Genomic DNA, 72,089 nt, shown 5'->3' with positions numbered 1-72,089 from the left:
ACCGCTCTGCCGTTGGGTAGAGGTGCGCCTTGTGACCGCCGGAGGTATCCGGCTGAAAAATTTCGGAAGTCGCCATCTTTGGCGTGAAAAGTTCCCGCTCGAACGTCTTCTCGAGTAGCAGAGGCGCGAAGGCCAAAACTCCGCCCCAAGAGAGGAGGGGCCGGAAAGAGCTAAGGGGGACGCGATGGCGGCTGGCTGCATGTGAACGCAGCTATAAAAGCAGGGACGCCAGGACTCTGCAGACATTTTGTTCCTGGGAAAAGCCGCCAGCAACATGTGGATGCCGTCCCGCGACACCGTAGCCCCCGCGCCTGGAACCGCGGCGTGGGTGGAGATCCGGACCGCGCAGCTCTACCAACGGCTGCAGGTCAAGATGCAGCTCCTCATGGAGGAGTGGGAGGCCGACATGGCGGACGTTATAGCAGCCGTGCGGAGACGCGAGGAGGAAGCGGAGGAAGGGAGGGTGAGTGACCCACGCCCCGATGCCCTGGAAGGGCCGTTCATCGCGGCTGCGGGACCCGGTCCAAGCCCTCTCCCCCCGCCGCCTCCCTCGCTACCCGTATCGGAGGCCGTGACCCCGCCACTAGGCCTGCTACCACCGCAACCAGTAGCAATACCCAGCGTCCCCGCCCAGGCGGGCCGACCTGTAGCCGGAGCCCGTAGTCGACCGGAGGTGTTGCCATGGAAGGTCCCAAAGACTGAACCGGAGGCATCCCCTGAAAAGTCCCCCGAGCCGGAGCTGATGACCCGCTCCGAGCCGAAGGGCCAGCAGCGGAAAGCCCCTGTGCCCATCCCCCACACCTCGGCTGAGGTGGCGCCGGGTTGTAGCTGTAAGGCAGCGCCCAAGGCCAAGACACCGCGGGACCTGCCGCCCAGATTCCTGACAGTGGGCAACGTCCAGGATGTCCCGCGGGGCCCGACCCGTGCGCCGGAGCTCGCAGCAGCGCCATATTGGGATAGGGAGCCGGTACCGCTGGGCCTGGAGATCGGTGAACGGGAGAGGAAGAAGGCCGAGCTGGTGGCCCGAGCGATAAGGGAGAAGGAGAATCTCCGCCAGGCCACGTTCCGAGTCCGGGGCCCGCTGTACGAGGGGCAGGTGAGGCGGTTTGATGTCTGCCGGGGCCATGGGTTTATTTATGAACCGGGCCTGGAATCCGAAGTGTTTGTAGCCCGGTGGGATGTGAATGCCCACCTGCCTGAAGAGCATCCTGGCCGCAACCTAATGCCGGGCGACATTGTACAGTACACCCGGCACTGTGAGAGAGGGGGTGGTTTGCCCTGGACGTAAAACTAAGGGGCAGCCAGGAGAGCCGCGTGGGTTCTGCACCCCCTCCCTCGGATGAAGCCGATTACCCGGAGTAGGGCCGCGGGAGTGCCACTGCAGCAGTCCCCGTTGGGACCACCACTAAATTTATGTTTGAAAGTTTTGAAAAGTTTGTTGAAAAAAGAATGATGGAAGCAATGATAACCGGAGAAGTAACCTGATTGACCGTGATTTGGAAAACCGGCCGTTGCCGGCACCGTTGTCCCCATGGGGACCGTTTAAAAAGTTTGCATGAGGAACTGCTCATGGACAAGCCCGTGAACTTGCAGGGCAACCACAAACGTTAGTGGCTTGTAAATAAGTTGTTTACCGTTGCCGTTTCTGCATTGCCGCCTCCGGAGAGGCAGGTTGGAGGGAGGGCCCTCAGCAGAGCAGGCTGGGGCCCAGCCACCAAAGGAACCGGTGGCTACCCTCTGGAGGGGAAGGACAGATCCCGCTCGGGTAACGTGTGCTGGAATTGGGGACAAGGGGTGCTGCCTGGGTTTTAGGGGCAGCATCAGGGCCAGGTTGCTTGGGTGGGAGAGAGCAGAAACCGTAACCGTGACCCGTTTTGCAACGTTTAAGTAAAGTGCCTCCCGATATGGGAAGAAGTAATAAAAATGTAAATATGTTACTGTTTTAAAATGTTATATATATTTCAGAAAAATAAAACCGGTGTTGGACGGGCAGCCCGCGGACGGTCTGCATTTTGCTAAGGGGGAATGGGACGCCCTGGGCAAGCCAGGGGTCACAGGTCATTACACCACCACACCCTACACCCCAGTTAGGCACATCAGCTAACCAAAATCCTTGTTGCCTTCCTCCAGGGGCTGATGTTCACACCAGGGGTGGCCAGGCGGTTGGCTCCACCCACCGAGGAGTTCACAGCCCTGGAGGCGGGAGAAACCAGGCAGATAGAGTTTGGAGGAGGAAGTGGAAGGAGTGGAAGTTGAAGCCAGACTAGAGTCTGAGGAGGAGTCCAGTGAGGGACGGGAAGGAGTAAACAAGGAGTCAAGTGAAAGTAGAAGGAAGTGAAGTGGTAGAGGAGCAAAGGAGAAAACTGGAGTAAAAGGAGTAAAAGTGACAGTAAGAAAGCCTGAAGCTGGTCCGGGTGTGTGCCCCGGACTAAGACAGCAAGGTCAGCAGACGGCGGTGACTGTCTGGAGGGGTGATTGCTCAGAAGTTCCTGGAAGGACCGCGGACGGGTGGTGACCCGGCGGTCTGGAGCAGTGTACAAAGAACAGTCAGCACCAGGGCAGGGGCCTCTCGGACCCCGGCAAGGCTAGGAGTCGCCATAATTTGCCAAATCCGTCAGTGAAGGGGACGGCTGTCTCCCAACAACCAAGTCCCGATTGAAGGCAACAGCCCAACCATTAAAGCAGAGACACCGCCACCGCCAGGGCACCAGTTTCTGAGGGCCAGCGCCTGCGGGCAAAGAGTAGAGCTCCCCCGGTCCAGCTTGAAGCCGGGGAGCGGGTTACCGGTGGGAACCCATCGCAACCATCAACAACATAGGTGCAGGACAGAGGGACATCACCGTCACCTACTGGGGAAAGCAAGTGCAGCCGTCCGTGGGAACCGTCTTTCCAGCCGTGTGTTTTACCGAGAACTGTGTCATCGTCTCAGGCTGAGTGAGTACCACAGTGCCGCAAGGCACAGCGCTGCCCCCGTGTCCCTGCACCCACCAAGCCCTGCATCTCCCACCTCATCACTGGGCCCCGGGATCACCAACCCCTACCCACGGAGGGGCAACACAACAACTTGCTGCTTCACACCATCACTCCCGGGATCCCCACACCGAGCAGCGGTGGTGCTAACCAATCACCACAACCGTGGGTGGCGTCACGGACAATAGACTATATCCCAAAACCCAATTTCCTTTCACTCACGGGCGAGGAGCACCGCTCGAGACCCCCGGGATCCGGCCCACCGCTCGAGCCACCACTGAGCAGCAGCAGCCGGACCCGAGCAGAGGGGTGAGCGCAGTGCTGACACCCTCCTCCCCGCCCGCGACAACTTGGCGTCACGAACAGTATCTTACCGCTCTGCCGTTGGGTAGAGGTGCGCCTTGTGACCGCCGGAGGTATCCGGCTGAAAAATTTCGGAAGTCGCCATCTTTGGCGTGAAAAGTTCCCGCTCGAACGTCTTCTCGAGTAGCAGAGGCGCGAAGGCCAAAACTCCGCCCCAAGAGAGGAGGGGCCGGAAAGAGCTAAGGGGGACGCGATGGCGGCTGGCTGCATGTGAACGCAGCTATAAAAGCAGGGACGCCAGGACTCTGCAGACATTTTGTTCCTGGGAAAAGCCACCAGCAACATGTGGATGCCGCCCCGCGACACCGTAGCCCCCGCGCCTGGAACCGCGGCGTGGGTGGAGATCCGGACCGCGCAGCTCTACCAACGGCTGCAGGTCAAGATGCAGCTCCTCATGGAGGAGTGGGAGGCCGACATGGCGGACGTTATAGCAGCCGTGCGGAGACGCGAGGAGGAAGCGGAGGAAGGGAGGGTGAGTGACCCACGCCCCGATGCCCTGGAAGGGCCATTCATCGCGGCTGCGGGACCCGGTCCAAGCCCTCTCCCCCCGCCGCCTCCCTCGCTACCCGTCTCGGAGGCCGTGACCCCGCCACTAGGCCTGCTACCACCGCAACCAGTAGCAATACCCAGCGTCCCCGCCCAGGCGGGCCGACCTGTAGCCGGAGCCCGTAGTCGACCGGAGGTGTTGCCATGGAAGGTCCCAAAGACTGAACCGGAGGCATCCCCTGAAAAGTCCCCCGAGCCGGAGCTGATGACCCGCTCCGAGCCGAAGGGCCAGCAGCGGAAAGCCCCTGTGCCCATCCCCCACACCTCGGCTGAGGTGGCGCCGGGTTGTAGCTGTAAGGCAGCGCCCAAGGCCAAGACACCGCGGGACCTGCCGCCCAGATTCCTGACAGTGGGCAACGTCCAGGATGTCCCGCGGGGCCCGACCCGTGCGCCGGAGCTCGCAGCAGCGCCATATTGGGATAGGGAGCCGGTACCGCTGGGCCTGGAGATCGGTGAACGGGAGAGGAAGAAGGCCGAGCTGGTGGCCCGAGCGATAAGGGAGAAGGAGAATCTCCGCCAGGCCACGTTCCGAGTCCGGGGCCCGCTGTACGAGGGGCAGGTGAGGCGGTTTGATGTCTGCCGGGGCCATGGGTTTATTTATGAACCGGGCCTGGAATCCGAAGTGTTTGTAGCCCGGTGGGATGTGAATGCCCACCTGCCTGAAGAGCATCCCGGCCGCAACCTAATGCCGGGCGACATTGTACAGTACACCCGGCACTGTGGAGAGAGGGGGTGGTTTGCCCTGGACGTAAAACTAAGGGGCAGCCAGGAGAGCCGCGTGGGTTCTGCACCCCCTCCCTCGGATGAAGCCGATTACCCGGAGTAGGGCCGCGGAGTGCCACTGCAGCAGTCCCCGTTGGGACCACCACTAAATTTATGTTTGAAAGTTTTGAAAAGTTTGTTGAAAAAAGAATGATGGAAGCAATGATAACCGGAGAAGTAACCTGATTGACCGTGATTTGGAAAACCGGCCTTTGCCGGCACCGTTGTCCCCATGGGGACCGTTTAAAAAGTTTGCATGAGGAACTGCTCATGGACAAGCCCGTGAACTTGCAGGGCAACCACAAACGTTAGTGGCTTGTAAATAAGTTGTTTACCGTTGCCGTTTCTGCATTGCCGCCTCCGGAGAGGCAGGTTGGAGGGAGGGCCCTCAGCAGAGCAGGCTGGGGCCCAGCCACCAAAGGAACCGGTGGCTACCCTCTGGAGGGGAAGGACAGATCCCGCTCGGGTAACGTGTGCTGGAATTGGGGACAAGGGGTGCTGCCTGGGTTTTAGGGGCAGCATCAGGGCCAGGTTGCTTGGGTGGGAGAGAGCAGAAACCGTAACCGTGACCCGTTTTGCAACGTTTAAGTAAAGTGCCTCCCGATATGGGAAGAAGTAATAAAAATGTAAATATGTTACTGTTTTAAAATGTTATATATATTTCAGAAAAATAAAACCGGTGTTGGACGGGCAGCCCGCGGACGGTCTGCATTTTGCTAAGGGGGAATGGGACGCCCTGGGCAAGCCAGGGGTCACAGGTCATTACACCACCACACCCTACACCCCAGTTAGGCACATCAGCTAACCCAAAATCCTTGTTGCCTTCCTCCAGGGGCTGATGTTCACACCAGGGGGTGGGCCAGGCGGTTGGCTCCACCCACCGAGGAGTTCACAGCCCTGGAGGCGGGAGAAACCAGGCAGATAGAGTTTGGAGGAGGAAGTGGAAGGAGTGGAAGTTGAAGCCAGACTAGAGTCTGAGGAGGAGTCCAGTGAGGGACGGGAAGGAGTAAACAAGGAGTCAAGTGAAAGTAGAAGGAAGTGAAGTGGTAGAGGAGCAAAGGAGAAAACTGGAGTAAAGGAGTAAAAGTGACAGTAAGAAAGCCTGAAGCTGGTCCGGGTGTGTGCCCCGGACTAAGACAGCAAGGTCAGCAGACGGCGGTGACTGTCTGGAGGGGTGATTGCTCAGAAGTTCCTGGAAGGACCGCGGACGGGTGGTGACCCGGCGGTCTGGAGCAGTGTACAAAGAACAGTCAGCACCAGGGCAGGGGCCTCTCGGACCCCGGCAAGGCTAGGAGTCGCCATAATTTGCCAAATCCGTCAGTGAAGGGGACGGCTGTCTCCCAACAACCAAGTCCCGATTGAAGGCAACAGCCCAACCATTAAAGCAGAGACACCGCCACCGCCAGGGCACCAGTTTCTGAGGGCCAGCGCCTGCGGGCAAAGAGTAGAGCTCCCCCGGTCCAGCTTGAAGCCGGGGAGCGGGTTACCGGTGGGAACCCATCGCAACCATCAACAACATAGGTGCAGGACAGAGGGACATCACCGTCACCTACTGGGGAAAGCAAGTGAAGCCGTCCGTGGGAACCGTCTTTCCAGCCGTGTGTTTTACCGAGAACTGTGTCATCGTCTCAGGCTGAGTGAGTACCACAGTGCCGCAAGGCACAGCGCTGCCCCCGCGTCCCTGCACCCACCAAGCCCTGCATCTCCCACCTCATCACTGGGCCCCGGGATCACCAACCCCTACCCACGGAGGGGCAACACAACAACTTGCTGCTTCACACCATCACTCCCGGGATCCCCACACCGAGCAGCGGTGGTGCTAACCAATCACCACAACCGTGGGTGGCGTCACGGACAATAGACTATATCCCAAAACCCAATTTCCTTTCACTCACGGGCGAGGAGCACCGCTCGAGACCCCCGGGATCCGGCCCACCGCTCGAGCCACCACTGAGCAGCAGCAGCCGGACCCGAGCAGAGGGGTGAGCGCAGTGCTGACACCCTCCTCCCCGCCCGCGACAACTTGGCGTCACGAACAGTATCTTACCACTCTGCCGTTGGGTAGAGGTGCGCCTTGTGACCGCCGGAGGTATCCGGCTGAAAAATTTCGGAAGTCGCCATCTTTGGCGTGAAAAGTTCCCGCTCGAACGTCTTCTCGAGTAGCAGAGGCGCGAAGGCCAAAACTCCGCCCCAAGAGAGGAGGGGCCGGAAAGAGCTAAGGGGGACGCGATGGCGGCTGGCTGCATGTGAACGCAGCTATAAAAGCAGGGACGCCAGGACTCTGCAGACATTTTGTTCCTGGGAAAAGCCGCCAGCAACATGTGGATGCCGTCCCGCGACACCGTAGCCCCCGCGCCTGGAACCGCGGCGTGGGTGGAGATCCGGACCGCGCAGCTCTACCAACGGCTGCAGGTCAAGATGCAGCTCCTCATGGAGGAGTGGGAGGCCGACATGGCGGACGTTATAGCAGCCGTGCGGAGACGCGAGGAGGAAGCGGAGGAAGGGAGGGTGAGTGACCCACGCCCCGATGCCCTGGAAGGGCCGTTCATCGCGGCTGCGGGACCCGGTCCAAGCCCTCTCCCCCCGCCGCCTCCCTCGCTACCCGTCTCGGAGGCCGTGACCCCGCCACTAGGCCTGCTACCACCGCAACCAGTAGCAATACCCAGCGTCCCCGCCCAGGCGGGCCGACCTGTAGCCGGAGCCCGTAGTCGACCGGAGGTGTTGCCATGGAAGGTCCCAAAGACTGAACCGGAGGCATCCCCTGAAAAGTCCCCCGAGCCGGAGCTGATGACCCGCTCCGAGCCGAAGGGCCAGCAGCGGAAAGCCCCTGTGCCCATCCCCCACACCTCGGCTGAGGTGGCGCCGGGTTGTAGCTGTAAGGCAGCGCCCAAGGCCAAGACACCGCGGGACCTGCCGCCCAGATTCCTGACAGTGGGCAACGTCCAGGATGTCCCGCGGGGTCCGACCCGTGCGCCGGAGCTCGCAGCAGCGCCATATTGGGATAGGGAGCCGGTACCGCTGGGCCTGGAGATCGGTGAACGGGAGAGGAAGAAGGCCGAGCTGGTGGCCCGAGCGATAAGGGAGAAGGAGAATCTCCGCCAGGCCACGTTCCGAGTCCGGGGCCCGCTGTACGAGGGGCAGGTGAGGCGGTTTGATGTCTGCCGGGGCCATGGGTTTATTTATGAACCGGGCCTGGAATCCGAAGTGTTTGTAGCCCGGTGGGATGTGAATGCCCACCTGCCTGAAGAGCATCCTGGCCGCAACCTAATGCCGGGCGACATTGTACAGTACACCCGGCACTGTGGAGAGAGGGGGTGGTTTGCCCTGGACGTAAAACTAAGGGGCAGCCAGGAGAGCCGCGTGGGTTCTGCACCCCCTCCCTCGGATGAAGCCGATTACCCGGAGTAGGGCCGCGGAGTGCCACTGCAGCAGTCCCCGTTGGGACCACCACTAAATTTATGTTTGAAAGTTTTGAAAAGTTTGTTGAAAAAAGAATGATGGAAGCAATGATAACCGGAGAAGTAACCTGATTGACCGTGATTTGGAAAACCGGCCGTTGCCGGCACCATTGTCCCCATGGGGACCGTTTAAAAAGTTTGCATGAGGAACTGCTCATGGACAAGCCCGTGAACTTGCAGGGCAACCACAAACGTTAGTGGCTTGTAAATAAGTTGTTTACCGTTGCCGTTTCTGCATTGCCGCCTCCGGAGAGGCAGGTTGGAGGGAGGGCCCTCAGCAGAGCAGGCTGGGGCCCAGCCACCAAAGGAACCGGTGGCTACCCTCTGGAGGGGAAGGACAGATCCCGCTCGGGTAACGTGTGCTGGACTTGGGGACAAGGGGTGCTGCCTGGGTTTTAGGGGCAGCATCAGGGCCAGGTTGCTTGGGTGGGAGAGAGCAGAAACCGTAACCGTGAACCGTTTTGCAACGTTTAAGTAAAGTGCCTCCCGATATGGGAAGAAGTAATAAAAATGTAAATATGTTACTGTTTTAAAATGTTATATATATTTCAGAAAAATAAAACCGGTGTTGGACGGGCAGCCCGCGGACGGTCTGCATTTTGCTAAGGGGGAATGGGACGCCCTGGGCAAGCCAGGGGTCACAGGTCATTACACCACCACACCCTACACCCCAGTTAGGCACATCAGCTAACCCAAAATCCTTGTTGCCTTCCTCCAGGGGCTGATGTTCACACCAGGGGGTGGGCCAGGCGGTTGGCTCCACCCACCGAGGAGTTCACAGCCCTGGAGGCGGGAGAAACCAGGCAGATAGAGTTTGGAGGAGGAAGTGGAAGGAGTGGAAGTTGAAGCCAGACTAGAGTCTGAGGAGGAGTCCAGTGAGGGACGGGAAGGAGTAAACAAGGAGTCAAGTGAAAGTAGAAGGAAGTGAAGTGGTAGAGGAGCAAAGGAGAAAACTGGAGTAAAGGAGTAAAAGTGACAGTAAGAAAGCCTGAAGCTGGTCCGGGTGTGTGCCCCGGACTAAGACAGCAAGGTCAGCAGACGGCGGTGACTGTCTGGAGGGGTGATTGCTCAGAAGTTCCTGGAAGGACCGCGGACGGGTGGTGACCCGGCGGTCTGGAGCAGTGTACAAAGAACAGTCAGCACCAGGGCAGGGGCCTCTCGGACCCCGGCAAGGCTAGGAGTCGCCATAATTTGCCAAATCCGTCAGTGAAGGGGACGGCTGTCTCCCAACAACCAAGTCCCGATTGAAGGCAACAGCCCAACCATTAAAGCAGAGACACCGCCACCGCCAGGGCACCAGTTTCTGAGGGCCAGCGCCTGCGGGCAAAGAGTAGAGCTCCCCCGGTCCAGCTTGAAGCCGGGGAGCGGGTTACCGGTGGGAACCCATCGCAACCATCAACAACATAGGTGCAGGACAGAGGGACATCACCGTCACCTACTGGGGAAAGCAAGTGCAGCCGTCCGTGGGAACCGTCTTTCCAGCCGTGTGTTTTACCGAGAACTGTGTCATCGTCTCAGGCTGAGTTAGTACCACAGTGCCGCAAGGCACAGCGCTGCCCCCGCGTCCCTGCGCCCAACAAGCCCTGCATCTCCCACCTCATCACTGGGCCCCGGGATTAGTGATGAGCGAGCATGCTTGTTACTACTCGGTACTCGCACGAGTATCACTGTACTCGGGCTACTCGGCGGGGACCGAGTAATCTCGCGATACTCGTGCTGTACTCGTGGTCTTCATCCCTGCATGTTGGCGCTCTTTTGAGAGCCAGCCCTCATGCAGGGATTGGCTGGCAGACCACTGCAATGCCACAGCCCTGTTAGTTGTGGAATTGCAGTGATTGGCCAACCCGCACAGCGTGACCGAGCCTTTATACCGGCGGGCGCGCTGTGCTCTGCTCACAGCCATCCAGACAGTCAGTGCAGGGAGAGTGTTGCTGCTTCAGGGAAAGGTTTGCGGCCCTTTATAGCTATTTCCGTAGCAGGGCTGCAAACAGTGTGACCAAAAGTCCTTCTCAGGACTATTCTAGGTGTATACAGGCAGGCAGGGTATAGCCAGGTGGGAGTACAGTAGCAGAGTCCTTCTCAGGACTATTGTTGCTATATACAGGCAGGGTATAGCCAGGTCGGAATACAGGCTAGTGACCAGAAGAGTCCTTGTCAGGACTATTGTAGCAGTATACAGGCAGGCAGGCAGGCAGGCAGGGTATATAGCCATTCCTAGTGGTGACCGTATACCAGCCTTCATCATATCTGGGGCTGGTGTACACAGTCTAAAACAGTCCAGATAGTGTCAGACTTCTCATTGATTTTTGCTCCTAAAAACCTGTTAGGTTCTTAGTGCGTCCGTGCTTGCATTTAAAAACCGCACGTGTGTGCCTGTCGGTGGCAGCGTACAGGTGCACTTGTGTGCGTTTTTACCAAACTATTATATAACGCACAAGTGTAGTGTATACTACACGTCAGTCAGCAGTGGCTGATAGTGTCAGACTTCTCATTAATTTTTGCTCCTAAAAACCTGTTAGGTTCTTAGTGCGTCCGTGCTTGCATTTAAAAACCGCACGTGTGTGCCTGTCGGTGGCAGCGTACAGGTGCACTTGTGTGCGTTTTTACCAAACCATTATATAACGCACAAGTGTAGTGTATAATACACGTCAGTCAGCAGTGGCTGATAGTGTCAGACTTCTCATTAATTTTTGCTCCTAAAAACCTGTTAGGTTCTTAGTGCGTCCGTGCTTGCATTTAAAAACCGCACGTGTGTGCCTGTCGGTCGCAGCGTACAGGTGCACTTGTGTGCGTTTTTACCAAACTATTATATAACGCACAAGTGTAGTGTATAATACACGTCAGTCAGCAGTGGCTGATAGTGTCAGACTTCTCATTAATTTTTGCTCCTAAAAACCTGTTAGGTTGTTAGTGCGTCCGTGCTTGCATTTAAAAACCGCACGTGTGTGCCTGTCGGTGGCAGCGTACAGGTGCACTTGTGTGCGTTTTTACCAAACTATTATATAACGCACAAGTGCAGTGTATAATACACGTCAGCACAGCATTGCAAAATGCGCAAGGGCGTTGGCAACGAACAAGGAAGTGGACGTGATGGTGGTGCAGGCAGAGGCCGAGGTCGTGTGCAAGCTCTAATTTCGCCACAACAAAGGGCCACATCTAGTCGCTCGCACGTCCTGTCCCAAATTCTTGGGGACCGCAGCAGTACACCGCTCTTGAACCAAGACCAGTGTCAACAGGTTGTTAGTTGGATAGCGGATAATGCTTCCAGTCAGATTGGCACCACCACAAACACTCTGTCTTCCACACGGTCAAGTGTCAGTAGCCGTGATACTGCACCGCACATTTCAGAACCTGATCCTCCTTCCTACCACAAGGCTGAGTACACGTCCTCGGACATTAATGATCCCACACTTGGACACTCGGAAGAGCTGTTCACGTTTCAATTCGCACATTCTGGCCTCTCGCCAGCTCATGTTGAAGTGGGTCATGAGGAGATCGTATGTACAGATGCCCAAATATTTGAGCAGCCACGTTCTCACGAAGTTGGCTACGTGTCTCAACAAGGGGTGGACGATGATGAGACACAATTGTCAGGAAGTCAGGAGGAGGAGCAGGGTGCGGAAGAGGAAGACGACGTGGTGGATGATCCAGTAACTGACCCAACCTGGCAGGAGGATATGCAGAGCGAGGACAGCAGTGCACAGGGGGAGGGAGGCATAGCATCCCAACAGGCAGTAAGAAGCAGGGTGGTGGCTCCAGGCAGAAATCAGGCAACCGTTCCCCGGAACAACAACACGACACAAGGTGCCTGTACAAATGTTAGGTCTTCCCGCGTCTGGCAGTTTTTTAAGTTGGCTCCAGATGATTCTAAAAAGGCCATTTGCAACACCTGCCATGCCAGCATCAGCAGGGGTACCAAAACTAGCAGCCTGACCACCACCAGCATGATCAGGCACATGTCAGCCAAGCACCCGACATTGTGGGAAGTACAACAGAGTCGAGGAGCAGTGCTTGCTGATGTCACTGCTACGTCTTCACTGGTTGTGCATGCGAGCCAATCCCCTGTCCATGCTGCCTGCGAACAAGCCTCCTCCGGTCCTGCACCTGCAGTTGCCTACGCAGAAATAACACCATCATCAAGCACGTCCTTGTCCCAGCGCAGCGTTCAGTTATCCATTCAGCAAACCTTTGAACGCAGGCGCAAATACACTGCCAACGCCCCACATGCCACAGTTCTAAATGCTAACATTTCGCGACTGCTTGCGCTGGAAATGTTGCCTTTTAGGCTGGTGGAGACAGAAGCATTCCGCGACCTGATGGCGGCAGCTGTCCCACGTTACTCGGTCCCCAGCCGCCACTATTTCTCCCGGTGTGCCGTCCCCGCGTTGCATAACCACGTGTCACAAAACACCACACGTGCCCTGAACAACGCTATTTCACCCAAGGTCCACCTAACCACAGACACGTGGACAAGTGCTTGTGGGCAAGGCCGCTACATCTCGTTGACGGCACACTGGGTTAATATTGTGGAAGCTGGGACCCAGTCTGAGCGAGGGATGGAACACGTCCTTCCCACACCAAGGTTTGCAGGCCCTACCTCAGTCAGGGTTTCACCCACACTCTACAGCTCCGGAATGTCATGCTCTTCAGCCTCCTCCTCCTCCTGCGCATCCTCATCCACTGTACCCTCCACACCAGTCCCAAGCTGGAAGCACTGCAGCACTGCCTCGGCGAAGCGGCAACAGGCTGTGCTGAAGCTAATCTGCATAGGTGACAAACCCCACAATGCAGAAGAGGTGTGGACAGCTCTGAAACAGCAGGCAGATCACTGGCTCACACCTCTGAACCTAAAGCCAGGAAAGGTCGTGTGTGACAATGGCCGGAACCTGGTGGCGGCTTTGAGGCGAGGCCAGCTGACACATGTTCCATGCGTGGACCATGTGCTCAACCTCGTGGTTCAGCGGTTTCTAAAGTCATACCCAGAGCTGTCTGATCTGCTGGTAAAAGTTCGCCACCTGTCTGCACATTTTCGAAAGTCACCTACTGCTTCAGCCGGCCTTGCCGGCTTTCAGCGCCGTTTGCATCTTCCGGCTCACAGACTGGTGTGTGATGTCCCCACGCGTTGGAATTCAACTCTGCACATGTTGGTCAGGATATGTGAGCAGAAGAGGGCAGTTGTTGAGTACCTGCATCACCTAAGCCGTCGGGAAATGGGTCAAACTCCACACATAACACCTGAGGAGTGGAGATGGATGTCCGACCTATGTACCATCCTCCAAAACTTTGAGGACTCCACCAAGATGGTAAGTGGTGATGACGCCATTATTAGCGTCACCATACCGCTACTCTGCCTTCTAAAACGGTCTCTGCTCAAAAACAAACATGATGCATTGCAGGCGGAGCGCGATGAGTTGCAGCAAGAAACAGTAGTGGGTGTGGGTGATAACACACAGCCCAGCCTTGTCTCATCACAACGTGCAGTGGAGGACTATGACGAGGAGGAGGATGAAGACATGGAGCAACTCTCCGGCCAAATTGAGGATATGACATGCACACCAGTCATATCCTCGGTTCAGCGTGGCTGGCCAGAGGACAGGGTAGATGAGGAGAAGGAGGAGATGGAGGAGGAGGAGGACAGCATGTTCAGTCATCGTGTTGGTCAGGCTACTGAAGTCCTGGCTGTTAAGAGTCTGGCGCACATGGCTGACTTTATGGTAAGCTGCCTGTCTCGTGACCCTCGCGTTAAGAACATCTTGGCCGACAATCATTACTGGTTGGTAACACTGTAAGACCCACGCTACAAGGAGAACTTTATGTCTCTTATTCCCGAGGCGGAGAGGTCAACCAAAATGCAGCAGTTCCGGAAGGCCATAGTCACGGAAGTAGGCAAAGCATTCCCCTCACAAAACGCTAGCGGCATAGTTCAGGAATCAGTGGACAACCAAGGCATACAGCCGAGAGGGGCACAAGTCCAATCCGCCAGAGGTAGGGGAACAGTCTTTAAGATGTGGGACAGTTTTCTCAGCTCCGCACGTACCACAGCCCCTGAGGTGCGGGGTAGTGCCACAAGAAATCCTAAGTTTGCCCAGATGCTCAAGGAGTACCTTGCAGATCGAACAACTGTACTCCGACATTCCTCTGTGCCTTACAATTATTGGGTATCCAAGGTGGACACGTGGCATGAATTGGCTCTCTACGCCTTGGAAGTCCTGGCCTGCCCTGCCGCTAGCGTTTTGTCAGAGCGTGTTTTTAGTGCCGCAGGTGGAATCATTACAGATAAACGCACCCGCCTGTCAACTGAAAATGCTGACAGGCTGACTCTGATCAAGATGAACAAGGGTTGGATTGGGCCAGACTTCACCACACCACCAGCAAATGAGAGCGGAATTTAAAGTTTGTAACGGGAATTTGCCATGTACCTCCACTCACCCATGGGTACACACTTCTGGACTTTGGATAATCGCTGGACTGCTCCTCCTTCTCCTCATGCGCCACCTTGATGACCGTTACAATAGTTAGGCCATTGTTTCAGGTATACCCCCAGTGGTAAATTTTTTCGCCCATTCTTTGCAGAATGGACATTACAACGACAGGAGACCCGCTCCTTTGCAATGGGAACAATGTTTTGAGGCCCTCATGCACGTCTCTATCCAGGGACAACGTGGAGCCTCCCAATTTTTGGCTGCCCTGCCTAAGGGCTATACTATAATACACCCACTTCCTGACAATGGACACTTAATGTTTTGAGGCCCTCATGCACGTCTCTATCCAGGGACAACGTGGAGCCTCCCAATTTTTGGCTGCCCTGCCTAAGGGCTATACTATAATACACCCACTTCCTGACAATGGACACTTAATGTTTTGAGGCCCTCATGCACGTCTCTATCCAGGGACAACGTGGAGCCTCCCAATTTTTGGCTGCCCTGCCTAAGGGCTATACTATAATACACCCACTTCCTGACAATGGACATTTAATGTTTTGAGGCCCTCATGCACGTCTCTATCCAGGGACAACGTGGAGCCTCCCAATTTTTGGCTGCCCTGCCTAAGGGCTATACTATAATACACCCACTTCCTGACAATGGGCACTTCAGGTTTACAGGCCATCATGCACGTCTCTATCCAGGGACAACGTGGAGCCTCACAATTTTTGGCTGCCCTGCCAAAAAGCTATACTACAATAGACCCACTTCCTTACAATGGGCACTTCAGGTTTACAGGCCCTCATGCACATCTCTATCCAGGGACAATGTGGAGCCTCCCAATTTTTGGCTGCCCTGCCAAAGGGCTATACTACAATAGACCCACTTCCTTACAATGGGCACTTCAGGTTTACAGGCCATCATGCACGTCTCTATCCAGGGACAACGTGGAGCCTCCCAATTTTTGGCTGCCCTGCCAAAGGGCTATACTACAATAGACCCACTTCCTTACAATGGGCACTTCAGGTTTACAGGCCATCAAGCACTGCTCTATCCAGGGACAACGTGGAGCCTCCCAATTTTTGGCTGCCCTGCCAAAGGGCTATACTACAATAGACCCACTTCCTTACAATGGGCACTTCAGGTTTACAGGCCCTCATGCACATCTCTATCCAGGGACAACGTGGAGCCTCCCAATTTTTGGCTGCCCTGCCAAAGGGCTATACTACAATAGACCCACTTCCTTACAATGGGCACTTCAGGTTTACAGGCCATCATGCACGTCTCTATCCAGGGACAACGTGGAGCCTCCCAAGTTTTGGCTGCCCTGCCAAAGGGCTATACTACAATAGACCCACTTCCTTACAATGGGCATTTCAGGTTTACAGGCCCTCATGCACATCTCTATCCAGGGACAACGTGGAGCCTCCCAATTTTTGGCTGCCCTGCCAAAGGGCTATACTACAATAGACCCACTTCCTTACAATGGGCACTTCAGGTTTACAGGCCATCATGCACGTCTCTATCCAGGGACAACGTGGAGCTTCCTAATTTTTGGCTGCCCTGCCAAAGGGCTATACTACAATAGACCCACTTCCTTACAATGGGCACGTCAGGTTTACAGGCCATCATGCACGTCTCTATCCAGGGACAACGTGGAGCCTCCCAATTTTTTGCTGCCCTGCCAAAGGGCTATACTACAATAGACCCACTTCCTTACAATGGGCACTTCAGGTTTACAGGCCATCATGCACGTCTCTATCCAGGGACAACGTGAAGCCTCCCAATTTTTGGCTGCCCTGCCAAAGGGCTATACTACAATAGACCCACTTCCTTACAATGGGCACTTCAGGTTTACAGGCCATCATGCACGTCTCTATCCAGGGACAACGTGAAGCCTCCCAATTTTTGGCTGCCCTGCCAAAGGGCTATACTACAATAGACCCACTTCCTTACAATGGGCACTTCAGGTTTACAGGCCCTCATGCACATCTCTATCCAGGGACAACGTGGAGCCTCCCAATTTTTGGCTGCCCTGCCAAAGGGCTATACTACAATAGACCCACTTCCTTACAATGGGCACTTCAGGTTTACAGGCCATCATGCACGTCTCTATCCAGGGACAACGTGGAGCCTCCCAAGTTTTGGCTGCCCTGCCAAAGGGCTATACTACAATAGACCCACTTCCTTACAATGGGCATTTCAGGTTTACAGGCCCTCATGCACATCTCTATCCAGGGACAACGTGGAGCCTCCCAATTTTTGGCTGCCCTGCCAAAGGGCTATACTACAATAGACCCACTTCCTTACAATGGGCACTTCAGGTTTACAGGCCATCATGCACGTCTCTATCCAGGGACAACGTGGAGCCTCCCAATTTTTGGCTGCCCTGCCAAAGGGCTATACTACAATAGACCCACTTCCTTACAATGGGCACTTCAGGTTTACAGGCCATCATGCACGTCTCTATCCAGGGACAACGTGGAGCCTCCCAATTTTTTGCTGCCCTGCCAAAGGGCTATACTACAATAGACCCACTTCCTTACAATGGGCACTTCAGGTTTACAGGCCATCATGCACGTCTCTATCCAGGGACAACGTGAAGCCTCCCAATTTTTGGCTGCCCTGCCAAAGGGCTATACTACAATAGACCCACTTCCTTACAATGGGCACTTCAGGTTTACAGGCCATCATGCACGTCTCTATCCAGGGACAACGTGGAGCCTCCCAATTTTTGGCTGCCCTGCCTAAGGGCTATACTATAATACACCCACTTCCTGACAATGGACACTTAATGTTTTGAGGCCCTCATGCACGTCTCTATCCAGGGACAACGTGGAGCCTCCCAATTTTTGGCTGCCCTGCCTAAGGGCTATACTATAATACACCCACTTCCTGACAATGGACACTTAATGTTTTGAGGCCCTCATGCATGTCTCTATCCAGGGACAACGTGGAGCCTCCCAATTTTTGGCTGCCCTGCCTAAGGGCTATACTATAATACACCCACTTCCTGACAATGGACACTTAATGTTTTGAGGCCCTCATGCACGTCTCTATCCAGGGACAACGTGGAGCCTCCCAATTTTTGGCTGCCCTGCCTAAGGGCTATACTATAATACACCCACTTCCTGACAATGGGCACTTCAGGTTTACAGGCCATCATGCACGTCTCTATCCAGGGACAACGTGGAGCCTCCCAATTTTTGGCTGCCCTGCCAAAGGGCTATACTACAATAGACCCACTTCCTTACAATGGGCACTTCAGGTTTACAGGCCCTCATGCACATCTCTATCCAGGGACAATGTGGAGCCTCCCAATTTTTGGCTGCCCTGCCAAAGGGCTATACTACAATAGACCCACTTCCTTACAATGGGCACTTCAGGTTTACAGGCCATCATGCACATCTCTATCCAGGGACAATGTGGAGCCTCCCAATTTTTGGCTGCCCTGCCAAAGGGCTATACTACAGTAGACCCACTTCCTTACAATGGGCACTTCAGGTTTACAGGCCATCATGCACGTCTCTATCCAGGGACAACGTGGAGCCTCCCAATTTTTGGCTGCCCTGCCAAAGGGCTATACTACAATAGACCCACTTCCTTACAATGGGCACTTCAGGTTTACAGGCCATCATGCACGTCTCTATCCAGGGAAAACGTGGAGCCTCCCAATTTTTGGCTGCCCTGCCAAAGGGCTATACTACAATAGACCCACTTCCTTACAATGGGCACTTCAGGTTTACAGGCCCTCATGCACATCTCTATCCAGGGACAACGTGGAGCCTCCCAATTTTTGGCTGCCCTGCCAAAGGGCTATACTACAATAGACCCACTTCCTTACAATGGGCACTTCAGGTTTACAGGCCATCATGCACGTCTCTATCCAGGGACAACGTGGAGCCTCCCAATTTTTGGCTGCCCTGCCAAAGGGCTATACTACAATAGACCCACTTCCTTACAATGGGCACTTCAGGTTTACAGGCCATCATGCACGTCTCTATCCAGGGACAACGTGGAGCCTCCCAATTTTTGGCTGCCCTGCCTAAGGGCTATACTATAATACACCCACTTCCTGACAATGGACACTTAATGTTTTGAGGCCCTCATGCACGTCTCTATCCAGGGACAACGTGGAGCCTCCCAATTTTTGGCTGCCCTGCCTAAGGGCTATACTATAATACACCCACTTCCTGACAATGGACACTTAATGTTTTGAGGCCCTCATGCACGTCTCTATCCAGGGACAACGTGGAGCCTCCCAATTTTTGGCTGCCCTGCCTAAGGGCTATACTATAATACACCCACTTCCTGACAATGGACACTTAATGTTTTGAGGCCCTCATGCACGTCTCTATCCAGGGACAACGTGGAGCCTCCCAATTTTTGGCTGCCCTGCCTAAGGGCTATACTATAATACACCCACTTCCTGACAATGGACACTTAATGTTTTGAGGCCCTCATGCACGTCTCTATCCAGGGACAACGTGGAGCCTCCCAATTTTTGCTGCCCTGCCTAAGGGCTATACTATAATACACCCACTTCCTGACAATGGGCACTTCAGGTTTACAGGCCATCATGCACGTCTCTATCCAGGGACAACATGGAGCCTCCCAATTTTTGGCTGCCCTGCCAAAGGGCTATACTACAATAGACCCACTTCCTTACAATGGGCACTTCAGGTTTACAGGCCCTCATGCACATCTCTATCCAGGGACAATGTGAAGCCTCCCAATTTTTGGCTGCCCTGCCAAAGGGCTATACTACAATAGACCCACTTCCTTACAATGGGCACTTCAGGTTTACAGGCCCTCATGCACATCTCTATCCAGGGACAATGTGGAGCCTCCCAATTTTTGGCTGCCCTGCCAAAGGGCTATACTACAATAGACCCACTTCCTTACAATGGGCACTTCAGGTTTACAGGCCTTCATGCACATCTCTATCCAGGGAAAACGTGGAGCCTCCCAATTTTTGGCTGCCCTGCCAAAGGGCTATACTACAATAGACCCACTTCCTTACAATGGGCACTTCAGGTTTACAGGCCATCATGCACGTCTCTATCCAGGGACAACGTGGAGCCTCCCAATTTTTGGCTGCCCTGCCAAAGGGCTATACTACAATAGACCCACTTCCTTACAATGGGCATTTCAGGTTTACAGGCCCTCATGCACATCTCTATCCAGGGACAACGTGGAGCCTCCCAATTTTTGGCTGCCCTGCCAAAGGGCTATACTACAATAGACCCACTTCCCTACAATGGGCACTTCAGGTTTTCAGGCCATCATGCACATCTCTATCCAGGGACAACGTGGAGCCTCCCAATTTTTGGCTGCCCTGCCAAAGGGCTATACTACAATAGACCCACTTCCTTACAATGGGCACTTCAGGTTTACAGGCCCTCATGCACATCTCTATCCAGGGACAACGTGGAGCCTCCCAATTTTTGGCTGCCCTGCCAAAGGGCTATACTACAATAGACCCACTTCCTTACAATGGGCACTTCAGGTTTACAGGCCATCATGCACGTCTCTATCCAGGGACAACGTGGAGCCTCCCAATTTTTGGCTGCCCTGCCAAAGGGCTATACTACAATAGACCCACTTCCTTACAATGGGCACTTCAGGTTTACAGGCCATCATGCACGTCTCTATCCAGGGATAACGTGGAGCCTCCCAATTTTTGGCTGCCCTGCCAAAGGGCTATACTACAATAGACCCACTTCCTTACAATGGGCACTTCAGGTTTACAGGCCCTCATGTACATCTCTATCCAGGGACAAAGTGGAGCCTCCCAATTTTTGGCTGCCCTGCCAAAGGGCTATACTACAGTAGACCCACTTCCTTACAATGGGCACTTCAGGTTTACAGGCCATCATGCACGTCTCTATCCAGGGACAACGTGGAGCCTCCCAATTTTTGGCTCCCTGCCAAAGGGCTATACTAAAATAGACCCACTTCCTTACAATGGGCACTTCAGGTTTACAGGCCATCATGCACGTCTCTATCCAGGGACAACGTGGAGCCTCCCAATTTTTGGCTGCCCTGCCAAAGGGCTATACTACAATAGACCCACTTCCTTACAATGGGCACTTCAGGTTTACAGGCCCTCATGTACATCTCTATCCAGGGACAAAGTGGAGCCTCCCAATTTTTGGCTGCCCTGCCAAAGGGCTATACTACAATAGACCCACTTCCTTACAATGGGCACTTCAGGTTTACAGGCCATCATGCACATCTCTATCCAGGGACAACGTGGAGCCTCCCAATTTTTGGCTGCCCTGCCAAAGGGCTATACTAAAATAGACCCACTTCCTTACAATGGGCACTTCAGGTTTACAGGCCATCATGCACGTCTCTATCCAGGGACAACGTGGAGCCTCCCAATTTTTGGCTGCCCTGCCAAAGGGCTATACTACAATAGACCCACTTCCTTACAATGGGCACTTCAGGTTTACAGGCCCTCATGCACATATCTATCCAGGAACAACGTGGAGCCTCCCAATTTTTGGCTGCCCTGCCAAAGGGCTATACTACAATAGACCCACTTCCTTACAATGGGCACATTAGACTCAAGAGGCCTTCATGTACGTCTCTTCTCAGGGACATCGGAGTGCCACACAATGTTTTCACGTAAAATCTTTCATGTAATCTCCAAAAGTAACATACACCAGCTCTATCTCACTATTGGGTATGTGCCCTTAACATTTCCGCCATGAAAATTCATTTTGGTGTCATTTTGGAAGGTTTTCTGGTGAGTCCGTAAAAATGGCGTAAAATGCGGACAAAATTGTTCACAGCTGTGACTTTTGAGTGATAAATGCTTCAAGGGGTCTTCCCCATGCTGTTGCCATGTCATTTGAGCACTCTTCTGAGACTTTTGTGACATTTTTAGGGTTTCTACATGCTGCCGGGGGTCATTTCACAAAAATACTCGGGTCTCCCATAGGATAACATTGGGCTCGGTGCTCGGGCCGAGTACACGAGTATCTTGGGATGCTCGGCCCGAGCCTCGAGCACCCGAGCTTTTTAGTACTCGCTCATCACTACCCGGGATCACCAACCCCTACCCACAGAGGGGCAACACAACAACTTGCTGCTTCACACCATCACTCCCGGGATCCCCACACCGAGCAGCGGTGGTGCTAACCAATCACCACAACCGTGGGTGGCGTCACGAAAAATAGACTATATCATAAAACCCAATCCCCTTTCACTCACGGGCGAGGAGCGCCGCTCGAGACCCCCGGGATCCGGCCCACCGATCGAGTCACCACTGAGCAGCAGCAGCCGGACCCGAGCAGAGGGGTGAGCGCAGTGCTGACACCCCCTCTCCCCGCCCGCGACACCAGCACTTACAAAGCATATAAGGCGAGGTTGGGCCATGTGTTCAGCTTGGACACCCAAAAATTAAAGGGAACTGAAGCGTCAGAAAGGATGCAGGTATGATCACTTAACAATCCCTCTACCATGTTGTGCAACTTCTCCATCCTTGGTATTGTTGCAGGCACAGATAGCCCTTGCTGATGTGCTGGTTTATTTAAAATGGCCCAGTTTGCTCACATTACCCCCCCCCCCACTTCTGTTGGACCATCAACTCTGGCACCAGCATTGTCTGAGGGTGATGTTTTCAGCAACTGATCTACAACGATCCTCTTGAAAGCTTCCATTATGCAACTTTTTGGTCATTCCAAAAGGAGAGAAGGAAATTTCTCATTGTACCATGGGTCCTGAAAGGAGGCCAACCAGTATAGTTTGTTTGATAAAATGTGTATCATGGCAGGGTTTTGCCACAGACACTTACACATGTACTGTGCCATGTGGGCCAAGCTGCAAAAGGTTCTGTGTTCCCACCAGGAGGAACAATGCCCATCCTCTCCTCATGCTGACTCACCTTCTCCTCCACCTCCTTCTCTCCAGCCCATCCATGCTGGACAGACATGAACCAAGGGTTGAGAGTCCCCTGTGAAGCATTGGGAGTCCCCTAGGTAGCACAGAAAATCAAGTCTTCTCCCTCCTCATCCTCCTCATCATCACCCAATGTTGCCTCACAATATTGGCTGGGCTAGGTAGTATGACCCATTGGGAAATCTGGTTCCATAGCCACATGATGAGCACTCAAAGTTTCCTCTTGTAGATTATGCAATAATTGTTTCAACGGACACAACAGCAGGATTGTTAAGCTGATAATAGCCTGATCACTGCTCTTGAGCTTGGTGCAGTACTCAAAGTTCTCAAGAACCTCACAAATGTCAGTAATCCACACCCACTTGACAGTTATTATGTGTGGTGGCTGACTCTCAGTGTGACGGGCATATTGAAGCTGGTATTCAGCCTACTGCCCTTTGCTGTTCACTAATCCTCGCCAACATATGATATATAGCGTTCCACCGCTTGGGCAGATCGCACATGATTCAGTGACTTGGCAAATTCAAGTACTTTTGCAGCACTGTAAGACCAGCAAAAGGCCTAGAGGAATGGCAAAAATGGGCGCTAATACGGCGTACCTTCTCAATTGAACATGAGCTTAAAGTTGCATGCACACCACCTCGTACTCCGGCTCACTTTTTTTTTTTTTTTTTTACCTTCTCAAGTAGGTACGGCAAGTCAGGTTATGTTTTGAGAAATTTATGAACAACTAAGTTCAGCACATGAGCCATGCATGGCACCTGTACCAGCTTGCCAACCTTACGCCCATTATCACAGACCACCAGACTGGGTCGGAGGTGCAGCAGGGAGAGCCACTGATTGGTCTGTTCTTTTATACCTTGCACAGTTCTGCTGCACTGTGTGGTTTCTGACCTAAACAGATCAACGTCAACAGAGCTTGTTGCCGCATTGCCGATGCGCTGCGAAACAGCTCCTTGCTTGGCAGTGATGGGGAACGTAATTCAGCAGAGGATAAGGAGCAGGAGGAGGAGAAGGGGAGACAGAAAGTGGCATATGATGAGGCGGAAACCCAGATAGAAGTTGGGCCCACTATTCTTGGCATGAGTAGGATGTGTGATATTCCAGTTTGTGACATTGTCCCAGCCTCCACCAGGTTCACCCAGTGTGCCGTGACAGATATGTATTGTCCCTGTCCATAACAACTTGTCTACGTGTCTCTTGTTGGTTGGACCTTCCCAGTTATGGCGTTGGTCAGAGCACGGTTTAGATTGTTTAACACATGCTTGTGTAATGTGGGGATGGCACACCGGGCAAAATAGTGGCGGCTGGGAACACTGTATCAAGGGACAGCAACAGCCAAGAGATCACGGAAACAATGTGTTCCCACAAGCATGAACGGCAATATCTTTACAACTAGCAATTTGGCAATGTATGTCAGGACTAGAGATGAGCAATGTTTAAGGTTCGAGGTTCGCCAATTTCATGTTTGAGTGATTTTTGGGGGTGTTCGAGTCGTTCGAAGAACTCGAGCCTTTTGCTAAAAGCTCGACAGTTCGAGTAACGTTCGAGAATGGTTCGATCAACAAAAAGCCTAGCTAGTTACTAGCTGGCTTTTCACTGTAACAGTGTGAGTCACTGTGAATCACGCTATTATCAAAATTCAGCATATAGTGCGCAGGGGGGACGGGGTTTAGATCAGTGCTGCTGCAGAGTGCTGAGAGAATGCCGATCGCCTTTTTTTTGTTTTCCCTAACCAAGCGTACAGTGGGGCGGGCCAGGCTGTCAGCAAATCACAGATACACACACTGCAAAGTGGATTTTTGCAAGACAAGCAAGGGCATGTGTCATAGGCTGTGCATGTCACATGTCTTTGCCATATAAGACATGGTCATTTTCCCCGTCGCCGCCATTATCTCTCTGCTGCGTGTAGGTGACAGTCACCGCTCCCGCTGCTGCTGCTGTGTGCACTATAGAGATACAGTGCAATCTACACAGCGCTTTAGGGATTAGGGACTACTGGTTATTTCAGCTCTTTTCAGGGCTGATTTACAGGCGTTCATAGCCATAGCTGCTAGGCAGGTCCGTGCAAACGCTGTGTAGGGCTTTAGATAACAGTGTCTGGTTACCTCAGCTCAGGCAATTCCTTGCTGCATTTTTTCATTAGCAGGGATAGAAAGTGAGGCTTCCTTTGCTGTCCTGCTATCTACAGCACCTGTGTATTCTACCCACCTGCCCATTTTTGCCAAGCTATTTTATTTCCCCAAAGAGCTGACACTTTTTGTGGCATCCTAAAAGTGTCTGGAATACTAAGTTAGTGTTCCTTTGCTGTCCACTGACCCAGACCACCCATGCATTTTACCCACCTGCCAAGTTTTTGATATGCAATTCTAATTGCAAACTGTGCTGCCACTATTAGGGGCATACTAAAATTGTCTGGGATACTACCTCAGTGTTCCTTTGCTGCCAATCACGGTACAGCAACTGTGCATGCTACACACCTGTCCATTTTTGCTACGCAATTCTAATTGTAAACTGTGCTGCCACTGTTAGGGGCATACTAAATTTGACTGGGATAGTCAGTGTTGGTTCTTTTGCTGTCAATAAAGCTAGACCACCTCTGCAATCTACACCACCTCTCCATTTTTTTTTACCACATTTTAAGTGTCCAATCTTGTTGCTAACAAAATGAGTGGCAAAAGGACAGATGCTGGTGGAAAGGGGAACAGGCGTGTTGGAAAAGGAAAAAAAGTTTGTGTCCATGGGGTAGGTGGGAAAGCTACATCATCTGCTGAAGAAAAGGCCATCTTCCAGCAAAAGTAAGATGTCTACTTTTTTCCGTGGACAATCGGATGTGCTACCTTTTTAATGTAACCGAACAATTGTAGCAAAGGTAGATGATGCACAAAAAAAGAACATGCTCAAGTGCTCCAACAAGTGTCCTCTCCTCCACCTCAACTTCAACATCCAAAAAACAACAGTCCTCTGAGTTGTCACCCCAATCGCATTTTCTTTCTCCCAGCTCTCAAGTCTCCACCCGCCCTGCAGAGTATGGTGTAACAGAGATGGCTGAGTCTGCAGAGCTGTTCAGTCACACTATAGCCTGGGAATCAGAGGTCTGCTCCCAAGCTACAGTGAGTACAGACCAGGAAATGGTCAGCAGTGATGCCCAGAAGCTTTGTGAGTCAGATTCAGGCTCTGATGACTAAGTTTCTGAGCATAATGTGGACCCTCATTCCCAAACTGTAACACCTGTTGGTGGAGACAATGAGGAACATACTGATGACGATGAGACGCAGATACCTGATTGGGATGACAACTTAACTATTCAGTCAGGGCAGGAAGAGTTTAGGTCTGAGGGCGAGGGGAGTGCAAACACAACGCTTGATGATGAAGTTCTAGATCCCACTTACTGTCAACCCACAGTCAGGCACTCGAGGAGGTCACCAGAGGTGGTGGAGGAGGATGACGACAAAATTACCTTGCGCCTTTCTGGACAGAGTCGGAGTACTGGAAGCACATAAACAACTGCATCCTCAGCCACAACTCTGCCTCTGAGCACAAGTCAGGGTGGCTCTGCAGGTCACATGGGCTCTAGCCTGGTACTTTTTTGACATCGCAAATGATCTCCCAAATCATGTGATCTGTAAGATTTGTCGCCAATCTATAAGTAGAGGCCAAAACCTCACTATTTTGACAACTTCTTCCACGAATCGTCACATGAATAACAAGCATAAGTCCCAGTGGGAAGCTCACCGTGCAACAATGCGGCCTAGCGGAGCGGGCCAACCACCGTCTGCCCCTTCAAGTGCATCCGCGCGCTCTTCATCCTCTATGACTGTGGGGACAGCTGTCACACATGTTTTTCCACGCAGACTTTCCACCTCTTTAACTGCAACAGGCAGTTTGCTTGGCAGGTCGGCAGTTGTTTTGGAAGGGGAAACAAGTGCTGGTATAGAGCTCTCTCAGAAATCAAGAGCACCAACTTTGGATGAAGGCAACATCATGTCTCCGCCTGAACCTTCCTCACAGACCTACAGTTTTCCAGGGACACCCTACTCAATACTGTTTCCACACAGCAGCCAGATCTCGGTCCCTCAGATGTGGACAAATAAAAGGCCATTTCCTCCCTTTGTACGCTCTTGGCTACCGAAATGCTGCCTGGTGGACACAGAGGATTTTCGAGACCTTATGCAAGTCGCAGTGCCCCAGTACCAGATGCCCAGTTGCCACTACTTCTCCATGAAAGGTTTGCCTGCGCTACACCAGCATGTTGCACACAACATCACCGCTTCTTTGAGAAACTCTGTGTGTGAGAGGGTGCATTTCACCACTGATACTTGGACCAGTAAGCATGGACAGGGGCGTTACATGTCGCTGACTGGGCACTGGGTAGCTATGGTGAGAGATGGAGAAGCGTCTGCTGAACAAGTCTTGCCGTCCCCACGACTTGTGCGTCAATCCTATGTATGTAGAAGTTCCTCCATTGCTTCTGCCTACTCAACCTCATCTGGGTCATCCACCTCTGCCCCAAGCCTGCCTGGTCAGGCCACCCGCATTGTAACTGCGCACAAGGAATCCCGCACACCTCCTTAATATGCTGGCAGCAGAGCTCAATGGCATCAGGTGGTCTTTACCTTGAAATGTCTTGGAAATAAGAGTCACACAGCTGAGGAGTTGTGGTCAGCTCTTGCGAGCGAGTTTACTAAATGGTTGTCTCCACTCAACCTGCAGCCAGGAAAGGCCATGTGCGACAATGCTGCAAACCTGGGTGTGGTCATACGCCGGGGCAAGGTGACAGATGTGCCTTGTATGGCTCACGTGTTGAACCTTGTTGTTCAGCAATTTTTAACCCACTATCCCGGCCTAGATGGGCTTCTGTACAGGGCACGGTCACTCTCTGCTCACTTTTGCTGTTCAACCACCGCAGCTGACCAACTTGTATCGCTCCAGAAGTCTTTCGGCCTGCCGGTTCATCGCCTGAAATGCGATGTGCCGACACGCTGGAATTCGACTCTCCACATGTTACAGCGACTGTGGCAGCACCGCTGAGCCCTGATGCAATACGTTATGACATATAGCCTGGACCAACGAGATGCAGAGGTGGTGCAGATCACACTGCTGGAGTGGTATCAGATCAAGGACCTATGCACCCTTCTGCACAGTTTCAACATGGCGACGAATATGTTTAGCACTGACAATGCCATTATCAGCATGACAATTCCAGTCATTTACATGCTGGAACACACGCTAAACACTATTCAGAGTCAGGGGGTGGGACAAGAGGAAGGGGAGGAAGTACAGGAGGATTCATATGCGCAAGGGATACCAACATCTACAAGGTCCAGACGTTCAGCATCACCAAGGCGGCAGGCATGGGACGGTGGGGGAGAAGGATTAACAAGGGCGCATGGTAGCAGCCAAAATGTTGAGGAAGGTGCAGGAGACCAGGAAGAAATGGAGGATGAACTCTCCATGGGCATGGAAGACTCAGCAGATGAAAGAGACCTTGGTCAAATTTCGGTTGAACGAGGTTGGGGGGAGATGTCAGAGGAAAAAAGCACGGTTATCACCTCGCCGCCACAAACACAGCGAGGACTTGGTCCACATGGATGCGGAAGACAAATGAGAGCCTTCTTGCTGCACTACCTACAACATGACCCTCGGATTGTCTGAATTAGAAGTAATGATGACTACTGGGTTGACGAAATAATTCCAGCCATAGAAAGGGACGCACGTATGCAGGAGTATCAGCAGAAGCTGTTACTCAATCTTAGCTCGGCTTTTCTACCAAACACCAGTGGTGCATGGAGTGAATCTCCCAGTTGTAACTTGCCAAGCATGGAACTGTCTCGTCATTATCAGTCAAACCGTACCAGCAACACTGTATCTGGTGCTGGTAACAGCAATTTTATGGAATCGTTTCATAATTTTTTTAGACCATCCAATACAAGGCCAAAAGAGACAAGAAGTCTGACACATAGTCAACGGCTGGAAAGGATGATACAGGAGTATCTCCAAATGAACATCGATGCCATGACTTTTCAACTGGAGCCTTGTTCATTTTGGGCTTCAAATCTTGAAAAATGGCCTGAGCTCGCCACTTACGCCTTGGAGATCTTGTCTCCCGCAGCCAGCGTTGTCTCTGAACGTGTTTTCAGTGCTGCTGGGTGTGTGCACGTGTCTGTCAGAGGACAGACTAACATTCATCAAGATGAACAAGTCATGGATCCACAAGGACTTTACTACCCCTGTGCCATCCTGGGGAGAGTAAAGACTGGCGTATTTTGGAATGTGCTTGATGCAAATCAACCTGTCAAGTTTGCAACTGGGGGACAACTGATGCCACTGAAGTGGAGTGTGTGGCCCAATTTTTGGAAAAATGGGAGGCTCTGCTTGGAGTCCCCTTGCTGTGTTTTTAAAAATGAGCCAATATGAACAAGTCATGGATCAGCAAGGACTTTGCTACCTACCCCGGTGTCATCTTGGGGACAGTTAAGGCTGGCGTATTTTTGACTGTGCTTGATGCAAATCTACCTGTCAAGTTTGCAACTGGGGCACAAGTGATGCCACTGAAGTGGTGTCTGTTGGGTCCAATTTCTGGAAAAAAGGGAGACTCTGCTTGGAGTCCCCTTGCTGTGTTTTTAAAAATGAGCCAAGATGAACAAGTCATGGATCAGCAAGGACTTTGCTACCTACCCTGGTGTCATCCTGGGGACAGTTAAGGCTGGCGTATTTTTGACTGTGCTTGATGCAAATCTACCTGCAACTGGGGCACAAGTGATGCCACTGAAGTGGTGTCTGTGGGGTCCAATTTTTGGAAAAAAGGGAGACTCAGCTTGGAGTACCCTTGATGTGTTTACATGATTTTAGAAGGGCATGACATGCCTATATCTGTGTCTCCTCCTCTTTTTCCTCGTCCAGCTGGTTTTTTTTTTTGCATGAGTATATGTCCTTGTCACTTTCCCATGTGTTTGTGGTGTCTTAGGAGTTGTTTGTCACCTTTTGGACACCTTTGAAGGTGTTTTCTATGTGTTTTTATGTGTTTGTATTTGCCTCCCATTATTTTCAATTGGGTTCGAGAGGTTCGTCGAACGGTTAGTCGAACGTTCGTCGAACGGGGCTTCCGTTCGACGAACCGAACTGAACTCGAGCCTTTAGAGGTTCGCCCATCTCTAGTCAGGACATACAGCAGTGGATACTGCTACTCACAGGCTATTATCACAGAAGGTCCCTGAATAGCGCTATTTTCGACCACACAATGCAGCAGTGACAAGTCAGAGTACAAGCTTAAGGCTATGTGCACATGTTGCTTTTTTTTCAGCGCGGAAAAAAACGCACCCTCTGGCAGAGGGGAGAATTGTAAACAATGCTTTTTGAGAAAAACGCATCGAAAACGCATGCCTTTTTCATGCGTTTTTCATGCATTTTTCATGCGTTTTTTTAGGTGCGTTTTTTTAAGACTTGTCAGTGTTAATAAAGTTGGTTGAACACAGACCTTTGGAAAAAAAAACCTGTGATGTCATTTCCTTCTCCACATTCTGTTTGGATAAATGGGAGGGCTTGGAATGGAAGGAGCACCATTTGAATTTTGGAAAAGTTGAAATAAACTTCGCGCACTATGTCACATTAGCAGGGCCCCTTGGGTACCTATACTTCAGAAAACCCCCACAAGTGACCCCATTTTGTAATCTGCACACCTCAAGGATTTTATTCAGGAGTATATTAAGCATTTTGAATCCACAGCTACTTCACCCAAAATGTTGCTGTAGCAACAATATTCTCACTTTTAGGCCCGTTTCACACGTCAGTGAAAAACACTGACGTTTTTCACTGGCGTGTAAAACACGCACATGTCCCTCCGTGTGCCGTGAATCACGGCACACGTGGGTTGTCTAAGTGCAATCCGGGCTCCGTTCTCCGTGGTCCGTGATTGCACTCAGTAATCAACTCACCTGCGCCCGCTCCCGCTCTCCATGGTGCTGATCGCTCCCGCGGTGCAGCATCCGGCTGGCGCTGACCCCCGCAGCAGCTGCTTCCGGGTCGGCTGTGTCGCGCATCATAAATATGCGCGACAATAATGAGCCGGCTCAGAAGCAGCAAGCTGCACGGGCTGCAGAGGACATCGCTGGACGCGGAGTGAGTTAAAATGATTTTTATTTTAAAAGCACATTTTTTTCTGGCACGTGTTTCACGGACCACACCACTGCGTGGTCCGTGGGACATCAGTGATGCCAGAAAAAAATGGACATGTCTCCGTGCGGCAATCACGCACACGCGGGTACGCCGCACGGAGACACGTGCAGTGAAAAATCACTGATGTGTGAGCAGACCCATTCATTATAATGGGTCTGCGTATGTCAGTGATTCTGGTACGTTTTAAAAAAAGCACAAACGTACCAGAATCACTGACGTGTGAAAGGGGCCTAAGGCTATGTTGCCGTGATCCAGCGACACGGCGTCTATTACACAGTGTCAGCCTTCCTGCAGCTGCCCATGCCCACGATTTGGGTTCAGGCTGCTGTGGACTTTGGCTCTATTCTACCTGCAGAGAACACTCTCGTCTCCGCAGCATAAATTGACATGATGAGGCTCGGGAAGCCACGCCACCGGTCAGTTTATGCTGCGGAGAAAAGAAGCACAGTGGGCATGGGATCTCCAAAAATCTGTGCTTCTACTGCACAACTCAGTGTTATGGACGCAGGGAAAACACTCAGCGCCCATAACGCTGCAAACCCTGATTGTGGGCACACAGCCTAAAAAGCGCCAATGGATGAATGGATGTGAAATATATATAACGTCCCACCCCCGCTTGCATATTCTAAGCTGGCACCTTTAGTACCTTTCATGTGGCACTAAAGGGTGCCTAGCTTAGTATTTATCAAAAAAAAAAAAAACCAATGAAAAAAATGACGTGGGGTCCCCCCTATTTTTGATAGCCAGTCAGGGTAAAGCAGACAGCTGTAACCTGCAAACCACAGCTGGCAGCTTCATCTTGGCTGGTGATCAATTTGGAGGGCTCCCCGGGCTTTTTTTTTTATTTATAAATAAAGAATTAAAAAAAAAATAACGTGGGGTCCCCCCAAATTAGATCACCAGCCAAGGTGAAGCTGACAGCTGGGGTCTGGTATTCTCAGGGTGGGAAGAGCCATGGTTATTGGACTCTTCCCAGCCTAAAAATAGCAGGCCGCAGCCGCCCCAGAAGTGGCGCATCCATTAGATGTGCCAATCCTGGCGCTTCGCCCCAACTCATCCCGCGCCCTGGTGTGTTGGCAAACGGGGTAATAAATGGGGTTGATACCAGATGTGTAATGTCACCTGGCATCAAGCCCAGCAATTAGTAATGTCACGGCATCTATCAGATACCAGACATAACTAATTGACAGTAAACAAAAGCAAAAAAACAATTTTTTTATTAGAAAAAACACTCCCCAAATCATTCCCTTGTTCTCCAATTTAATCAAAAAATTTGAAAAAAATGGGTCCGCAGAAATCCATTTGGACGTCCCACGTCGGCTCTGGTTCTTCTAGAATATGGGGGCACATTCAGGGAACGTATCCCCCATTTTCTAGGAGGGCAGACACTCCATTTGAGGAGAGTGGGTGCCAAAAATCTGCACCCACTCTCCCCGGGTCACAGCTGCAGAGTGCCAAGCAGCCAGCACAGCTCTCTGAACACAGTGCTGGCTGTCAGCTGCTCTGCTCATGTGACCGGCCGGCACGCACTGTGAAGGAGGAGGGGGCCGCGGGGGATCAGCGCTGCGACCGGACAGGTAAGGGGGAATACCGGGGGGAATAGGGGGTGACCTGGCAGGGCCTGGGGGGCATTTTTCTGTCGCATGTCTCAAGGCACATGCGACAGAAATCATAGGAGCAGGGCGGACGGTGCGCTGCTGTGCGCGTGGCCATGTTGGATTTTCGGGAGGGGGTCGGGGGTCGGGGTGGGTACTTTGGCGACACCGGGGGCTTTCCAGGACTTTGCCAGGAAGTGAGGTCAACAGGAAACCTCTTGACCTCACTTCCAGGTAAATGCCTCCGTTCTGGCATGCCGACAAAGCCCACAGACCGCAACAAAAAAGCAGCGAACTGCGGTGTAGCTGCGTTCTGACCCACATAATTTATTTAATGGGGGAGAGAACGCAGCCACAACGCACAAAAGAAGTGACATGCTGCTTTTCTTTCCGCACCGATTTTTGGCATCCAAAACGCTGCGTTTAGAAACGCAGCGTGTGCACTGATTTTTCAGCTTTCTCATACACTTTGCTGGTAAAGCTGAACGCATGCAATTTGCCACTGAAACGCTGCGGTTCTAAACACAGCGTTTCTGCGGTAAAAAACGCAACGTGTGCACACAGCCTAACACTCATTTGCGCTACTACAACTGCATAATTCTTTAATGTGAAAACTGCAGACCATAGCTGATTACTTGTTAGCGTTTCCACTAGTGCACATTTTAGCAGTGAGATATTGCAAGTTACATTTATTAGTATTCCCTTTAGCACTGACGACAACAACATACCATAATCTATTCCTCCTTAACTCAGGTGCTAGTTACTGATGAAGGCCATGTTTGGGCCGCAACGTCTAACTACCTTGAGCACTTTATAATAAAAAATATTTTTTCACTGGATCTAGGAGTGCCTTGTTTATATTTGGCTATATATGGTTCGGAAACCTACCTGAGCACCCTACCAATTATTTTTGGGTACAAGTGCCTTATCCTATTGAACAGCCACTGGAACTGGGCTAGAGGTCGTCACCATAGCAACGGGACTTTCCCAACCACTAGTGAGCCATCAGGAAGATGGAGGCAGCACTAGGGAAGTGATGAATACACAAACTTTTACCTGAGAACAGTCTGAGATGCAGGAGAAGCAGGTTCACTGAGGGGTGTGCTTCAGAACTCTCTCAGAGAGACCGACCAAGAGGAGTGCTTAAGAGCCTCTCAGGACCAAGAAACTTAGAACCAGGCAGACTGGAAGAAGTAGGAGATGACCGGTGAAGCTGGTGAGACAGAGGAGCAACACGGTAGCCGAGGGGTGAGCCTAACAGCCCCTTCGGGACCAGCGCAGTCAAGGTGCAGAACTCTAGGGTGGCGTATACTCCACGTTGCACCATCAGAATCTGAAGGGAAGGGAGATTTCATGTCTAGATATGAGCGAACCAGCTGTGGTTCGGCTCGAGTTCGGTTCGTCGAATGGAGGTCTCGTTCGAGTTCAGTTCGGCGAACGTTCGACGAACCGAACTCGAACCAATAGGATATAATGGGATGCAATCACAAACACATAAAAACGCATTATAAATGTACACATACAGTTAATAAATAGTGATGAGCGAGTATGCTTGTTACTACTCGGTACTCGCACGAGTATCACTGTACTCGGGCTACTCGGCGGGGACCGAGTAATCTCGCGATACTCGTGCTGTACTCGTGGTCTTCATCCCTGCATGTGGGCGCTCTTTTGAGAGCCAGCCCTCATGCAGGGATTGACTGGCAGACCACTGCAATGCCACAGCCCTGTTAGTTGTGGAATTGCAGTGATTGGCCGGCCTGCACAGCGTGACCGAGCCTTTATACCGGCGGGCGCGCTGTGCTCTGCACACAGCCATCCAGACAGTCAGTGCAGGGAGAGGGTTGCTGCTTCAGGGAAAGGTTTGCGGCCCTTTATAGTTATTTCCGTAGCAGGGCTGCAAACAGTGTGACCAGAAGTCCTTCTCAGGACTATTATAGTTGTAAACAGGCAGGCAGGGTATAGCCAGGTCGGAGTACAGTAGCAGAGTCCTTCTCAGGACTATTGTTGCTGTATACAGGCAGGGTATAGCCAGGTCGGAATACAGGCTAGTGACCAGAAGAGTCCTTGTCAGGACTATTGTAGCAGTATACGGGCAGGCAGGCAGGGTATACAGCCATTCCTAGTGGTGACCGTATACCAGCCTTCATCATATCTGGGGCTGGTGTACACAGTCTAAAACAGTCCAGATAGTGTCAGACTTCTCAGTAATTGTCGCCCCTAAAAACCTGTTAGGTTCTTATTGCGTCCGTGCTTGCATTTAAAAACCGCACGTGTGTGCCTGTCGGTGGCAGCGTACAGGTGCACGTTTTGCACAAACTATTATATAACGCACAAGTCTAGTGAATAATACACATCAATCAGCAGTGTCTGATAGTGTCAGACTTCTCAGTAATTGTCGCTCCTAAAAACCTGTTAGGTTCTTATTGCGTCCGTGCTTGCATTTAAAAACCGCACGTGTGTGCCTGTCGGTGGTAGCGTACAGGTGCACGTTTTGCACAAACTATTATATAACGCACAAGTCTAGTGTATAATACACGTCAGTCAGCAGTGTCTGATAGTGTCAGACTTCTCAGTAATTGTCGCTCCTAAAAACCTGTTAGGTTCTTAGTGCGTCCGTGCTTGCATTTAAAAACCGCACGTGTGTGGCAGTCGGTGGCAGCGTCAGGCTCCATATTGTCCCTGGATAGAGACGTGCATGATGGCCTGTAAACCTGAAGTGCCCATTGTAAGGAAGTGGGTCTATTGTAGTATAGCCCTTAGGCAGGGCAGCCAAAAATTTGGAGGCTCCATATTGTCCCTGGACAGAGATGTGCATGAGGGCCTCAAAACATTGTTCCCATGGCAAAGGAGCGGGTCTCCTGTCGTTGTAATGCCCATTCTGAAAGAATGGGCGAAAAAGTTTACCACTGGGGGTATATCTGAAACAACGGCCTAACTATTGTAACGGTCATCATGATGGCGCATGAGGAGAAGGAGGAGCAGTCCAGCGATTAGCCAAAGTCCAGAAGTGTGGCAAATTCCCGTTACAAACTTTAAATTCTGCTCTCATTTGCTGGTGGTGTGGTGAAGTCTGGCCCAATCCAACCCTTGTTCATCTTGATCAGAGTCAGCCTGTCAGCATTTTCAGTTGACAGGCGGGTGCGTTCATCTGTAATGATTCCACCTGCGGCACTAAAAACACGCTCTGACAAAACGCTAGCGGCAGGGCAGGCCAGGACTTCCAAGGCGTAGAGAGCCAATTCATGCCACGTGTCCAGCTTGGATTCCCATTAATTGTAAGGTACAGAGGAATGTCGGAGTACAGTTGTTTTATCTGCAAGGTACTCCTTGAGCATCTGGGCAAACTTAGGATTTCTTGTGGCACTACCCCACACTTCAGGGGCTGTGGTATGTGAGGGGCTGAGAAAACTGTCCCACATCTTAAAGACTGTTCCCCTACCTCTAGCGGATTGGACTTGTGCCCCTCTCGGCTGTACGCCTTGGTTGTCCACTGATTCCTGACCTATGCCGCTAGCGTTTTGTGAGGGGAATGCTTTGCCTACTTCCGTGACTATGGCCTTCTGGAACTGCTGCATTTTGCCTGACCTCTCCGCCTCGGGAATAAGAGACATAAAGTTCTCCTTTTAGCGTGGGTCTAACAGTGTTACCAACCAGTAATGATTGTCGGCCAAGATGTTCTTAACGCGAGGGTCACGAGACAGGCAGCTTACCATAAAGTCAGCAATGTGTGCCAGACTCTTAACAGCCATCACTTTAGTATCCTGACCAACACGATGACTGAACATGCTGTCCTCCTCCTCCTCCTCCTCATCATCTACCCTGTCCTCTGGCCAGCCACGCTGAACCGAAGATATGACTGCATGTCATATCCTCAATTTGGCCGGAGAGTTGCTCCATGTCTTCATCCTCCTCCTCATCATAGTCCTCCACTGCACGTTGTGATTGAGACGAGACTGGGCTGTGTGTTATCACCCACACTCACTACTGTTTCTTGCTCCAACTCATCGCGCTCCGCCTGCAATGCATCATGTTTGTTTTTGAGCAGAGACCATTTTAGAAGGCAGAGAAGCGGTATGGTGACACTAATAATGTCGTCATAGCCGCTCACCATCTTGGTGGAGTCCTCAAAGTTTTGGCGGATGGTACATAGGTCGGACATCCATCTCCACTCCTCAGGTGTTATGTGTGGAGTTTGACCCATTTCCCTACGGCTTAGGTGATGCAGGTACTCAACAACTGCCCTCTTCTGCTCACATATCCTGACCAACATGTGCAGAGTTGAATTCCAACGCGTGGGGACATCACACACCAGTCTGTGAGCCGGAAGATGCAAATGGCGCTGAAAGCCGGCAAGGCCGGCTGAACCAGTAGGTGACTTTCGAAAATGTGCAGACAGGCGGCGAACTTTTACCAGCAGATCAGACAGCTTTGGGTATGACTTTAGAAACCGCTGAACCACGAGGTTGAGCACATGGGCCACGCATGGACCATGTGTCAGCTGGCCTCGCCTCAAAGCCGCCACAAGGTTCCGGCCATTGTCACACACAACCTTTCCTGGCTTTAGGTTCAGAGGTGTGAGCCAGTGATCTGCATGCTGTTTCAGAGCTGTCCACACCTCTTCTGCATTGTGGGGTTTGTCACCTATGCAGATTAGCTTCAGCACAGCCTGTTGCCGCTTCGCCGAGGCAGTGCTGCAGTGCTTCTGTGTCGCCCTGGACAAGCCAGGGGCCATAGAGCACAACACTTACACACCCCACACTCCCTGCAGGCACATCATAGTCAAAACACAAAATCCTTGTTGCCTTTCCCAGGGGCTGTTGTCCACACCAGGGGGTGGAGCCAGGCGGTTGGTCTCCACCCACCAAGGAGTTCACAGTCCTGGAGGAGGGAAAACACAGGCAGTGAGAGTTAAGCTAAGGAAGTGGAAGGAGGAAAGTAGTAGAGAGGAGAAAAGTGACAGCAAAGAGCCTGAAGTTGGTCCGGGTGTGTGGCCCGGACAGGACAGCAAGGTTGGCAGGATGTGGTGACCATCTGCAGTGGAGGCCGATTGGAGTCTGCCGTAAGGACCGTGGACGGGTGGTGACCCGGCGGTACCTGACCGGTATACAAAGAGAAGCCAGCACCATTGGCAAGGGCCTTTCGGATCCCGGCAAGGCTTGGAGTCGCGGTGAATTTGCCAAATCCGTTAGTGAAGGGGACCTCCGGGTTTCCAAACAGCCAAGTCCCGATAGAAGGCAACCATCCAACCGTGAAGGGGAGACACCGCCACCGCCAAGGGCAACCGTCTCCCAGGGCCAGCTCCTGTGGGCAAAAGGGGCTCCTCTGGCCCATATCCAGGTCGGGGAGCGGGTTACCGGTGGGAACCCATCGCTACCAACACTGAACTTAGGTGCAGGGAGAGACAGTCATCACTAACCTGCAGGGAGGAACAACCGCAGCCATCCGAGGGACTCGTCCATCCAGCCGCTTGTTTTACCGTGAACTGTGTCATCATCATTGGGCTGAGTGAGTACCTCCGTGCCGTGCGGCACAGCGCAGCCCCTGCGACCCTGCACCTCATCAGGGCCCGCAACCCGCCTGTCATCCATCTCTATTCCATCACCGGGCCCCGGGACAACCTACCCCCCTACCCACGGAGGGGAGAAATAACAACAAAGCTGCTCCCTGTCACAGGCTCCCGGGATCCTCGTCCAGAGCAGCGGTGGTGTCCACACAATCACCACAACCGTGGGTGGCGTCACGGACAATATCCCCAAAACCCAAACCACCCCTTTTCACTCACGGGCAAGGAGCGCCGCTCGAGTCCCCGGGATCCGGCTATCGCTCGAGCCACCGAGCAGCAGCAGCCGTAGAGCAGCGGCAACCGGACCCGAGCAGTGGGAGAGCGCAGCGTCCCCTCCTCCGCCCGCGACACTTCCAGCTTGGGACTGGTGTGGAGGGTAAAGTGGATGAGGATGCGCAGGAGGAGGAGGAGGCTGAGGAGCATGACATTCCGGAGCTGTAGAGTGTGGGTGAAACCCTGACTGAGGTGGGGCCTGCAAAACTTGGTGTGGGAAGGACGTGTTCCGTCCCTCGCTCAGACTGGGTCCCAGCTTCCACAATAGTAACCCAGTGTGCCGTCAACGAGATGTAGCGGCCTTGCCCACAAGCACTTGTCCACGTGTCTGTGGTTAAGTGGACTTTGGCTGAAACAGCGTTGTTCAGGGCACGTGTGATGTTTTGTGACACGTGGTTATGCAATGCGGGGACGGCACACCGGGAGAAATAGTGACGGCTGGGGACCGAGTAACGTGGGACAGCTGCCGCCATCAGGTCGCGGAATGCTTCTGTCTCCACCAGCCTAAAAGGCAACATTTCCAGCGCAAGCAGTCGCGAAATGTTAGCATTTAGAAGTGTGGCATGTGGGGCGTTGGCAGTGTATTTGCGCCTGCGTTCAAAGGTTTGCTGAATGGATAACTGAACGCTGCGCTGGGACAAGGACGTGCTTGATGATGGTGTTATTTCTGCGTGGGCAACTGCAGGTGCAGGGCCGGAGGAGGCTTATTCGCGGGCAGCATGGACAGGGGATTGGCTCGCATGCACAACAAGCGAAGACGTAGCAGTGACATCAGCAAGCACTGCTCCTCGACTCTGTTGTACATCCCACAAAGTCGGGTGCTTGGCTGACATGTGCCTGATCATGCTGGTGGTGGTCAGGTTGCTAGTTTTGGTACCCCTGCTGATGCTGGCATGGCAGGTGTTGCAAATGGCCTTTTTAGAATCATCTGGAGCCAACTTAAAAAACTGCCAGACTCGGGAAGACCTAACATTTGTACAGGCACCTTGTGTCATGTTGTTGTTCCGGGGAACGGTTGCCTGACGTCTGCCTGGGGCCACCACCCTGCTTCTTACTGCCTGTTGGGATGCTATGCCTCCCTCCCCCTGTGCACTGCTGTCCTCGCTCTGCATATCCTCCTGCCAGGTTGGGTCAGTTACTGGATCATCCACCACGTTGTCTTCCTCTTCCGCACCCTGCTCCTCCTCCTGACTTCCTGACAATTGTGTCTCATCATCGTCCACCCCTTGTTGAGACACGTAGCCAACTTCGTGAGAACGTGGCTGCTCAAATATTTGGGCATCTGTACATACAATCTCGTCATGGCCCACTTCAACAGGAGCTGGCGAGAGGCCAGAATGTGTGAATGGAAACGTGAACAGCTCTTCCGAGTGTCCAAGTGTGGGATCAGTAATGTCCATGGACGTGTACTCGGCCTGGTGGTAGGAAGGAGGATCAGGTTCTGAAATGTGCGGTGCAGTATCACGGCTACTGACACTTGACCGTGTGGAAGACAGAGTGTTTGTGGTGGTGCCAATCTGACCGGAAGCATTATCCGCTATCCAACTAACAACCTGTTGACACTGGTCTTGGTTCAAGAGCGGTGTACTGCTGCGGTCCCCAAGAATTTGGGACAGGACGTGCGAGCGAGTAGATGTGGCCCTTTGTTGTGGCGAAATTAGAGCTTGCACACGACCTCGATCTCTGCCTGCACCACCATCACGTCCACTTCCTTGTTCGTTGCCAACGCCCTTGCGCATTTTGCAATGCTGTGCTGATGTGTATTCACTAGACTTGTGCGTTATATCCAAGTTTGTGCAAAACGCACACAAGTGCACCTGAACGCTGCCACCAACAGGCACACACATGCGGTTTTTAAATGCAAGCACGGACGCACTAAGAACCTAACAGGTCTCTATCCAGGGACAATGTGGAGCCTCCCAATTTTTGGCTGCCCTGCCAAAGGGCTATACTACAATAGACCCACTTCCTTACAATGGGCACTTCAGGTTTACAGGCCCTCATGCACGTCTCTATCCAGGGACAACGTGGAGCCTCCTAATTTTTGGCTGCCCTGCCAAAGGGCTATACTACAATAGACCCACTTCTTTACAATGGGCACTTCAGGTTTACAGGCCCTCATGCACGTCTCTATCCAGGGACAACGTGGAGCCTCCCAATTTTTGGCTGCTCTGCTAAAGGGCTATACTACAATAGACCCACTTCCTTACAATGGGCACTTCAGGTTTACAGGCCCTCATGCACGTCTCTATCCAGGGACAACGTGGAGCCTCCCAATTTTTGGCTGCCCTGCCAAAGGGCTATACTACAATAGACCCACTTCCTTACAATGGGCACTTCAGGTTTACATGCCCTCATGCACGTCTCTATCCAGGGACAACGTGGAGCCTCCCAATTTTTGGCTGCCCTGCCAAAGGGCTATACTACAATAGACCCACTTCCTTACAATGGGCACTTCAGGTTTACAGGCCCTCATGCACGTCTCTATCCAGGGACAATGTGGAGCCTCCCAATTTTTGGCTGCCCTGCCAAAGGGCTATACTACAATAGACCCACTTCCTTACAATGGGCACTTTAGGTTTACAGGCCCTCATGCACGTCTTTATCCAGGGACAACGTGGAGCCTCCCAATTTTTGGCTGCCCTGCCAAAGGGCTATACTACAATAGACCCACTTCCTTACAATGGGCACTTCAGGTTTACAGGCCCTCATGCACGTCTCTATCCAGGGATAATGTGGAGCCTCCCAATTTTTGGCTGCCCTGCCAAAGGGCTATACTACAATAGACCCACTTCCTTACAATGGGCACTTCAGGTTTACAGGCCCTCATGCACGTCTCTATCCAGGGACAACGTGGAGCCTCCCAATTTTTGGCTGCCCTGCCAAAGGGCTATACTACAATAGACCCACTTCCTCAAAATGGGCACATTAGACTCAAGAGGCCTTCATGTACGTCTCTTCTCAGGGACATCGAAGTGCCACACAATGTTTCCACGTAAAATCTCTCATGTAATCTCCAAAAGTAACATACACCAGCTCTATCTCACTATTGGGTATGTGCCCTTAACATTTCCGCCATGAAAATTCATTTTGGTGTCATTTTGGAAGGTTTTCTGGTGAGTCCGTAAAAATGGCGTAAAACGCGGACAAAATTGTTCACAGCTGTGACTTTTGAGTGATAAATGCTTCAAGGGATCTTCCCCATGCTGTTGCCATGTCATTTGAGCACTCTTCTGAGACTTTTGTGACGTTTTTAGGGTTTTTACATGCTGCCGGGGGTCATTTCATAAAAATACTCGGGTCTCCCATAGGATAACATTGGGCTCGGTGCTCGGGCCGAGTACACGAGTATCTTGGGATGCTCGGCCCGAGCCTCGAGCACCCGAGCTTTTTAGTACTCTCTCATCACTATTAATAAACATTGCCATAACACTTACCGGTCCCCGCGATCCCTCCTGCACTCTGTCTCCTGCCGCTATTCCATCCGATGATCGCTGAATCCTCCCGGTAATCAGCACTGCCAGCAGTGATGCAGGACCTATCGTGACGTCAAAATAGCCATGTGACCAGTCACGTGGCTATTATCTCATTGGCTACAGACTGGTCACCTGACTATGACGCGTCATGTAGGACCTGTCATTTGTTGAACGAGAAAGACAGAAGACCATGGATCGTGGAGGGCTGACAGGGGGTAATAAAGATGGAGTCTCTAATGTGTCTGTGTATTTATTTCTATTAAAGTATTTTTTCTCTGTGTGGTGTTTTTTTTTAACCCATTATTGGAGATTCTTAATGGCCGGGTCAAACGTGCCTGACATTAAAAATCTCTGGCTTAATACTGGCTGGTAAAACAAAGCCAGTATTAACTCATGATTACCCAACAAGCCACCCGGCTCCAGGGCTGTTGGAAGAGTTGGATACAGCGCCAGATGATGGCGCTTCTATGAGAGCGCCATTTTCTGGGGCGGCTGCGGACTGAAATTCGCAGCAGAGGTGCCCAGAAACCTCGGGCTAACCTGTGCTGCGGATTCCAATCCCCAGCTGCCTAGTTGTACCTGGCTGGACACAAAAATGGGGCGAAGCCCACGTCATTTGTTTTTTAATTATTTCATGAAATAAGTGAAATAATTAAAAAAAACGGGCTTCCCTATGTTTTTGGTTTCCAGCCGGGTACAAATAGGCAACTGGGGGTTGGAGGCAGCCCGTGGCTGCCTGCTGTACCTGGCTAGCATACAAAAATATGGCGAAGTGCTGTAAAAATAAATCTTTAAAAAAAATGACGTAGCGCTCCGCAGTATTTTTGATTCTCACCGCAGATAAAGCAGACAGCTATAGGTTGCCACCTCCATCTGCCTGCCGTTACTTTGGTTGGCAATCAAAATACAGGGAAGCCCATTAATTTTTTCTATTTAAAAAATAGTTAAAAAAAAAATGACATTGGGTCCCCCCATTTTTGATAGCCAGCTAGGGTAAAGCAGACGGCTGTAGCCTGAAAACCACAGTTGGCAGCTTTACCGTGGTTGGGGATCCAATGTGGAGGTCCCCCTAGGCTCTTTTTTTATAATTATTTTATAAATATTAATAATTACACAAAAAAAGTAGGGTCCCCCCCAAATTGGATCACCAGCCAAGGTAAAGCGGACAGCTGTGGTCTGGTATTCTCAGGGTGGGAAGGTCCATAGTTATTGGGCCTTCACAGCCTAAAAATAGCAGGCCGCAGGCACCCCAGACGTGGCGCATCCACTAGATGCGCCAATCCTGGCGCTTCACCCCAGCTCATCCCGTAACCTGGTGCAGTGGCAAACGGGGTAATAAATCGGGTTGATACTAGCTGTAAAGTCACCTGAGATCAAGCCCAGCAGTTTGTGATGTCATGGCATCTATTAGATACCCAACATCATAAACTGTCAGTACTAACAAAAAAAAAATCGACAAAAGAAATTTATTTGAAAAAACAGTCCCCAAAACATTTCCTCTTTCACCAATTTATTGTAAGAAAAAAAATAAAGGGGTCCCACGACGACTCTGGACCATCTAGAATATGGGGGGGAGACACTTAGGGAACGTATCCCCCATTTTCTAGGAGTGCGGACCCTTCATGTGAGGAGTATGGGTGCAATGAATCTGCACTCACTCTCCCCGGGTCCACAGCAGCAGAGTCCATGTCGTAATGGTTGCTACCAAAGCTGCAATGCCCTGCTCATGAGGTAAGGGCATGCCTAATCAGGAGAACTATTCTACATTTCCAAATATTGGTATTTGCTGATATTATTGCTATTCCACCTACTATATATTGGGGATAGGATCTTGGAGATGGAATACCCCTTTAAGTCCAGTTATCTAGCTGAATGAATACTTAACAACAGAGCTCGCTATTTAGATGTGTTTTCTTGTGGCATATAACTGACTCTCATGTTTGGTAGTCGTTCAGCAGGGAAACTATAAAAGCAAATCCCTCCATTTGGAAATGTAGAATAGCTCTCCTGATCAATTATGTTCCTTACCTCATGAGCAGGGCATTGCAGTAATAATAATAATTTATTCATTTATATAGCGTTATTAATTCCATAGCGCTGTATGTCTTTGGAGTGTGGGAGGAAAACCGGAGTACCCGAAGGAAACCCACGCAAACACGGGGGGAACATACAAACTCCTTGCAGATGGTGCCCTTGGTGAGAATTGAACCCAGGACCTCAGCGCTGCAAGACTGCACTGCTAACCACTGAGCCACCGTGCCGCCCATTTAGCTTACAGATGCATAACCACCACTCACTGTGTCTGAACATAGGAAGCTGAGCTGACAGCCACTCTGTGCATGCGGCAGCGTCTATTGTGAAGGAGAGGGCCTTGGGGGGATCAACGCTGCACAGGTACCGTGGGACACCGGGGAACACCGGTGGGGTTTTAGGGGGTGACCTGGCAGGGCCTGGGGAGGAGTTTGGTACATGCGACAGAATCAGAGGAGTAGGGTGAATGCAGCCGGCGCGCTCCTGTGCGCGCGGCCATCTTGGATTTCTGGGAGGGCATCAGGGGGGGGCACTTTGGCGACACCGGGGGACCGGAGGGGACCGGGTAGGAGATTTATCATGTTTGTTCATGCCAGATGGGAGATAAATAATTTTTTACCGGCGCTGTCATTTACTGTAACGTGATCATCGGTGTACGGTGTATACCTGTGATCACGTGAGCGGGGACCGGAAAAACCGTCCTGAATCATGATCTCCAGGGTCTCAGCTAGCCCTGAAACCCCGGAGATTTTCTGACGCTGGGGGAGCGCTATTCACTTATTTCTGCCTGTTGTTTATAAACGGCAGATCAGAATAAGGCTACATTCACACAACCGACCATTTTTGTGGTCTGCAAAAAACAGTCCGTTTTTTTTCACGGGTGCATCCGTGTGGCATCCGTTTCCGTTCTGCAGACGGTCCGTATGTCATCTGTTTGTCATCCGTGTGCCTTCTGTTTTTTTTGTGTACTGCAAAAAAACTGAAGGAGGGAAAATACATAAATTTACCCAGGATCCATAGCTTCATCCTACATGAGGCGTTCACATGTTCACTCCAGTGCCATTGTCTACTGCTTTTCACAGCGTAGAGCGCTCTGGTGATTTTCTTTTGCTTGTACACTTCATATCAGTCTTTTCTGTCATTATAATGGCAGAAAGACACATAATGTCCCACTCTCCTGCATTTTGTAATTTTGCACCCTTTGGTGCCTTTCATGTGGCACTAAGGGGTGCTTAGCTTTGTATTTAGCCAAAAAAATGAAAAAAAAAATGACGTAGGGTTCCCCCTATTTTTGTAGCCAGCTAGGGTAAAGCAGACGGCTGCAGCCTGGAGACCACAGCTGGCAACCTCACCTTGGCTGGTAATCCAAAACTGAGGGCACCCCACGCTGTTATTTTAAATTAAATAAGTAATTAAAAAAAAAACCACGTAGGGGTCCCCCCAAAATTGGATCACCAGCCAAGGTAAAGCAGACAGCTGGGGTCTGATATTATCAGACTAGGGAGGTCCATGGTTATTGGACTCTACCCAGCCTAAAAATAGCAGGCCGCAGCCGCCCCAGAAGTGGCGCATCCATTAGATGCGCCAATCCTGGTGCTTCGCCCCAGCTCATCCCGTGCCCTGGTGCGGTGGCAAATGGGGTAATATATGGGGTTAATACCAGATGTGTAATGTCACCTGGCACCAAGCCCTGGGGTTGGTGAGGTCAGGCGTCTATCAGATACCCGACATCACCAACCCAGTCAGTAATAAAAAAAAATAGACGACAAACACATTTTTATTTGAAAAAACACTCCCCAATACATTCCCTCTTTAACCAAAGAAAAACAAATCCAGGTCTGCTGTAATCCAAGGGGTTGCCATGACGATCCACACTGTCCCAGTCAATGAAGAGCAGGATGTTCCCCATTGGCTGGGAGAGCAGAGCAGTGACCTGAGCTAACATCAATGGGTCAGCCCAGGTCACTGCAGGGGATGACAAGTGCTGCTGTCAGCGAGGTATTTTACCTGCGCTGATCTCCTGCACTGCTGACAGCACCTGTCACTGAGTTCAATGACCGCCGCCTTAACAGCCAAGGATCGCGAGAGGCCCGTGACATCACCGCTAGTCAGTCTCGGGTCGGAAGTGAGAGAAGGTGATGTGACAAGCGGCGGCCATGGAGGACAGTGACAGCGCTGAGGTCGGGACTTCATCACCGCAGGTAAGCCGAGCGGGACCATGTGTGCAGAGTGCCAGGTGGGCGGAGCCTAGCGGGGCAATGTGTGCAGAGTGCCAGGTGGGCGGAGCATACTGGGACCATGTGTGCAGAGTGACAGGTGGGCGTAGCCTAGCGGGGTAATGTGTGCAGAGTGTCAGGTGGGTGGAGCCTAGCGGGACGATGTGTGCAGAGTGCCAGGTGGACGGAGCCTAGCGGGACCATGTGTGCAGAGTGCCAGGTGGGCGGAGCCTAGCGGGGTAATGTGTGCAGAGTGCCAGGTGGGCGGAGCCTAGCGGGACCATGTGTGCAGAGTGCCAGGTGGGCGGAGCCTAGCGGGACCATGTGTGCAGAGTGCCAGGTGGGCGGAGCCTAGCGGGGTAATGTGTGCAGAGTGTCAGGTGGGTGTAGCCTAGCTGGGCGATGTGTGCAGAGTTCCAGGTAGGCGGAGCCAAGCGGGGTAATGTGTGCAGAGTGCCAGGTGGGCGGAGCCTAGCGGGACCATGGATGCAGAGTGACAGGTGGGCGGAGCATACCGGGACCATGTGTGCAGAGTGACAGGTGGGCGGAGCCTAGTGGGGTAATGTGTGCAGAGTGACAGGTGGGCGGAGCCTAGCGGGACCATGTGTGCAGAGTGCCAGGTGGGCGAAGCCTAGGGGGACCATGTGTGCAGAGTGCCAGGTGGGCGGAGCCTAGCGGACCATGTGTGCAGAGTGCCAGGTGGGCAGAGCCTAGCGGGGTAATGTGTGCAGAGTGCCAGGTGGGCGGAGCCTAGCAGGCTCATGTGTGCAGATTGACAGGTGGGCGGAGCATACCGGGACCGTGTGTGCAGAGTGACAGGTGGGCGGAGCCTAGTGGGGTAATGTGTGCAGAGTGACAGGTGGGCGGAGCCTAGCGGGACCATGTGTGTAGTGTGCCAGGTGGGCGGAGCCTAGCGGGACCATGTGTGCAGAGTGCCAGCTGGGCGGAGCCTAGCGGGACCATGTGTGCAGAGTGCCAGGTGGGCGGAGCCTAGAGGAGTAATGTGTGCAGAGTGCCAGGTGGGCGGAGCCTAGCGGGACCATGTGTGCAGAGTGACAGGTGGACGGAGCATACTGGGACCATGTGTGCAGAGGGACAGGTGGGCGGAGCCTAGTGGGGTAATGTGTGCAGAGTGACAGGTGGGCGGAGCCTAGCGGGACCATGTGTGCAGAGTGCCAGGTGGGCGGAGCCTAGGGGGACCATGTGTGCAGAGTGCCAGGTGGGCGGAGCCTAGCGGACCATGTGTGCAGAGTGCCAGGTGGGCAGAGCCTAGCGGGGTAATGTGTGCAGAGTGCCAGGTGGGCGGAGCCTAGCAGGCTCATGTGTGCAGATTGACAGGTGGGCGGAGCATACCGGGACCGTGTGTGCAGAGTGACAGGTGGGCGGAGCCTAGTGGGACCATGTGTGCAGAGTACCAGCTGGGCGGAGCCTAGCGGGACCATGTGTGCAGAGTGCCAGGTGGGCGGAGCCTAGAGGGGTAATGTGTGCAGAGTGCCAGGTGGGCGGAGCCTAGCGGGACCATTTGTGCAGAGTGACAGGTGGACGGAGCATACTGGGACCATGTGTGCAGAGTGACAGGTGGGCGGAGCCTAGTGGGGTAATGTGTGCAGAGTGACAGGTGGGCGGAGCCTAGCGGGACCATCTGTGCAGAGTGCCAGGTGGGCGGAGCCTAGGGGGGCCATGTGTGCAGAGTGCCAGGTGGGCAGAGCCTAGCGGGACCATGTGTGCAGAGTGCCAGGTGGGCGGAGCCTAGTGGGGTAATGTGTGCAGTGACAGGTTGGCGGAGCCTAGCGGGGCAATGTGTGCAGAGTGCCAGGTGGGCGGAGCCTAGCGGGACCACGTGTGCAGAGTGCCAGGTGGGTTGAGCCATGTGTGCTGGCGGTGGAGTGCGAAGTGTTTGGAGCTCAGCGGGGTCATGTGGCGCTGAAGACGTCAGTGTCGTGGACTGCTTGGCTGGGGACAGGTGAGTGTGTGTGTGTGTACATGCCGCGTGCAGGAGGGGGCGGAGTGAGCTGAGCGGGGAACACCCCCCAAAATCACTCGAACCGCAAACTGGAGAACCACGAACCGCGAACCGCGCTCAACTTTATTCATGTCCCATTGCCCACCACAAAGGTCCTGGGGCACAGCAGCATATAGAGTCAGGAGTTAAGACCACGGTCGGCCCAAAATTGATTTGCGCTGCCTGGGAACGGGACGGGGACTAAACCCAAGGACACTGGGGTCCCCAAGTAGCTTCAAGCCATGGGGATTCACACTACAGAGCACAAGGAAGGAGGGTCTCACACTCCACAACACCAGTGTTGGCTTCTGAATCACCCGGGATTGGCTGGGGCCCATCATGGCAGAAACCGGTACTCCAAACATGACGACCTGACGTTTAGTAAAAGAACTTTGTCCGCAGTCTTGGTGTCATACCGTCATTGCCGGTGCCCCGCACTGTGGCGCCACTAGCCGCTACCCCCCACCATCGTCCTCCCTGGGGGCCAAGCTCTGCCTGTGGGAAGCTGGACCATCTGTGCTGCATTACCATCCGCCCCAGGAGAGAGCAACAACATCTCCCAGCGATGGCTGATCATTGGCCGCATACCATGGGTGGCGTTGCAAAGCACATCACCATCATCCCCTATACCGGTCACCTTGCACCTTTTATTGACACTGAAGGCAAACCCAAATACCACTGGCCCGGTGATAAGTAGCCCTGAGGCCCTGTGGGCATGTCACCTACATACTCCTTCACCATGTTCATCTATTTCTCTCTCCATGTCAGAGTACCCCGCCCAGCCGTTCCTTGGTGCTAGGACGGTTTGAGGAAATTTTCCCAATTCTTGTACATTGTTCTCCTGCCTGTGTTGCATCTGGTCTGCGTTTCCCTTCTCTGTAATCCTTGGTTCGCCAAAAAAGCGAGAGCCAAGTTTTGGAGCAACTGACGTTCTGGTATTGTTGCATTTTATTAGTCCTTCCTGACACGGGAATGAGAGATAAAAATTTCTCCTCATACCATGTGTTGAGAAATGTGCACACCCACTATTTGGTAGTGGCCAAAATGCATATCACATGAGGGTCTTGAAAAATGCAGTAGGACATGAACTCTGCCATGTGTGCTAGACTATCAAGAGGCAACCTTTCACTGTCCCCACCAGAACAAAGATTATCCATCATCTCCTCCTCCTCCTGCTTCTGCTATTCCAGTAATCCATGCTGAACAGACAAAAAGCTGGTGCTGGTAGGCTCCTCTGTAGTAGACCAGTAGTGACATATTGAACCTCATTCTGAGAACATTTTCAGAACAACACTCCATAGGAATCGATGCGTGTCATGGTCACATTAAAGCATTGAATTTTGTCTCAACTTCGAGGATTTCTTTTTAATTAATAAATTGGTGAATGAGGGAGTGTGGGGAAGTTTTTATTCTCCAATTGGATTATGTTGGAAGTTCGAGGATTTTTTTTAGTTCATAAATTGGTGAACAAGGGAGTGTATTGTGTGTTTTTTTAAATCTACACTTGCCAGGTTAGTAGTGGAGGTGTCTGATAGATGCCTATCCATTACTAACCCCTCAGATTGATGCCAGCTGTAAAGTCACAGATGAGATCAACTCCAAAAGTATTACCCCAATTGCCACTGCACCAGGGCAATTAGGAAGAGCTGAGAAAAGTGCCAGTATTAGGCCATTCAAACCCAGGCCCCAACTATCTGTTTTACTTTGGCTGGTTATCAAAAGTAGGGCAAGGTCCAGGCCATTTTTTAAAATGTATTTAAATAATTAAAAAAAACCAGCATGGGATCTATTTTTGATCACCAGCCGAGGTAAAGCTGACAGATGAGGGTTGCAGCCCACATTTGTCTGCTTCACCTGCACTGGTTATCAAAAATATGCAAGAGCCCAATTTTTTATCTTTATTGTCCACAGCAGTGTATATTTATCTTCCGCTTGCAAGAAAGCTGGTTTATTGGCTGCACTGCAACCTTTTAACAAACTTTATTAACATATGAACAGCACCCGAACTCGAAACTCGGACACAGACTTTCTTTAAGAGTTTGTGTTCAAGGTCAAGACCCGGACATCCAATGTCTGGTACAAGCCCCAAACTTTACCTTTCGGGTTTGCTCATTGCTAGTTGCAAAATATTGCACATTGCTTATCTAGCATCAATATATTTTGCAATGCTGTATACAACATTCAATTCAATGTAGGGAGATATTTTTGGTAAAGGTGATTAGTAATCATAAAATTTGACAAAATGAAGAGAGAGTCTACATTAGTGGTATTTAGCAATATAATAAACTGAGAAAAATTATTTTAAAACCAAGAACGTTAATGAAATACTGTGTGTCCACTCATATCCTGTCCACCGCCATTAAATTGAGAAGTATATGGAGAGAAGCCCCGGCGAAACGCGTTGGGGTGAGGGGCGGTCTGACCAGGGACCTGGCATGGCAACATCAGGTGTTTATTTTGAGGGGTGAGATTCCCCATACTGTTTAAAGAGCAGGTTGAGTGGGCAAATCACTGAGCAGATTGTGATTGCTCATACACGTTGTACTCCGCCCATTTTGATCTGGGACTTTGGGCTATCTTTATGACTAATTTTGGAGAGCAAGGTTGGAACCTTTTTTGAAATTGAGCTATTATATGTTGATTTATGCATACAATTGCGTTCAGGGATCATCTATGATTACAATGTTTAGGATGTGTGCAATATGATAAAAGTGCAATATGACAGTATATGATACTACTATTTAAGCACTATAATTAAGCACTTTATCAGATTGTCCTTTTGTGTATATACATATAATTGTGTTCATGCATCATCTGTGATTACAATTTTGTTTAATATTTGGGATGTGTGCAATATGACAAAAGTGCAATATGATAGTATATGACACCAGTATTGAAGCACTATAATCAAGCACTTTATTAATGCAATTATGTGTATATTTCCCCTACTGTATCTATAAGTAGCTCCCATTGATGTATAATAATAATTTTCCATCATATGTATTGATATAATTGGTCTAATGAATTTGCCATGTGTGTTATCTTGGTCACACTGCCCTGTGTGTTGTTTACCTTAAACGTATAGTCTGTTTTTATATTGCACCATCTGCACTGTGTGTATCCATTAAATATAATTTTTTTCTGATAAAAAAATAAAGTGATATAAAAAATCCACTTGGAGATTGATTTCTATCATCATATGTGACTATGAGTCGATTGTAGGTTTATATATGGAGAGAAGGTATGCACACCAGTGACTATGCAAGGGGAATACATGTAATAGCAATAACTGCTTTGTGAATACTGGCCTGAAAAATACAATAGCTATATGGAATAATGAAAAATGACAATGGAATCTGCATTACTGCCATGAAATATGAATAAAGAGAAATTTAGCTATTGAATTGATCAATGCAACAGAGCCCCAAAACCTCTTCACTGTATTCTCTTATTTTTGGGGTCCCTAGCTAATGTGTGTCCTCTCATGCAGTTAAAAAACTTACCAGGTATGGGAAGCTGAGACCCAGGCTATATATGTATGATGTGGACCGGCAAGGTATGGGTGGGGCCAGGTTCACAAACGAAAGACTACTAACAAATAAAGAAATAACGTTTGGAACTCCATTCTAAGTCTGCACTGGGTGCAAAAACCTAAAAAAATATCACTATATGGAGAGAAGGTATGCACACCAGTGACTATGCAAGGGGAATGCATGTAATAACAATAACTGCTGTGTGAATAGTGGCCTGAAAAATACAATAGCTACATGGAAAAATGACAATGGAATCTGCATTACTGCCATGAAATATGAATAAAGAGAAATTTAGCTATTAAATTGATCAATGCAGCAGAGCCCCAAAACCTCTTCACGGTATTCTCTTATTTTTGGGGTTCCTAGCTAATGTGTGTCCTCTCATGCAGTTAAAAAAACATATAGTGACGTTTCTTTAGTTTCTTGCACCCACTTCAGACTTAAAATGGTGTTCCAAACATTATTTCTTAATTTATTTATTAAATTGAGAACGGCGGCAGCTATAGGAATAGAAGTGGGGTCTAAGTATAGTAAAGTAGCCATGCGCTACGCAATGAAACCACCTATAGCGCCACCTCGTGGAAAACAATGCAGTATGCATTTTTATCTTGAAAACGGAAGGAGATAGAGAAGAAAGTGAATTAAAAAATTGTAGGGCATCATCAATTCAATACGAATTGACACCTTGCATACAGAAATGCTATGATATGAAACCCATGACCCCCCGAAAACATTGAATGCTGGTCACGCATATGGCATTCATTTAACTTTGATGCTCAAAGTGGCCACCGTCAGCTGCAATGTACATCTGGACTCTGGACAGCCTACTGTATCTTGCTGTACGTTGTGCAATATGGTAGGTGACACGTTTGCACAAGCATCTGTGATACGCTGTTTTAGGACCTGCAATGTTGGTATAGGGGTCGCATACACCTGCTGTTTGATGTGACCTCACAGAAAGAAGTCCAATGGGGTCAGGTCAGGTGAGCGTGGAGGCCACTCCACGCAGCCAACATACCCAATCACTTGTAGTAAGGTCTCCATGAAGTATCGCTTCACGTCCGCAGCCTTGTGAGTTTTACACGTTCTAATCATAGGATTTCTGTATGCAAGGTGTCGATTCGTATTGAATTGATGATGCCCTACAACTTTGTAATTCACTTTTTTTCTCTATCTCATTCCGTTTTCGAGATTAAAATGGTAACTCCATTGTTTTCCACCAGGTGGCTCTATAGGTGGTTTCATTGCGTAGCACATGGCTACTTTACTATACCTAGACACCACTTCTAATGGCGGTGGACAGGATATGGGTGGACACACTGTATATAAAGGGTTAACACACAGCAGCAGAGACCAATGACAGTTACTGGTGTATAGGAGGAGATTAATTCTCAAGGGGGCAGGGTACAGTTTATTGTCACCAGGATAGAATTCGAACCAGCTAACACTTTTCCCAGCTGAGACCATGTGAAGTGAAAACATACCAATATGCCCTAAGGTATTGTAGCAGAAGAAGACAGAAAGAGATGCTTGCTAAGGAAACTATGAAGAAACTGTCAAAGAGATAAGATTCATACTAGGATGTCCCTTATGGTAAATGAACAAATATAGTTTTTCTGCAAGCACACGAGCAAACAAGGACAGGTCACTGAATATGCTAGCTTTATATTTATGATTATTTAGGTCTATATATAATGTCTTGGGACAAAAGGTATGTCAGAAATCTTCAGGCTATGAACACCATAGTTAGTTTTCTTACCCTAATGCAAAGCTGTTTGATAATATTTAGAATTCACTACTAAAAAAATATAGAGGTCACTTTTAACTTTTAAAAAATATAGACAAGATTGTTTTATACTGTAGAATACAAATATAGCCTCTTCAGAGAGCAAGAGTACAGGAAATCTAGTGCCATCTAATAGGAGAAGCAATCCTAAAGTCAATATCAACCCTTTAAACGCCCTTGCCTCATTACTTAAATGGAAAGTGCCATAAAACAAACAAAAAAATAATAGAAATATAAATAACACTGGTCTACAAAAAAAACCAAAAACATTTTTCTGGCATGGGCTTAAAGAACAGTTTTAGACTAATTTGAGGGTGCTGAATTCAAATCTGATCTTGTAATTTCTCTATCACATCACGTTTTTGCGCTATAGGTATATATCATGAATTCCATGAAAAATATAAGTAGTGTATCAAAAGTGCCGGTTTATACGGTTCACAAAGGTAAATTTAGTTTTCATTTAGTCTCCCAATAAATGTGAGAATATCTTTGTTTTCTTTGAAGTTGCATAATTCCCATTTATTATGATAAGAAAGTAAACAAACACTTTTCAACGTACACAACAGTCGTGTGGAGGTACTGTTTTATTTATTGAAATTTTCAATGAATTTTGATATTTATTGCTTTTATCCTGCTGTTTTTCTGGTTTTTGTTTGTGAATCAATACCTAAGTTGTGGGGGGGGGCAGAAATTCAATGAGCAACTCAGGTAGCTAACAACTTTCATATTGTATTTCTCTGCAGGATGTTTTGCTGATCTAACAATGGCCTCCACTCCTCGCAGAAGACAGTGCTCAAATGATCCAAATATTTTTTGTTACATCTGTGGAAACTTTACTGTGAAGACTCAGAGGCGCAATATTGCTGACTTTGTTAAGAGGGTGTATTTGGCGTGCTTCAAAGTAAAACTTGGAGACAAAGACAAGCATTGGGCTCCTCACAAAAGTGTGCAAAACCTGTATTGAGAGCTTGAGATCATGGTATCAAGGAAAGAATACTAAACTTCAGTTTGGAGTTCCTATGGTTTGGAGAGAACCAAGCAATCATTTAGAAGACTGCTATTTCTGCCTTGTCGATGTAAAAGGTTTCAATAAGAAAAACAAGCAATATGTGCAATACCCGAGTATCCCTTCAGCTATTCGACCAGTTACCCATAGTGAAGACATACCTGTTCCAAAACATGCCGCACGTCCAGAAAACGTTGACACAGATCTCTCCTCACATTGTTATACTGATGAAGGAGACAATCCAGATATTTTTCAGCCATGTGATGAAGATTGTGACAAATCAATTCTGTTAACTCAGTCTGCTTTGAATGATCTGGTTAGAGATCTTTATCTACCAAAAGAGTCTGCTGAACTATTGGCTTCAAGACTACAAGAGAAGAGAATCGAATGTTGAAACCCGGAACAAGTGTCTCATTTTTAGAGATGAGCGAACTGGTCCCGGTTCGGCTCGAGGCCGGTTCGCCGAACGGGGGTCCCGTTCGAGTTCGGTTCGTCGAACGTTCGACGAACCGAACTCGAACGTATAGGCTATAATGGGAGGCAATCACAAACACATAAAAATGCATTATAAATGTACACAAACAGTTAATAAACATTGCCATAACACTTACCAGTCCTCGCGATCCCTTCTGCACTCTGTCTCCTGCCGCTATTCCAACCAATGATCGCTGAATCCTCCCGGTGACCTGCACTGCCAGCAGAGATGCAGGACCTATCGTGACGTCAAAATAGCCATGTGACCAGTCACGTGGCTATTATCTCATTGGCTACAGACTGGTCACATGACTATGACACGTCATGTAGGACCTGCGAGTGCATCTCTCCGGTACACGGTGCACATATGTGTATCGCCGTGTACCGGCGACATGCTCTAGCACACGGTCGACTCCCCGTTCCGTTAGGGACCGGCTGACACAGCCGGTCATTAACGGAGATCACCGTTGCCATAGCAACGCAGTTAGCGGTGACGTCACCGCTAACCGCGGCTCCGAGAGCACCGTTGCTATGGTAACGCGTCTGTCAGCGTTACCGCTAGCAGCCAGCAGTGATCACTCACGGAGTGAAGGCTGCACGCTGCTTCCCGATTGTAGTGATGATTGTAGTGAGGATGGAGGTTCCCCAGCCCCAAGTGATGAGCTGGTGAATCTCATCCTCACTACAATCGTCACTACTACTACACTAGAAAGAAAGAAGACAGAAGAGCAGGATCGTGGAGGGCTGACAGGGGGTAATAAAGATGGAGTCTCTAATGTGTCTGTGTATTTATTTCTATTAAAGTATTTTTTCTCTGTGTGGTGTCTTTTTTTTAACCCTTTATTGGAGATTCTTAATGGCCGGGTCAAACGTGCCTGACATTAAGAATCTCTGGCTTAATACTGGCTGGTAAAACAAAGCCAGTATTAACTCATGATTACCCAACAAGCCACCCGGCTCCAGGGCTGTTAGAAGAGTTGGATACAGCGCCAGATGATGGCGCTTCTATGAGAGCGCCATTTTCTGGGACGGCTGCGGACTGAAATCCGCAGCAGAGGCGCCCACAAACCTTGGGCTAACCTGTGCTGCGGATTCCAATCCCCAGCTGCCTAGTTGTACCCGGCTGGACACAAAAATGGGGCGAAGCCCACGTCATTTGTTTTTTAATTATTTCATGAAATAAGTGAAATAATTAAAAAAAACGGGCTTCCCTATATTTTTGGTTCCCAGCCGGGTACAAATAGGCAACTGGGGGTTGGAGGCAGCCCGTGGCTGCCTGCTGTACCTGGCTAGCATACAAAAATATGGCAAAGCCCACGTCATTTTTTTGGTGGGCAAAAAACTTCTGCATACAGTCCTGGATGGAGTATGCTGAGCCTTGTAGTTCTGCAGCTGCTGTCTGCTCTTCTCCATACAGACAGACAGCAGCTGCAGAACTACAAGGCTCAGCATACTCCATCCAGGACTGTATGCAGAAGTTTTTTGCCCCCTGAAAAAATTATATGGGCTTCGCCATATTTTTGTATGCTAGCCAGGTACAGCAGGCAGGTACGGCTGCCCCCAACCCCCAGTTGCCTATTTGTACCCGGCTGGGAACCAAAAATAAAGGGAAGCCCTTTTTTTATTATTTCATGAATTTCATGAAATAATTAGAAAACAAATGACGTAGGCTTTGCCCCATTTTTGTGTCCAGCCAGGTACAACTAGGCAGCTGGGGATTGGAATCCGCACCACAGGTTGGCCTGAGCTTTCTGGGCCCCACTGCTGCGAATTGCAGTCTGCAGCCGCCTCAGAAAATGGCATTTTCATAGAAGCGCCATCTTCTGGCGCTGTATCCAACTCTTCCAGCACCTGCCTGCTATACCTGGCTAGCATACAAAAATATGGCGAAGCTCACGTCCTTTTTTTGTAGTTTTTTGGCAAAAAAAATAAAAAATGCTTCCCTGGATTTTCCATTGCCAGTGAAGGTAACACCAAGCAGTGGGGGTTAGCAGCCAGTAGCTGCTTGGATTACCCTTAGCTAGCAATACAAAAAATGCAGCGGGAGCCAATATATATTTTCTTTAATTATTTATTTAAATAACTAAAAATAAAATGGGCTTCCCTGTATTTTGATTGCTGGACATAACAGTGCTGTAAAAATAAATCTTTAAAAAAATGACGTAGCGCTCCGCGGTATTTTTGATTCTCAGCGCAGATAAAGCAGACAGCTATGGGTTGCCAACCCCATCTGCCTGCCGTTACCTTGGTTGGCAATCAAAATACAGGGAAGCCCATTAATTTTTTCTATTTAAACAATAGTTAAAAAAAATGACGTTGGGTCCCCCCATTTTTGATAGCCAGCTAGGGTAAAGCAGACGGCTGTGGCCTGAAAACCACAGCTGGCAGCTTTACCGTGGTTGGGGATCCAATGTGGAGGTCCCCTCAGGCTCTTTTTTATAATTATTTTATAAATATTAATAATTACACAATAAAAGTAGGGTCCCCCCCAAATTGGATCACCAGCCAAGGTAAAGCGGACAGCTGTGGTCTGGTATTCTCAGGGTGGGAAGGTCCATAGTTATTGGGCCTTCACAGCCTAAAAATAGCAGCCCCCAGGCACCCCAGACGTGGCGCATCCACTAGATGCGCCAATCCTGGCGCTTCACCCCAGCTCATCCCGTGCCCTGGTGCAGCGGCAAACGGGGTAATAAATCGGGTTGATACTAGCTGTAAAGTCACCTGAGATCAAGCCAAGCAGTTTGTGATGTCATGGCGTCTATTAGATATCCAACATCATAAACTGTCAGTACTAACAAAAACAAAAAATCGACAAAAGAAATTTATTTGAAAAAACAGTCCACTAAACATTTCCTCTTTCACCAATTTATTGTAAGAAAAAAAATAAAGGGGTCCCACGACGACTCTGGACCATCTAGAATATGGGGGGGAGACACTCAGGGAACGTATCCCCAATTTTCTAGGAGTGCGGACCCTTCATGTGAGGAGAGTGGGTGCAATGAATCTGCACTCACTCTCCCCGGGTCCACAGCAGCAGAGTCCATGTCGTAATGGTTGCTACCAAAGCTGCAATGCCCTGCTCATGAGGTAAGGGCATGCCTAATCAGGAGAACTACTGTAGAGGAAGCTCTGCTCACTGGTATATAGGTGCTCAGAGGTAATAATAGATAAAATTAGTGAGTAACCTCGGCACTCTAAATCTCCCAGACTAAGTCAGTAAGTCACAATGGATAGTAATGCAAAATCACTCTTTATTGGTCTGTATTAAGAAAATTTTTTTTTTCATAAGCATATATGTTTTTGTCCAAAGCAAGTTACAAATGACGTTTCGGCCTGAGCCTTCGTCAGATTGGACTTATCTGCATGTAATCATGAAAAATGACAATAATCAGTATCACATAAGAGTGAGAGAACAATAACATAAACTCGAACAATGTAGAGGTACAATTGGGATGCAGCAAAAAAATTGCAACACAGCAAGAAATGAAACACATGATACAAATGTCATAATACAGTACAAGGACAATATAGTAATGACAAATATGGGGTCAGAGTAGACTTAGACAGCTCTGGTACGAAAGAGATGTCAATCATAAAGTAACATGTGCAGTAGGTGTAGAGCTACAGTATGCATGGCAGAGCTAATGGGTAGACCGACCATAGAAAAAGAACAGAGAAAAAGTGGAGAAAAAGTGGAGAAAAAGTGGAGAAAAAGTGGAGAAAAAAATGGAGAAAAAGTGGAGAAAAAGTGGAGAAAAAAATGGAGAAAAAGTGGAGAAAAAGTGGAGAATAAGTGGAGAAAAAGTGGAGAAAAAGTGGAGAATAAGTGGAGAAAAAGTGGAGAAAAAGTGGAGAAAAAGTGGAGAAAAAGTGGAGAAAAAGTGGAGAAAAAGTGGAGAATAAGTGGAGAAAAAGTGGAGAAAAAGTGGAGAAAAAGTGGAGAAAAAGTGGAGAAAAAAATGGAGAAAAAGTGGAGAAAAAGTGGAGAAAAAAATGGAGAAAAAGTGGAGAAAAAGTGGAGAATAAGTGGAGAAAAAGTGGAGAAAAAGTGGAGAATAAGTGGAGAAAAAGTGGAGAAAAAGTGGAGAAAAAGTGGAGAAAAAGTGGAGAAAAAGTGGAGAATAAGTGGAGAATAAGTGGAGAAAAAAATGGAGAAAAAGTGGAGAAAACGTGGAGAAAAAAATGGAGAAAAAGTGGAGAAAAAGTGGAGAATAAGTGGAGAATAAATGGAGAAAAAGTGGAGAAAAAGTGAAGAATAAATGGAGAATAAGTGGAGAATAAGTGGAGAATAAGTGGAGAAAAAAATGGAGAAAAAGTGGAGAAAAAGTGGAGAAAAAGTGGAGAATAAATGGAGAAAAAGTGGAGAAAAAGTGGAGAAAAAGTGGAGAATAAGTGGAGAAAAAATTGGAGAAAAAGTGGAGAAAAAGTGGAGAAAAAGTGGAGAATAAGTGGAGAAAAAGTGGAGAAAAAGTGGAGAAAAAGTGAAGAAAAAGTGGAGAATAAATGGAGAAAAAGTGGAGAAAAAGTGGAGAATAAATGGAGAATAAGTGGAGAAAAAAATGGAGAAAAAGTGGAGAAAAAGTGGAGAAAAAGTGGAGAATAAATGGAGAAAAAGTGGAGAAAAAGTGGAGAATAAATGGAGAATAAGTGGAGAAAAAAATGGAGAAAAAGTGGAGAAAAAGTGGAGAATAAGTGGAGAAAAAGTGGAGAAAAAGTGGAGAAAAAGTGGAGAAAAAGTGGAGAATAAATGGAGAAAAAGTGGAGAAAAAGTGAAGAATAAATGGAGAATAAATGGAGAAAAAGTGGAGAAAAAGTGGGGAAAAAAATGGAGAAAAAGTGGAGAAAAAGTGGAGAATAAATGGAGAAAAAGTGGAGAAAAAGTGAAGAATAAATGGAGAATAAATGGAGAAAAAGTGGAGAAAAAGTGGGGAAAAAAATGGAGAAAAAGTGGAGAAAAAGTGGAGAAAAAGTGGAGAATAAGTGGAGAAAAAGTGGAGAAAAAGTGGAGAATAAATGGAGAAAAAGTGGAGAAAAAGTGGAGAAAAAGTGGAGAATAAGTGGAGAATAAGTGGAGAAAAAAATGGAGAAAAAGTGGAGAAAAAGTGGAGAATAAGTGGAGAATAAGTGGAGAAAAAAATGGAGAAAAAGTGGAGAAAAAGTGGAGAAAAAGTGGAGAATAAGTGGAGAAAAAGTGGAGAAAAAGTGGAGTAAAAGTGGAGAATAAGTGGAGAAAAAGTGGAGAATAAGTGGAGAAAAGTGGAGAATAAATGGAGAAAAAGTGGAGAAAAAGTGGAGAAAAAGTGGAGAAAAAGTGGAGAATAAATGGAGAAAAAGTGGAGAAAAAGTGGAGAATAAATGGAGAATAAATGGAGAAAAAGTGGAGAAAAAGTGGAGAAAAAAATGGAGAAAAAGTGGAGAAAAAGTGGAGAATAAGTGGAGAATAAGTGGAGAAAAAGTGGAGAATAAGTGGAGAAAAAGTGGAGAAAAAGTGGAGAAAAAGTGGAGAAAAAGTGGAGAAAAAGTGGAGAATAAATGGATAAAAAGAGGAGAATAAGTGGAGAAAAAGTGGAGAAAAAGTGGAGAAAAAGTGGAGAATAAGGGGAGAATAAGTGGAGAATAAGTGGAGAAAAAAATGGAGAAAAAGTGGAGAAAAAGTGGAGAAAAAGTGGAGAAAAAGTGGAGAAAAAGTAGAGAAAAAGTGGAGAAAAAAATGGAGAAAAAGTGGAGAAAAAGTGGAGAATAAATGGAGAAAAAGTGGAGAAAAAGTGGAGAAAAAGTGGAGAAAAAGTGGAGCACCCTTTGGTGCCTTTCATGTGGCACTAAGGGGTGCTTAGCTTTGTATTTAGCCAAAAAAATGAAAAAAAAAAAAGGACGTAGGGTTCCCCCTAGTTTTGTAGCCAGCTAGGGTAAAGCAGACGGCTGCAGCCTGCAGACCACAGCTGGCAACCTCACCTTGGCTGGTAATCCAAAACTGAGGGCACCCCACGCTGTTATTTTAAATTAAATAAATAATTTAAAAAAAAAAAAACACGTAGGGGTCCCCCAAAATTGGATCACCAGCCAAGGTAAAGCAGACAGCTGGGGCCTGATATTCTCAGACTAGGGAGGTCCATGGTTATTGGACTCTCCCAAGCCTAAAAATAGCAGGCCGCAGCCGCCCCAGAAGTGGCGCATCCATTAGATGCGCCAATCCTGGTGCTTCGCCCCAGCTCATCCCGCGCCCTGGTGCGGTGGCAAACGGGGTAATATATGGGGTTAATACAAGATGTGTAATGTCACCTGGCATCAAGCCCTGGGGTTGGTGAGGTCAGGCGTCTATCAGATACCCGACATCACCAACCCAGTCAGTAATAAAAAAAAATAGACGACAAACACATTTTTATTTGAAAAAACACTCCCCAAAACATTCCCTCTTTAACCAATTTATTAGAATGAAAAACAAATCCAGGTCTGCTGTAATCCAAGGGGTTGCCATGACGATCCACACTGTCCCAGTCAATGAAGAGCAGGATGTTCCCCATTGGCTGGGAGAGCAGTGCAGTGACCTGAGCTAACATCAATGGGTCAGCCCAGGTCACTGCAGGGGATGACAAGTGCTGCGGTCAGCGAGGTACATTACCTGCGCTGATCTCCAGCACACTGACAGCCCCTGTCACTGAGTTCAGTGACCGGCTCCTTCACAGCCAAACATCGCGAGAGGTCCGTGACGTCACCGCTAGTCAGTCTCGGGTCGGAAGCGAGAGGTGATGTGACAAGTGGCGGCCATGGAGGACAGTGACAGCACTGAGGTCGGGATGGCGGGACTTCATTACCGCAGGTAAGCCGAGCGGGGGGGGGGATGTATGTGTGTGTGTGTGTGTGTGTGTGTGTGTGTGTGTGTGTGTGTGTATGTATGTGTACGTGTGTGTGTGTATATGTGTACATGCCGTGGGCAGGAGGGGGCGGAGTGAGCTGAGCGGGAAGTGTGGGCTTCCTGCACGTAACTAAGATAAACATCGGGTTACTAACCAAAGCGCTTTGCTTGGATACCCGATGTTTATCTTGGTTACCAGCTTGTGGCAGGCTGCCAGCGATGGCTCCTGCACACTGTAGCTGTAAAAAGCCCTGCTTTTTGCTGCTAGAACCGTTCTCGAACGTATCTAGAACTATCGAGCTTTTGCAAAAAGCTCGAGTTCTAGTTCGATCTCGAACAGCCCCAAAAATCACTCGAGCTTAGAACTGGAGAACCACGAACCGCGAACCGCGCTCAACTCTACTCATTTTATCGTAACAGGGATTGGAGGCTTTTTATTGATAGTTCCAAAAGAAGTTTAAAACGTGTGCTGTTACACAATGGAAATAAGTATGGCTCTGCACCAATAGGTCATTCTGTAAAACTTAAAGAAGAATATAAAAACATCAAAATTGTCCTAGAGAGGTTACAAGATAAAGGAAGAGCCCGGACTGCTGACCCGAAGGGGCTTAAGGGAGGGCTACATGACTAGGAGGGATGCCAGGCCAGAGGGTTAACAAGGGGTTAATGGAGGAAGTCAGTTTGGGCGCGAAATTTGGGGGTGGTGCTAAGGGGCAGTTAGGATCAGAGGTCAGTTTGATTGGTCAGGGGGTGGTGGCTATAGGGGGTAGTATATAGGGCAGGTCAGAGGGGGGGTGGGTCATTCCTACCTGGACGGTGACTGGAATCGTTGTGGCTGGATCCCGAAGATGGAGGACTTCATGGCACAGATGAAGAGGATGGCGGAGCAGCGTGGACAGCGTTGGATGGACGAGCAGCTCCTGCGATGGTCCGGCGTCGGCGAGGAAGATGGGACCCCCCTGCCTCCGAAGCGGCAGCGAAGAACTCGGCCCCCGGAGCGCCTCAGCCCGGAGATGACGCCGAGGAGCCGGCAGCGGAGACGGAGCCCGAGTGGATGTGCGGCGGTGGATCCGGGAGCCGGGACGTCGCGAGGCCCCGGCCGGAAGTCGGGCCGCGGGAGCCAAGGCAACGGGGCGGTGAGCGACACGGCCGGCCTCCCCTCCTCTTCCGGGTCGCGGCGCACGGCAGTGACGCGCGCGTCGCGGCCGCGTGACCCGGCGCGGTCACCTGACCCGGCGCGGTCACCTGACCCGGCGCGGTCACGTGGCCCGCTGCGCTCGCGTGACCCGGCGTCCCCCGGTGCTCCGGCGGCCTCACCTGACCGAGCGCGCTCACCTGACCCGCCGCGGTCACGTGGGGCGGCGCGGTCACGTGGGGCGGCGCGGTCACGTGGGGCGGCGCGATCACGTGGGGCAGCGCGGTCACGTGGGGCGGCGATGTCACCTGACCGGGCGCTGTCACCTGACCGGGCGCGGTCATGTGACCCCACGTACTCACCCGTCCCGGTGCGTCCCCGCGATCCGGCAGGCTCGCCTGACCCGGTGCGGTCACCTGACCCGCCGCGGTCACGTGGGCCGGCGCGGTCGCGTGGGTCGGCGGGGTCGCGTGGGTCGGCGGGGTCGTGTGAGCCAGCGGGGTCACGGGGGCCAGCTGGGTTGCGTGGGCCAGTGGGATCGCGGGGCGCAGATGAGGCCACAGTGGCGGCCGCGGCAAGGTCTAGGAGCAGAGCGGGGCCCATGCAGGAGCATGGGGTCCCAGTGTCGGCGGGGGAGTCCGTACGGAGACGGCCCGGATCAGCGGGGCCCGGCCTGGGACCGCAGCGGAGGGACAGCGATGGAACGGCGTCGGGATTAGCCGGAGCACGCGGGGATGCCGGACGGCATGCCCCAGGCGGTGTTTATGTGGCGGAGCCAGCGTCTGGATCGTCGCGGAGGATGGATGGTGCTGCGGGCGGACGGGGCCTAAGGTCGAGTCTGCCGGACGGCGGGCTCCCTGGGCCTGGGTCCAGTGAGGACGATGAGGCCACCCTGGAGGAGGACGTCGCGGAGGACGGCAACGGGGACCAGATCGTGGAGGTCGGCGAGGCGGCTGGAGTGCGACGCGGAGGACATGTGACGGCTGTTTCGGGAGCTTCTCGGAGTCAGCCTGGTAAGACCACGGTTTCTTCTATTTCTCGTGCACCTGGTTTGGCTATGGATGGTGTGTCTGGTGATATGGATGGCGTGCAGGGCGTGAATGTGGTTGGTGGTACGGGTGGTTTACTTGGTGGCCCGAGTGGCGGGCGGGTCGTGAATGTGGTGACGGGTGACGGCAGTGTGGCATCCGAGTTGTTGAGGTTGGTTAGGGGTTTGTTTGCCCCTGTGGGGGGCCCTAGCTTGGTGTGGCAGGGAGCGACGGGGCAGGAGGTTGCGACTCCTGTGGTTGGAGGGGTTGCTAGTGGCAATGCGGTTGGTGAGCCGGTGGTGGCGGCTCCCGCGGCCCCAGCTGCGGCTCCCGCTGCCGCAGCTGCGGCTGCAGTGGACATTGTTCGATTGGATGACAAGGCGAGAGGGGAAGTGTATGTTTGCTTTGATGGCCCGTTGGGGGCGCATCTGAAGCAGGAGACCAGGGAGAAAATATGGAAGGATGAATATGTTGAAATATTCTCATTGCTTCCGTTGGAAAAGTTTAATCTGGATCGGGTTAAACCGGATGAGAGCAAAAAGGACGAGGAAGAACGGCGGCGTTATCGCCTTATTCCCCGCACTTTTCAGAACTGGTTGCAGGCCTTTGTGATACTGGCCGGTGTGGTGGGGGAAAAGGCTCCGGATAACTGTACGGCGCTTTTCTGTTATCTGGATTCTATCTGTGAGGCGTATAGGACCTATGGGGGGACTGCTTGGCTAAGATATGACGAGCAGTTTCGCCAGAGGAAGGCGGTCAGACCCAGTTTACGGTGGGACCACAAAGAAATTAGTCTATGGATGCGGCTGATGGCTGCGCCGAAGTCGGCATCACAGTCCTTTCCAGGGGGCACCGGCGGGGGATCATTTGGCACCTCGTCGGGGCCCAAAAAGGGCGTTTGCTGGCAGTTTAATGAGAAGGAATGCCGGTTTGGGTCTTCCTGCCGATTCAAGCACGAGTGTTCGGGCTGTGGTGGCGCCCACAGCCACCTTAAGTGCTTCCGGAAGGGAAAAGGAAAGGCCGCTGAGTCTTCGTCAAAAAGGGAGGACCCCGGTGAGGGTAGATCGGATGGCGCCGTTTCTAAGTAGATACCCGGATCGGGTGTCGGCGGAATTGTTGAGTGACGGTTTTAGTTTTGGTTTCAAGATACCGTCAGTGGTTAAGACGGGAGAGATTCGTTTAAAAAATTTACAGTCGACTCGCCTACATGGTGAGGTTGTTGCGGATAAGTTACGGAAGGAGGTGGAGCTAGGACGGATGGCGGGGCCTTTTGATGCCCCTCCATTGCCGGACTTGGTTGTGTCCCCGTTGGGGTTGGTCCCAAAAAAGGAACCTAACAAGTTCCGGCTCATCCACCATTTGTCCTATCCTACTGGCCGGTCGGTGAACGATGGTATTGATCCTGAGCTGGTTTCGGTTTCGTATGTCCGTTTTGATAAGGCTGTGGAATGGTTAAGGAAGTTGGGCTGTGGTTCGCTTTTGGCGAAAACGGATATAGAAGCGGCCTTCCGCCTGTTGCCGGTGCACCCGGACAGTTTTCACCTGTTGGGGTGTTGGTGGGAGGACAAGTTTTATGTAGATTGTTGTTTGCCTATGGGCTGTTCAATTTCATGTTCTTATTTTGAGAAGTTCAGTTGTTTCTTGGAATGGGTAATTAAGGAGGAGGCAGGTCTAGATTCAGTGTTGCATTACTTGGACGACTTCTTGTGCATGGGGCCTGCGGGATCCTCGCAGTGTTCCCTTTTGCTTCGGACAGTGGAGCAGGTTGCTCGCCGGTTTGGCGTTCCGTTGGCGCCGGAGAAGACGGAGGGTCCGGTTACGGTTTTGAAATTCCTGGGTATCGAGCTGGATACGGTTGCCATGGAGTGCCGCTTGCCGGAGGACAAGCTGGTGGATTTGAGGCGTTGTGTTCAAGGGGCCATTGAGGCCAAGAAGATTTGTTTACGGGACTTGCAGTCCCTGTTGGGGAAGTTGAATTTTGCGTGTAGAATATTGCCGATGGGGAGAGTTTTTTCCCGTCGCTTGGCTCAAGCCACCACCGGTGTGTTGCACCCTTTGCATTTTGTGCGTTTGAAGGTGGAGCATAAGGCGGACCTGAGAGTGTGGTCCCGTTTTTTGCAGCTGTACAACGGACGGTCATTGTGGCTTCGTGAGGTGGTGTCAAATGAGGAGTTGGTGCTGTATACGGACGCGGCGGGATCCAGTGGTTTTGGCGCATATTTTGGGGGGAGATGGTGTGTCGGCAGGTGGCCTGATTCGTGGCGGGTTTGCGGTCTGACTAGGAATTTGGCCCTGTTGGAACTTTTTCCTATTGTCGTGGCCTTAGAGGTTTGGGGACAGGATTTGAAAGACAGGAAGGTGCGTTTCATGTGTGACAACCTGGGGGTTGTTCAGTGTGTTAACAAGTTGACAGCTGATTCCCCCCCGGTGGTGGACCTCTTGCGTCATTTGGTGCTGAAATGTCTGGAGTTGAACTTGTGGGTCTGCGCTGTACATGTGCCGGGGGTGCTGAATTCTGTGGCTGATGCTTTATCTCGCTTCCAGTGGGACCGCTTTCGAATGCTGGCGCCGGACGCGGAGCAGCAGGAGACCGTATGGCCCGTCTGGTTGTGGGACCTGGTTTGCAGCCGGCCTGGGAATTGATCCGACATTCGGTGGCACCCAGTACGTGGCGCAGCTATAATTCAGCGTGGGACCGTTGGCTCGAGTTGGTTGATGAGGTGGGAGGTCATGTATCTGAAGGTGACAGAGTTTATTTAGTTTTGTTCATGTTGGGCAGGGCTAAGGAAGAAGGCCTTTCGTGGTCGGCCGTGGCGGGCAGGTTAGCGGGCATTTCCTTCTTTTTCAAGTTATTGGGCTGGAAGGACGTTACGAAGGATTTCTGGGTGCGCCAGGTGATGAAGGGTTACCGGAGGGCGGGGGCGCGCCGAGACCTTCGGCGCCCGGTATCTTTTGAGCTGCTGGGCAAGCTGTTGTCGGTGTTGCCTCGGGTGTGCTGTTCGGAGTATGAATGCCAGTTGTTTGGGACCGCTTTTGTTTTGGCCTTCTTTGGGGCGTTTAGAATTAGTGAACTGGTGAGCAGAAACACGAGGAGTCACGGAGGTTTGTTGCTGGAGGACGTGGAATGCGGTATGGATGTGGTGCGGTGTTGCTTGAGACGGTCAAAGACGGACCAGCTGGGTAGAGGTCGGATGGTGGAACTATGGGGTGTACCTGGTTTAGCGGAGTGCCCTGTGAGATGGCTGTCGGCGTTTTTAGAAGTGAGGGGAGCTCGCCCGGGGTCCCTTTTGTCCCACCAGGACGGGTCAGCCTTGTCGAGTTACCAATTTGTCTGCATCTTTCGGAGGTGCCTGCAGTGTTGCGGTCTCAACGAGGCTGAGTTCGCGTCGCATTCCTTTCGGATTGGGGCTGCGACTCAGGCGGCTCGTTGGGGTCTGGGCGCGCAGGCTCTCCGTAAGATTGGACGATGGGACTCGACCAGGTTTAGATCTTACGTCCGGCCGAACTTGTTGTGAGATATTGGTGGGGGGGGGGGGGTCGGGGGGCGGTATTTGTTTGGTAATCATTACCCATTTTCTTCCTTGTGCCCCCCCCCCCCCACCCCCTCTGTGTTGTCACCTTTTGTTTTATAGGTTTACCGTTGTTGGTGTGGGTGCTCGGCCACTCATACGTGTATTGGGGGGCGTTTCGTGCGGGAATACGACCGGACGGCCGCCAGTTGGGGGTTCCCAGAGTAAAGGCTACTGTGCGATGGATCGGGGTCAGGGGCATGCTGTGGAGTGAGGTGTTGCCTACCTGGCACCACCATTCGCAGCTGGACAGAGCACCGGACGTGGTAGTACTACACGCGGGTGGGAATGACCTCGGTCTCCGGGCTTCCAGGGACCTGATACAAGACATAAAATGTGACTGCCTGCGGCTCCTGTCTTCCCACCCGGGTCTAGTAATTGTCTGGTCGGATATGGTTGCGCGGCTTGACATGGCGGCACGCCAGGTCGGTGGAGGCAGTAAACCGGGCGCGAAGTAAAGTGAATCCGGGAGATTGGGCGGTTCATTTCCCGGGTTGGGGGTGTCTCTGTCGGCACCCGGAGTTGGGAAGCGGCGTCCGCCGACTTGTTGCGCCGGGACGGGGTCCATTTAAATTCGGTGGGAAATGATATTTGGGGCCTTAGGGCTGATGGAGGGGCTTGAGAAGGCTTTGTTGGTGTGGGAGGACTCGCGCGCACAAGGGGTCATGCGAGCTCGCGGTGGCGGAAAGGAGGGGGGTGTCTGAAGGTGGGGGTTTGCACAGAGGAGAGGACGGAACCCAGTGCCGGAGCGGGTTACCTCTAGCGGTGCAATTGTTTGGTAAACGGGTCCTTGCTGGGTTGAGTCTCAGCGGGACATAGTGGGGGCAACATCTGGCTTGGGCTCTCGAGTCGGTGTGTTGCGGCTGAGGGCCAGGAGACAGGCTGATGTTGCAAAGAACATTTTGGTTAACCTTCAGGTACCCCCCCCTTCCTTTTCGGGTTCTTCAATGAAGAGTTGTACTGTTACATGGCTGATGTTTATGTTATGAATAAATGGGGCTGCTGTGGCCTTTATATTCCAACGTCACACAGTGTTTGTGTTTATTTTAGATAGGAACCCTAGGGGGGGTAGGGGGTTGTTGGGGAAGGTCAAAGGCCTTCAGTCAGACATTCCGGAGTCAAGGAAGAGCCCGGACTGCTGACCCGAAGGGGCTTAAGGGAGGGCTACATGACTAGGAGGGATGCCAGGCCAGAGGGTTAACAAGGGGTTAATGGAGGAAGTCAGTTTGGGCGCGAAATTTGGGGGTGGTGCTAAGGGGCAGTTAGGATCAGGGGTCAGTTTGATTGGTCAGGGGGTGGTGGCTATAGGGGGTAGTATATAGGGCAGGTCAGAGGGGGGGTGGGTCATTCCTACCTGGACGGTGACTGGAATCGTTCCCGCCCGCCCGCCCTAATTGAGGATTCGACATCGATGAAGACAAGAAGGAAGATCGTATTTGTCGCAGCGGCGGAAAGGAGGGGGGTGTCTGAAGGTGGGGGTTTGCACAGAGGAGAGGACGGAACCCAGTGCCGGAGCGGGTTACCTCTAGCGGTGCAATTGTTTGGTAAACGGGTCCTTGCTGGGTTGAGTCTCAGCGGGACATAGTGGGGGCAACATCTGGCTTGGGCTCTCGAGTCGGTGTGTTGCGGCTGAGGGCCAGGAGACAGGCTGATGTTGCAAAGAACATTTTGGTTAACCTTCAGGTACCCCCCCCTTCCTTTTCGGGTTCTTCAATGAAGAGTTGTACTGTTACATGGCTGATGTTTATGTTATGAATAAATGGGGCTGCTGTGGCCTTTATATTCCAACGTCACACAGTGTTTGTGTTTATTTTAGATAGGAACCCTAGGGGGGGTAGGGGGTTGTTGGGGAAGGTCAAAGGCCTTCAGTCAGACATTCCGGAGTCATGTTCATGGGTGGTTAATTTGTGTTGATTTGAAAATTGTTAACTTTCTTTTGGGTCTGCAAGGAGGGTACACAAACCACCCTTGTTTTCTGTGCTACTGGGACAGTAGAGCTACAGCAGAGCATTGAATGAAAACTGAATGGCCTCAGTGACAGAGTTTGGCATCTGACGATAAGAATTTCATCCATGATCCTCTAGTGGATAGGCAGAACATTGTCTTTCCTCCATTGCACATAAAACTTGGATTGATGAAGCAGTTTGTCAAAGCTCTCAATCACAGTGGAGAATGCTTTAACTATATATGTTTAACTTTTACTGGTCTTAGTGAAGAGAAGAAAAAGGCTGGAATATTTGATGGACCTCAAATAAGAACGCTTATGAGAGACCCAAATTTTCTCACATCAATGAATGAGATAGAAGAAAGAGCTTGGAATGCATTTTGTAATGTGGTGCAGAATTTTCTAGGGACTAAGAAAGCAGAAAATTATGAAGAGATTGTGGAAGAGCTACTAATGAGTCTGCGAAATCTTGGATGTAGAATGAGTATCAAGATTCCATATTTGCACAGCCATTTGGACTTTTTTCCAGAGAACCTTGGGGATGTGAGCGAGGAACAAGGGGAGCGTTTTCATCAGGACATTAAAACAATGGAAGAACGGTATCAAGACCGGCGGGACTCACATATGATGGCAGACTATTGCTGGAGCTTGATGAGAGACAACCCAGAAGCTGTACATCACAGATCAGCCAAGAAAAGGAAGTTCAGATAACTTCCATTTGCCTTTCATCTGTGTGCCATATATGCGTTTTTATATTTTGTAGTTTAATTCTTTAAGTATATTTGATTTGCTGTACATAGACTTTGTAATCTTTGTTATTCCTTGCTTAAAAATATGCAAAATGTTGTACCTAAAATCATGTGTTTTTATCATAAAACATTTGATATGAGTAATTTTAATCAAAAATTGAAAATATCTCGAAATCCTGATATGATAGCCAAAAATTGAGTTCATATTCGTAATCAGCAGGCAAAATCGACTTAAAATATGTTTTAAAACCTGTTGCCAGAAAAAATTGTGTTGACCAGTGTAATTAATGTTTTATTGTCTTGTTTAAATATTATCATTTGTTTTTAATGGAACAAAATATGAAAAAAATAATTTAAAGTTTGATATGTTCCACTGTTATACACTAGAGTGAGCAGCTGCTGCAAAAAGTTAAAACTAGCATAGATTACAGCTGCAGTAAAGTGAGCAGAATTTGCTCTCATGTGTGTAATGTCACAGCTCCCCCTCTCAATCTGGGTGTTTCCAAAAGGATAAGGGACGATGAAATTTAGGGACACAGTGCGGAGTCATTTTGTTGGTGACTACAAACTCATCCTGAACTGTGGAAAGTGTCACCAAGGACTGCTGGCATAGTGCTCCACTGTATACTATGCCCCACTGTATAATGTGCCACATACTCTGACCCCATAATACTGTGTCCCCCAGTGCTCTTTGTGCCCCCAGTGCTCTCTGTGCCCCTGCAGCATCCCCAGTGCTTTCTGTGCCCCTGAAGCGTCCCCCAGTGCTCTATGTGCCCTTGTAGCATCCCCTCAGTGCTCCCTGTGCCCTTGCAGTATCCCCCCAGTGCTCTCTTTGCCCCTCCAGCATCCCCCAGTGCTCTCTGTGCCTATATCTTCTATTGAATTGTAATGATGGTCTCTATATGTGTCCTCTCTTGTTTTTCATATCTCTGTGCCCTTGCAGCATCCCCCAGTACTCTCTGTGCCCCTAGAGGGCTCATGCGCACGTAACTGCTGAATATTCTGCAGCGCTTGGACAGCACATGTGCGCTTCAAATCGCTGCAGAAACACTGCATAATGAATGCAGTATTTTTGTTAAAAAAAAGCCGATTTCATGCGCTATTGCTGCTGCCCCTGTGCCGCCCCCGTGCCAGCAGCCTGCCACTGCTCGGATCTGGACCTTCCGGTGGGTGGCTCGAGGGTCTCTGCAACCGGGGGGTCCCGCAGTCACTCTGAATGAAAAGGGTGGGGAATGGTGGATGTAAGACGTATATGTACGGGCTGAGAAGTATTAAGTTCGTGACACCACCCACGGTGTGGTGAGGTTGAACACCACCGCTGCAGTTATGGGGCACCCGGTGGAGATGTTATGCAGCAAGTTGTTAACCCCTCCGTGGGCAGGGATGGTGGCCCCGGGACCCGTTGGGGTTTGGTGCAGGGAGATGGGCGACCGCAGGGTGCTGGTGTACTCACTATTAAGGAAACACACGAGTCTCTGGTAAACCAAGGTGATGGTGGTCGGTGCCCGCAGCCGGCTGCGTTCTGGTTCCCCCACTCGGCTGGTGGTCTCTGTCTTTCTCCTGCACCTTTTTAGAATGGTGGACTGCCTGTGCTTGCAACTTCAGGAGTCCGCTCCCGACTGGATGTGGCCTAAGGAGCCCTTGCCCGCAGACGCTGGCCTGTGGAATCTCTGATCCTTGGCGGTGGCCTTTTATCCCCCTTGGTGGGCTGTTGTCTTCTATTAGGGACTTTGGGTGGGAAAGGACCTCTAGTCCTGGCCTCAATCGGTTAATTAACCGGTTCCAGTCGCTTCTGGTCCCGGCTTCAGGGTCCGAGTACCCCCCTGTGTGCTCCGGTTTCCAAGTCGATTCCCCGGGTCGGTACCGGCGGGCTACAACCCTGTCCCGGTCCACCTCGGTTCCACTGAGCCGTCTTCCCGGCTCCTGCAGATGGAGACCGCCGTCTTCCTCCTAGCCAGGGCACCAGGGCTCCTACCCTAGCGCCGTTCAATTTGGGGGTATTCGCCTCTGCTGGAGCTGGGCACAGCTCCAGCCCACACGCCTCTCCAATTTGAACTCTAACACTTGTCTACTGTTTACTTTCCCGCCCCGGGCTGTCTAGACTCCTCGGTGGGCGTCTTTCAACCACCTGGTTCCGCCCCCCTGGTGTGTCTATCTAACCCTGAGGGGGGGTGACTAGGGTTTAAAGGTCGGTTGCTGTTACCTGTGAGGGAAGGTGTTGTGCAGGGGCCTATTTGTGACTACCTGG

This window comes from Anomaloglossus baeobatrachus, chromosome 6 (assembly GCF_048569485.1).
Source record: "Anomaloglossus baeobatrachus isolate aAnoBae1 chromosome 6, aAnoBae1.hap1, whole genome shotgun sequence".
Lineage (NCBI taxonomy): Eukaryota > Metazoa > Chordata > Amphibia > Anura > Aromobatidae > Anomaloglossus > Anomaloglossus baeobatrachus.
Note: the sequence above shows the minus strand (reverse complement) of the source record.